Raw genomic sequence first — 51,360 nt, 5'->3', positions numbered from 1 at the left:
CAGGAATTGAACCATCTCTGGACTCACCATCAGGCTGGGCGGGTCAGCGAAGCCTCTCTGAGCCTCAGTTTCCCTGTCTGTAAGGTGAGGGAGCAGCACAGCCCCTCGGGTGGGGCCCCCGTCAGTTTACCCCCAGACTGGGGCTGGGAGGGCAGAGCAGTGAGGCAGGTCAGTCTTGTCCCCCGCGGAGCTGTGGCCCCCCTCGCTGGGTGAAGGCATGCCCAGAACCCCGGGAGGCAGGCTAACCAGACACCCTGCAATGACTGTCCGAGGCCGCACGGGTGGCAGGGAGCTAGGCGGGGGCCAGGGTCTGGGCTCAGCAGTGAAGGACAGATCACAGGGCTGCGTCTAGAATCCAGGCCTCTCTGAGCCTGGGTTTTCTCACCTGTAAAACAGTTTGCCTGGAGGGCAGCTGCTATTAGACCTAAGTCAAGCGTGCAGCTCAGCACCTTGAGTACAGGAAGTGCTCAGCCAGTGGTAACCACCCTCCAGCCCTACGTGAGGAATAGAACATTCATGGCAGGTCTCGGGGGAGTGGGACCCCTTCCAGCCCCTCCTGCGTGCTGGAGGACGGTGCCTGGGGCCCCATCCACACTACCCTCCACACACACACTCCAGCAACCGAGGCCCTGGGCCTGGGGTGTGAACTCACAAAGAGGAGGGCAGCTGTCCCGGCAGGCCCTGGGCTGGGCTCTGGGCTGGGCCTCTAGCACAGACAGGCCTCATCTGTCCAGGTGGCCAGAAGGACCTATCACCTGGCTCTGGACACCAGAACCCCCCAACCTTCCAGCTCAGGGGTCTTCAAGTATGAGCTGGCTGCCAAGTGGCTGCATGTCAGCTAAAAGCATTAGTGTCCTGTGTCCTACAGGCATCAGCAGCACAGCAGCCCCTGGACACTGCTGCAAACTGCTTCTGATTTCCCAGGAAGGGAAACTGCAAGCCACAGCGGAGACTGGTGTGCGTCACTGGGCTCGGGGCAGTGGAGTGCAGCCGCAGGAAAGAGGAACTGCTGGCTTCCCACAGCGGCTGCGGAAGGAGCAGCAGGGGCTCCGGCGCCCCCACCTCCACCGGGCGGCTGCAGAAGAAACATCTGTAGAGACGGCGCTGGACACTCGGTTCCTGGGAGGAGACGGCTGCTGTCTTCCCCGCTGCACCTCCAGGAGCCTCCCACCTGACTGGACTCCTCTCTCCTCCTCCAACGAACCACCTCACCCCAGGACATGCCCAGGGCAGGGGAGGGGACGTCCAAAGGGCCTTCCTCCGGAACCATTAATCAATGGCTAGTGGGCACATGGGCTCTTGTGGCTTGGCTTTTACATCGCAAATTCCTCGTTCCCAGCAAAAAGTGCAGCAAGGAGCAAATGACCCTGGGTTCCCTGCCAGCCCTGACACCCAGTTGAGTGTGTTTTTATGAGGAAAAAAAAAAAATTCCAGCCTGGATGGCCACGCCAGGGAGAGCAGCCTGCTGGAATTCCATGGCAGGAAGCATGGGGATGATGGGTGCTGGGCCTGCACCAGGCATGGACCAGAGGACTTGGGCATCTGGGTGCCACTGTCCCCACCCACCCCTGGCCGACACAGGGCCTACTCTTCCTGCAGCACTGTAGCCATTATTTCCTCCAGGAACTCTTCCTGGAGCTCCCAGCTGGGTTGCAAGCTCCCAGCCCCTGCACACCCCGCTGCCGTGGACGGTGGGCGCTGTGCGCACCTTCTGCCCAGTTGTCTCTCAGTAACCACTGGTTAAGCCAACGAATGACCCAATTACTGATGTGAGGAGCCTTTAACTCCGTAGCCTCACTGCCCTGGACCTGACTTCTGGCAGCAGAACCTGGCATTTTGGATACAGGCTCTGGACCCAGACTGTCCAACTTTTTGGGTCCTGTTCTGTTACCAGCTGTGGACCCAAGGGTAAGTCATTTAGCGCCCTGTGGCCTAGAAAACAAGACCACCTCCTAGAGGTCCCGTGAGCTGACCTGCTACAGTCAACACTTGGATGCTGGCGTGGGTACTCAGTAAGGCCGGCCATGCCTTCTTCCCAATGCAGCCCTGGCCACCGGGGCAAACGTCATCTGTGCTTTATTGTACGGCACCAGCCCCTCACGGAGCCTGCGTTGTAGCGTTCCTGGGGGGTCCAGCCCCTGCCCCCACCCCAAATACCCCAGCCCTGCCCAGCTCCCAGCCCAGTGCCGGGGAGGCGTGGCGGGGGGGACCAGAATTTCTGTAAATCAAGTCCAGGCTGGGCTCAGTCCTGGGCTCCTGGGAGGTGGGCAGGGTGAGACAGGAGAGCCCCACACAATTCTCTGGAGCCCAGGGCCTGGCCGAGCCCCGGGGACCCAGCCTGCTGGGCAGGGCCTGGCCTGGTGATCTCTGTGAGGTGTCCACCGGGGAGGCCCCGGGTCAGGGCACGGTGCTGGCTCCCGCGTGTCCTCCCGCGTGGCCCAGGGCTGTGGCCCGTGGCCGTCTCTGCGCAGCAGCGTGCAGCACAGGCGTCACCTGGGCCTGGCGTAACCGCAGGGGTGCCGCAGCAGCAGGCTCTGGTGGCCTGGCAGCACGCGAGCGTGGTAGTGTTCCACCAGGCTGCCCACGCTCACAAACAGGACCTCGCCCTCCAGGTAGAACTTCGCCTCCTGGGGGGGGAGTGGGGCAGGCTCAGAGGGGCCGGCCAGCCGGCCCTCCCTGTAAGACGGGAAGGTCGGCGGTAACGCTCTGCCCAGGGGACGCAGGCCAGGTCTGTAAGTAAGCCTAGGGCCGAGGGCTGATCACCCCATCTCCTCTAGGGTCAGTGGAGGACACACAGAAGCCAGGAGAGGGGGGAGGTGGGGCCATGGAGAGAGGGGAGGGCGGAGGAGGGGTGTTTGGGGGTGCTGGCCTCAGACCACCCACTACCTATGCTCTCCCAGGGAGACTCTGCCCTGACCCCAGCCAAGCCCTGGACCAGGGCTCCCCTCCCGCCCAGGGCCCTCGGGTAGGCAGCCCGCTCACCTTCTCAAAGATGCGGTAGTTCCTCACTTTGCTGGAGGCTTCGTCCCACACGACCAGAACCTGCGGGGAGAGGAGCGAGCAGAGGATGGCTCACTCACCTCAGGAAAGACATAGACTCGGGGTGCGGGGGCAGCAGCGTTGAGGCTGGGTCCCTGGGGGAGGGTCACCTTGCCCATGGACAGCAGGGTCAGGATGGGCGGCCCCTTGCCCCAGGACTCCTGCCCTCAGAGAGTCTGCTGAGACGTGAATGACAGTAGCAGGTGCCTGGTCCACACTAGGACCATCTCCGACACTCAAGGGGAAACAGGCTCAGTGAGGTCACACGAGTCACCCTTGGAGGGACACAGGCAGAGCCAGCAGACATCCTAACGTTCCCACGGCCCCAAGCAGCCTCCCCTTCAAAGAGCAGGAAGGGGAACCCCCTACCCCGTCAGAGCCCCGGGCCCCCCAACCCTTCCTGTGCCTCACGCCCGTGCTGGGGAGTGGGCATCACTGCAGATGGTGCTGAGTTCCTGAGAATGGATGGGGAGGAGGGGGCTGTAGACCTCAAGGATGGAGCTCGGTTGAGAAGCCAAGTAAGAGGCTGCATGGGGAAATGAGCTACGAACTGTAGAGTCCTGTGCTCGCCTGTCAGCCTGGGTGTGTAGAGAGTGGCAGACCCCACAACGCAGCCATCCTGGGGGCCTCTGCACAGCAGGGTGACGGCTGAGCATCCTCCCTGGGTGCCTACCTTCCCCGACTTGGTGGAGGAGTTCCGGATGCAGTAGAGGCCATCCAGGGGCTCTCCCCGGGGGCTCGTGGCTTTGAACAGCCTAGAAGAACACAGCCGTGCGAACAGGTGAGCCCCCCTCGGACAGCTCTCTCAAGGACCCTCCAGCCCCAGCCCCACGTGGCTTTCTGTCGTCCCAGATTCTGCAGCTCAGGTTCCAAGAGCACTGGGGACCACGAGGGCCGGCCACACAGAGCCCAGGGCGAGGCCGGAGCAGGCGCTGAGCTGGGAGGAGTCGTTCTTTCACCGGGTTTCTCGTGGCACTCAGCTGTGTTCTCGTGCCAGTAACTGCCCAGCACCGAGGCTGGAGAGGGGGACCGAAAAGCAGGAAGACCGGAGGGTGAGTGTGCGTGTGTGCGTGCGTGCGTGCATGTGTGTAGGTGTGTGTAGGGGGAGTGACAGAGAACCTCAGGTCTGCCAAGACAAGGCCTTGGAGAAAGAAGAGCTTCACACTGACCTTTCCACTTCGCAAGATTCCGTGGTATTGATGAAAACTGAGCTGGGCAGTGGCACCTGGAGGGAGGCCAACGTGGTCAGCGGCAAGGCCTGGGTGGGGCTTTCCCCGCTGGCTGCCAGCCTGTGCCGGGAGCCGGGGGCTCTGCGCCGTGTTCCGTGCCCCCAGCTCTCCCGCAGCCGCCCACCCCGCCTGAGGTCTGGGCGCTCCGCTCGGCCTTGCCTTCTCGTAGTCCTCGTCCGAGTCCTCCCCACCAGTGTCCGCCTGCGGTGTGTCCGCCTGCGTGTGTTTCCGGGGTTTTTCAAAGGAGAAGCTCCTGAAACTCTGCCCGTCGGGGGGTGATCGCCTGGAAGGGGAGCGAAGAGAGGAAGGCTGTGTCACTGCCAGACGTGGGACAGGCCCCCTCTGCTCGCCTCCAAACACTGCTCCCCGTGCCCTCCAAGTGACCACACCAAGCCTCGGAACCCATGAGGTCCGGCGCCTGCAGCCCTGGTGGCTGTCAAAGGCTCGGGACCACAGAGCTCTGGAGGGGTCCACGCTGACCACCCTGGGGTGGCAGGAATCGCCTGATGCCTGGCAGCCTGAGCCGGGGTCACTGGCAAGGGGGGTCCTGGGCTCCAGACGCTGTGGGCAAAGGGCCCAGCTCTGCCACTGACCAGCTCCGTGACCTCAGCCAAGTCCCACTCCTCCCAGAGCCACGGGGGATGGATGTGAATGGGTCGAGCCGAAGGGACACGCCCCTCACTGTGGCCACATGGTCCGAGCCTCCAGGGCTTCAGGGAGGGTTAAAGGAGGCCACCCTGGGACGGGCTGCCAGGCTGTGGGTGAGGCTGTGCTGTGGACGATCAGCCCTGACACACGCAGCCCCGTGGCACTCAGGTCCAGATCCAGAGCTCAGGAACACATGAGCCAGCCTACAACTCTGCGGCCCCTCACGAAACAGAACCATGAGTGTGCCAAGGGGTCCTCCCAGGCACGTCCCCACGGGTGGCAGTGCTAACAGAGCCCTAGGGAGAAGGGTGCCGTGGTCAAGGGTGCTCAGGAAGAACCGTGCTAGTGCACCCGCCCAGGCTCCCCACTGGGGCTCCCAGAGCCTTCACTGCTGAGGGTCCTACGGGCTGTGGGTGTGATGACACGCCGGTCTCCCGGCACTGCCCAGCAATAAAGCTGAAAGTGTTTCAAGCAGGCCTCGAGGTGAGTCACACACACGTTTCACATTCCACTGGTAACTGGCAGGTTCCCAGTCGGGAAGGGCACAAAGGCAGCCTCGGGGGCGTCAGAGCCAGGGTGGCATCTGGAGCCCCAGACAGGGCCGGGAAGGGCACTTCTGGCTCAGGAGGGCTCAGTCCCACACCTCCCCACAGCGCCCGTGCCTGGGCAGGCTGGCAGCGCCCGGAGGGCCCTCACTGCACGGCAGGGACTCTGGGAGGCCGGGGTCCCCAAAGCCCCGCCTCGCTCACTGCTCCCCAAGGCAGCCATGGGCTCCAGGCTCACCACCCACAGGGCTGGACCTCAAGGGCCAGGCGGGACCCCCCGGGGAACCCCTGCGTCAGGTGTAGGGGAGGCCGTTCAGCCTAGGCAGCCCAGGGCCGTCAAGGCGCCTTCCTCCCCCCACCCAGGCCAGGGCCGCCTGGCGCCCGTCATGGGCTGCGTGCCAGAGGCAGGGAGGCTGGGTCGCCGGTGGGAAGACAGGCTGGAGAGGGGTCCCGGTGGCACCAGTGCGGCACAGACTCACTGGAGGTGGAGGAGGGGCGGCTTTTCTGTCCTGGGCAGGATCGCGGGCCGGGCTGTGGCCTCGGGCGTGGGCAGCTTCAGTGCGGGAGGCCGGGGGGCCACGGCGGGCACGAAGAGTCCGGGCTTGGCTGCCTCCCTCAGGGGGGCGCCTTCAGCCATCTTCAGGAGCTTGGGCTTGTTGGCCGGCACGGGAGGGGGCTCAGGTGTGGGTGGCCCCCGAGGGGACAGGTGGAAGGACCGGAGCTTGTCACAGTTTCTGGACGTGGCAGCGGCTGCGCTGGCAGAGCTAGAGGGAGAGCTAGCGCCGTGGCCAGGGACCCGGGGCTCTAGGCCGGGGCTGGTGTCCTCATGGAAGCAAGGTGGCTTCCGGCTGGGCACGGCAGGCAGGCCGCCCAGTGGGGGATCACTCACCCTCCGGGAGGGGGCGGGCACCCTGGGGCCGGGCTCGAGCCGCCTTGGGCCCAACAGCTCCCTCCTGGAGTCCTCGGGGGCCGGGCCGGCATCGGGGAGGCTGCGCTTAGGGGGTGCGGGTGGCAGCAGAGGGCCTGGACCCTTGGAGAGAAAGGAGTGGGCCCGGGGCACATCAGAGAAAACGGGCTTCCTGGGCGTGGGCACCGGAGGTGGAGGGTAGGCCGGTGGGTGGATCAGGGCATCTGCAGAGCAAGGAGACCCATCTGGTGAGCGAGCGTCCCCTGCTGGAGGCCGGAGCAGCACCACCTCTGCCGGCAAGGGACGGCCAGGGCCAAGCAGGCGTGCAACCCCTCAGCCCCCAGCCCCCTAGCCTGGCCGCCCGCCCTACAGCCCTGATGCCCAGCACTCCCGATGCACCCTTCCATCTGGGACCCTGGCCCACCCCAGGCCACCCGGCCCTCCCTCTCTGTCCTCCATACGGCAGCCTGTGCAAACTTCCTGAAGCCCAGGTGTCACATCAGGAGACTTCAGCTTCCGGGGGAGTGGGTCGGGGCGAGAAAGAGAAGGGGCAAGGAAGCCTCCCAGGACTGGGCCTCAGCTGGGGTGGCTGGGATTCCCACTAACAGAGGTGAGGAGGAAGGGCGGGAGCAGGCTGGGGGAAGCTGGGGGTTGGGTTTGCTCCTAACAAGTTGACAGTGCCATGAGATATCTAGGGGACGTCGAGTGGACTCCAGGGGCCCAGGCCCAGAGTTCAGAGGAAAGGCCCCGGCTGGAAATGTCAGGAGTCAACAGCCTGTCGATGACACTGGCTGTGGCCCAAGAGTGACAGGAGAGGAGCAGGCCAGGCCTGAGCCCTGGGGTTGTGCACGTGGGCACCCCGGGCAGCACAGGGCTGGGCGGGAGGGGACCCGGAGCACGAGGTGTCTGGGGCTGGCGAGGCAGGTGGGGGCAGGGAGGGGGCCCCGGGCCAAGTGCCACCCTCGGGCGCTGGGGTGGGAACCCTGACGAGAGACGTTCTGGGAGAGGAGCCGGGAGTGCGCAAGTAGGTGTGCAGGGGCACTGGGCCCCTGGAGGTCCAAGGTGGGGATGAGAGTAAGGCCTCCGTGGGCTCTCTCCAGCCAGGGCTGGGGCAGACGGAGGCAGGGCTTCACCAGGGCTGCAGTCACAGGCCCGAGAGATGAGAGAGCGAAGCGGGTGAGCGAGGGCGCAAAGACCAGAGGACGGACGAGGGTCTGACGTGGGCTCGGTGCTGGCCTGCAGGTCCTGGTGGGCTGAAGGCCTGTGGGAGCTGGGGCCCCAGAGGGAGGGAGCCAGTGGAAGGGAAGAGGGCTGGCCCTGGGTGCACGTGAGGGAGGCACAGCTAAGAGGAGGCCACGAGGAGTTGAGGGGGCAGAAGACAAGGTGGCTGGAGAGGAGGCCAAGGAACAGGGAGTCCCCGGCCATGATGAAATCAGCAAGAACCAGAGGAGCTGGGGGAGGAGCACTGGGGGTGGAAGGAATAGTGAGTGATGGGACAGACGGCAGGACAGAGGCATGGCCCTCCCCCACCCGTCCCTGCGCTTCCCTGGGATGCCTGGTGCAAGCCTGTCCCCCTTGCCGGGCCCAGTGCTCTGGGGGGTGGGGCAGCTGAGTGACCATCTGGCCACAGGTGCTCACGGAGAGCTATCCTCCTTCCCTGTTCTCAGCCCCCAGGGCCAGCCCTGGCTCGGCATCCCACGTGTGGGGCTCCCCCTGACCCATCTCTGCACTGCCCCTCCCCCTCCCAGGCTAACTGGAGGAGGTCAGAGGGCAGGTGAGCAGAGCCAGCCTCTTCTGCTCTGTTCCTCCCAATACTTGGGCTGAAGGAGAAAAACCAAGGCCCGAGGTGGAGACCGTCGGGCCTCAGGCCATCCAGAGCCGTGCCCAGGCTGACACCCCGGCCCGGGGTGGGGGTGGGGGGCCTCTGCTCCAGGCCCCAGTCCTGTTCTCTACTCCCAGCGCTGCCCAGGCCCACCGGCCGCCCCGCCTACCCTCGGGCTTCCCGGACTCCAGGCAGTCGGGCTCCATGTATGAGTCGTCCTCATCGTCGTGCTCGTAGTCTGTGGGGCAGATGGAGGGTCGGACTCAGGTCCACCAGGCCAGCGGCACCCAGGCCGGGGTGGCCGGGCGGGGCTCTCAGGACCTCGCTCCCTCAGGGGGGCCTGGGGCCAGGATGAGGTGGGCAGGATGGGAACCCAAGACCCAGGCTGCCTGGGGAAGCCGAAGGGACGGAGCAGGGAGGCCAGCCAGCTACGTCTCCCTCCTGGGCAGCAGCCAGGCGTGGAGAGACGGCGGGCAGAGGACGGGGACGCGCCTCACCTTCATTGTCAGTGGGGTACGGAGAGAGGCTGATGTCCACGGGCCGCTCGATCGCACCGTAGAAGCTGTCTGTGTCGGAGCTGGAGTCACTGAGCGCAGGGCGGGCGGGGCAGTGAGTACCGGGCAGCGGGTCTCCTGCACTCACACTCACGGACACGCACTCTCGGACATGCAGACAGACACACACACACACAGACACAGACGCAGCCACATGCACGTGGACACTCAGACACGCGGATGCAGACAAACACACAGATAAACACGAGAACACACACGGAGACGTGTGGACACAGAAAGATCTAGACAGACATATACACACAAAACAAGAGCAGACAAGGGGACTGGAGGCTGTGGTGTCTCCCTCCTCAGCCCCACCGTGGTTCTCGCCACAAGTACACCCCTGATGGCCCAGACGGTGCCAGGCCTCAAGGCTGGGCCCACGTCCCCACCTGCTCCTGCCCTGGGGGCTCAGGCAGGGGCCTGCGGGACAGCCTAGGTGTGCCCAGCCCTACCTGGGCCTCCCTATCTTCATCTCTGAAAGGACCGGATGGATGCAGTTCCTGCCTAGAGAGCCCCTGCTGCTTGTTGAGCCACCTCACCGTGCGGTCAACAACACCCGACAGGCTGGGCCACTGCCCTGGGGACTCACTCCGGCCTCACTCCCTAGTGAGGGGCACTGGGAACCCAAAGGCCTGGGCTGCTAGAAATGCCGGGCTTCCTGGGTGGGCAAGTAAAAGCACGTGTAATCCCCAAACAGGAACTACCAATGGGGTGCACGCATACACATGCCTACACACTCCAGTGCACACACACAGGTGCACACCCCGCACACACGTGGCCCAGCTGGCACCTTCAGAAAAGCCTTCAAGGAGGGGATTCTGGGCCAAGCCCCCAGGGGACGGGAGGCAGGCACACGTGTCAAGTCCAGGGCCCTAGTGACACCCGCCCACCATCACCCCCCCAGGCCCACCTGGCATCCAGAGGCAGCTCTTTCTTCTCATGGAAGTGGCCAATCTCCCTGCGCAGCAAGGCCATCCAGCTCTGCGGGTCAGTCAGGCCCTCAGCGGGCATGATGCGGCCCAGGGGAGGAACCCACCCTCATCCCTCCTCCCCTGCCCACACTGGCTGGTCTGTGTCGACCACCAAGGTTGGGGAAGACGACCCTGGCTGGCCCTTCTGGGGCCGCGGCCCCCCTTCAGCCCACCCAGGGTTCCTCCCGAGACAGCGTGCTCTGAGTGTGAGGGGGCTGGCGCCAGGCCCTGGGTGTGAGGACCGGAGACTGGGGGGCGGCACCCACCCAGCTGCCCATGCCCCAGCCACGGCCCCTCAGGGCCTGGACGGGGGCCCTGATAGTTCCCCGGCCCCCCATCACCTTGCGCTCATCCTCAGAGGAGGCAGAGAAGAACCACGTGCGGTGCTTCTTGCTGATGTGGACGATCTTGAAGGGGAAGACGTTGCTGGACGTCGTCTCCTCAGCTGCCCGCATCACCCTGAGGGTAGTGCCAGTGGTCACCATGCGGCCCATGCCCGCAGGGACGGCCCAAGCACAGCCCCGCCCCTGGACAGGACTTGGCACCCAGCACCACGCCCCGAGGGACAGGGGAAGATCTGGACGGTCGGCCCATCGATGCTGCTGGCTGAAGGCCTGGATGCGTCAGGCAGAAGGAAGCGTGTGGGCAAGGGTGGGCAGTGAGCGGAGGGCGCAGGGGTCCAGGAGGGCTTCCAGGGAGCAGCGCGTGCAGGGCTCTGAGACGAGGACATGCCACCCTCGCTGCCCACCAATGCTACTTTACTTGGATGCCTCGGGCCCCACCTGGCCCCTGGCCTACCTTCTGGGGACCCTCATGTGGCTCGTGTCACCCTCAGCCCTGCCCCTGCTGCCAGGTGGCTAGCCTGAGAACATTTCAGGGAAGTGACTCACTGTGGCCGCTCCTGCAGCCAGGACATGGGGTTTGCATAGAGATCGCAAAGTCTACCATGGGGGGCGCTGTCAGGCTGGGCGCCTGGGGCAGGTGTGTCCATCCGGCCCATCAGAGGGCCTGGACCATCCCCTGCTGCAAGGCTGCACTCCCACCAGGCCAGGGGTGGTGTGTTTGGGGAAAGGAAATGTCCCTCCCCAGGGGACCCCAGAGCTCTGATCCACCAGTGCCCGCTGGCAGCCACAGGGCCCTGGAGCCTCCCCCGGCCTCCACCTGGAGGTTGGGCACTGGGCTGGGTGCTTAGGGCAAGTTTCCCTACTGAGCTTGTGGCCAGCATGTGAGTGCAGGCCTAGAGTCACTCCCCAAGGGCGCCAGTCCTGCCACTGACACCACGGGACACTCAGGTTCTCATAGGCAGGAAGGGCTGGGCCCTCCCGGGGGGGCAGGAGGCACAGACTAATGCCATTGCGTGCAGGGCCTGGGTGGTGTGACACCAAGACCTAGAGCCAGGAATCACACTTGACCCCCCACCCACACCGTGCAGGTCCCTGAGGCCGTGGGTGGGCCCACATGTGCCAACATGCCCCATCCCCCGGGGTGGGGGTGGGGGGAGGCCCAGTGCCCACGAGTCAGAGAGCTCCTTGAGGGCAGGCTCGTGGCCAACTGATAGACTGGCAGCCCACAGTGGGGAACTGGCCCCAGCATGGGAGGCCCCGGGAGCCAGGGGGGACTGGGGCAGGGCCTGGGGTAGTGGGCTGGGCTCTTGGCCAGAAGGAGACGGAGATGGTTGAGGGGGAAAAGGTGGGGAGGAAGGAGGGATGCAGAAGTCACTGGGCTGCGACCGAATGGGGACTCTTTGGAGAGCAGGCTGTTGCAACCCTTGAGGCTGATAAAGTGGCAGGAAGCCCCAGCCTCGTCCCCAGGCCCTCGGCAACGGCCTGAGGCCAGAATGGAGCCGTGAGAAGGGCTGGGGGTGTGAACCATCTCAGGAAAGCCTGGACTTGCCTTGGGTGGGAACCAGGGGCGAACCCGCTGGCCGTGGGGCTGGGGGTCAGTGGGGCACTTACCGGTTGTAGCCACTCAGCGAGAAGGCGCCCTGAGGGGAGGCGGACGTGCTGCTCTTGAAGTAGTAGATGCAGCGCTTGTGGATGATGACGAAGCGCAGGGGCCCTGCGAGCGGGGCGAGGGCAGGGGCTGAGCCTCTGGGCAGGCCCCACTCCAGGGACCACGCCTGGAGGCCCTGGGCGACTCCAGGCCAGGCCTCCTGCCCCCTCCCCAGGAGTCTACCATGGGGCCAAATGCTAACAGATGGATGGGCATGCTGGTCCCTCCAGGGCAGGGGAGATTCAGGGGGCTGTGTGGCGCTACCACAGGCCCCAGGGACAAGGGACTAAAGTGGCTCGAGGAAGGGCAGAGCCAGGGCCAGAGGCCCAGGGAGGCCACAGAGCCGCCTTGCTGGGTGGAGCGAGGCTGGGGGCAAAGAAGCCCAGAGATCTTGCCAACAAGAGCCACTGGTGTGGAGCCAGTTATGGTGAGAACCCCTGGGGCTACTGCCCCATCCCTGAGCAGCCCTTCCCAGGCCTGGAGGCGGCTCATTTACAGCCCCTCCTTGGAGGCTCCCTGTTCAAAGAGGAGAGCAGAACAATCGGAGCCCACAGAGAAACCAAACCCGTCAGCCTGGGGCACCTCAACCAGGCAGCACATGGCCAGGGAGTCCCTGGCAAAGGGCACAGCTTGAGCAAAGGCATGGGATGCTCGTGGCTGGTCAGAGGGGTGGGCAAGGCCCTGATGCTCCTGGGCTTCAGTGTCTGAAGCCTGGGCATCTCCCAGGCCTGGGGGCTCTCTCCCTCTCCCAGCCTGCTGTCCTAGGCACCAGAGCCCCGGTCTCATGAAGCTCTGGAGGTCCAGCACCCAGATGGCTGTTGGCCTGGTACGTGGGTTCATTGCAGATGGAGTGACTGCCTGACTCACTGAACACCCACCTGATAAGGCGAGGGTACCATCCAGGAGCCAGACCTACCAGGCCAACAAGGGCTCCCGCCCCTGGCCACAGGCTGAAGCTCCCTTGGCCAGCTGGTCAGCACTGTGCACCAAATGCCCTCCTATCTCCACCCGCTGCACCACCCCAGACCCTTCCGCAGTCCTGGGGGCTGGGGAGGCCAACCTCAGGGCCCCAAGGGGGGGCCGGCAGGGAGAGAAGGGAAACTCTGGAGGGCCCACCAGGTAAGGAAGGAAGAAGAGGCTCAGAAAGGAAGGGTGCTTGGCCAAGGAGGTCCAGTGGGGCTCAGCCCTGTCCCCACGTCCTCCCATTGTGCTCCCCACCACCCAGGGGACTCACATTTGAGCAGCTGCAGCTGGGTGCCGCCCTTCTTGTGCAGGTAGCCAGCCTTGGCCACACCCCCAGGCATGGTCAGCAAGTTCTGGGCACCAATGGCCTTCATGGGGACGGGCCAGTGCATCTCCTCGGCCGCCATGAAGCTACAATACAAAGGGAAGGGGACATGTCTCAGCCAGGGGTGGGGGCCGCACCCTCGCCAAACGGGGGCCATGACAATCGTTTGGTGGGTTGGCTGGGATCCACGCTGTCTCCCAGTCAGCCTGGGGCATGGTTTGGGCAGGGACCACCCAGTGCACGGTCTCCAGGGGCAGGCTGCCTGCCTCAGGGTTAACCCAGGCCCGCAGGGCCCTGCATTCCAGGCCCGGCTGTAAGGCCCCGCCGCTTCACAGCCTCTTACTCATGTTCCAGCTGCTCTCCCAGAAACCTGGCAGGTTCTTTCAGTTTCACACTTCCCGCCTCTGCCTGGAATGACTGCTACCCCTCCTCACACGGAGAACTCCTACTCGTCCTTCAAGACCCAGATTCAGACTCCCCTCTTCTGTGACGCACCTCAGTGCCCAGTCACATTCGGGGCCTCCCGCACCCCTGGTCCCTCTGAACAGCACCCACCCACCCTGCACTGTTTTATCCAGTGCGTGCCCCCACCCCACCCGGGGCCTGGTCCGTCCGGGGGCCCCCGTGGAGTTGGAGGAGCAGTTCGGGTCAGACCCAGAGGCCCAGCCTTGCTGGAACTCCTGACACACACACACACACACACACACACACACACACACACACACAGAAAAGACCCAGAGGCCCAGCCTTGCTGGAACTCCTCACACACACACACACACAGAAAAGACCCAGAGGCCCAGCCTTGCTGGAACTCCTGACACACACACACACACACACACACACACACACAGACACAGACACACACACAACCACTCCGCTCTCAGCAAACCGGCAGGCTCCAACAGATGTTTACCGCCTCCCGCCTCCCCGGACGCCTGCTCCTCGGCCCCTGCCCAGGTCGCTCGGGCTGCCCCCTCCAGCTCCACCTGCGCACAAAGCCACCCCGCTGGCCTGCGCCCCAACCAACAGTGGAGCCTCCGACAAAGTGCACCACCCCCGCGCCCGCCCGGCGGCCCGCACCGGACAGAGCCCCGCGGGCGTAGGTAGGAGGGGGCCCCGCGCCCACCCGCCCCGGGAGGTGCTGGCAGACGGACAGGCCCCCGCCCCGTCCGGAGCCCCCAGACCCGCGGGAGCCGGCCCCCGCCCGCCTTTGTTCCCGCCGGAAGCGCCGGCTCGGGCCGGCTCGGGCCGGCTCGGTCCTCACAGCGTCCACGCGGCGGGCACGGCTGGCTTCGGGGGGTCGGCCCGCGCCCGCCTCCCCTGCGCACACCGACACGGCATCGGGCCGCGCGCCCGGGCCGCCGCCTCGCCCGCGGCGCCCTCCTCCCGCCGGCCCCGGGCCCGCGGCCGCAGCCCCTCGCCCGCCATGCCGCCCCGCCCCCTGCCCGGCCGCCGGCTCCGCCCCTCGCAGGTGAGGCGCCGCCCCGCCCGTCAGCCTGTGGGGCCTCAGTTTCCCCGCCGGCCGCTGCGAGGGTGGGGGCGCGGGAGCGCGGGGCGGACGCCTGAGGGGCCGCCCGGAGTCGGGAAGCCGCGGAGGCGAACGGGCAGCCCGCCTCACGGCCCCGCGCGGCTGGAGGGCCCCCGACCGCCCCCACACCCGGGCCCCAGCCCCTCCGGCTCCTGGCGGCGGAGACCCTGGGAAAGTGCCGCCTCCTCCTCCCTGAGCCCCGGCCCGGTGCACCTCTGTCAAGGGTGGTGCGGGCCGCCCCGCCTCCCGGGGCTGAGCTGGAGTTGAAGCGGGGCTGGCTGGCGAGTTCCCCCTCCCTCCGCCCCCCGGGGCGCGAGCACTCAGGCTCCCGGGCGAGGCTGCCGGTCCTCCCTCGTTCCTCCCCCGTGGCCCCCTCTGGGCGGGCTGCGTCGCCTGTCTGACTCGGGATTCCCTGCAGGGGTCAGGGCTCCGGTCCTTGGCAGCTCCACCTGCCTGGAAGGATGCGGGCACCTCTCCCAGGAGCCCCCTAGGCTGGCTACAGGCTGGCCTCCCAAGCATGCTGCCTTCTCTACCTCCGCTTGCATACAGGCTGCCACCGAGATGGGCCACCTGCAGCAGAGGGTGGGTCTAACAGCTTCCGCCCTGCTCCCACCCAGCGGGCGGTCCCTAGCTTCCAGGCCTCTGCCTCAGGCCAGCGCTCTGGCCCCTTCCCGCTGCAGCCAGCCCCTGCCTCTCACGCCTCTACAGCAGCCTCCCTACACTCAGGCTCCACCAGCCTCTGTGCCTGTTCCCAGTGCCCTTGCCAACCCCACCCCCCAGCATTCCCAGCCCTCTAGGCGCCCTGCCTGTGCCCCTCGCCACCACCTCCGGGCAGCCCCACCCCACCTCCTCTCCTCAGTTCCCTCCCTGGCCTCCAGTCTCTTTCCTCCATCACCCTCCCCTCACCACAGGCTCCAACACACACGCCATGCCCATCACTGCTCTGTTCTAAAGCTCCAGGACCTGCTCATGTCCAGCTGGCCCTTCCGGATCCAGCCCCTGTGGACCTTTCTCACGGGCTGCCCTCCAGCCCTCCACCTCCCGTGTGTGTGCCTGCACCAGCCAGGCCCGTGGCTCCTGTTACTCAAATCCACCGCGCTCCCCCCTTCAGGCCTCTGTCCACACTGTTCCCACTGCCTGCTGTTACAACTGAACTAACTCACCCTCAAGAGTTGGTTCAAATGAACACCAGTCCTTCACAAACTCTTCCAAAAACCGAAGAGCGAGGCACTCATTCTAAGAGGTCGACGTTACCTTGATACCAAAACCAAAGACCTCGCAAGAAAAGAAAACTACAGACCAATATCCCTGTGAATGTCGGCGTAAAGTCCCTCATCAAAATACTAGCAAACTGAATCCAGCATCATATAAAAAGGATTCTACACCACGTGGGATTTATCCTAGGAATGCAAGCTTCCTTTAACATTCAAAATTCAAAAAATGTAGGGAATTGCCGGTGGTCCAGTGGTTAGGACTCAGCGCTTTCACTGCCAGGGCCTGGGTTCAATCCCTGGTGGGGGAACTAAGATCTCAAAAGCCTCACGGCACAGCCAAAACAACAACAACAACAACAAAAAACCCAAAAAACAAAATTCAAAGCAGGTAATACATTATATCAATCTAATAAAGAACAAAAACCACATGCTCATGCCAATAGATGCAGAAAAAGCATTTGACAATCCTTCATAATAAGAACACTCAACCAACTAGGAGGGGAGGAACCTCCCCAACCTGGTAAAGGACATCTATGAAGAACCGAGAGCTAACATCATAAACAATGGTGAGTGACTGAAAGCGTTCCCCTACAAGCAGGGACAAGGCAAGGACATCAGCTCTTGCCACTTCTATTCAACATTGTACCAGAGGTTCTAGCCAGGACAATTACGCAAGAAGAAGCAATAAAAGCTATGCAGGTTGGGAAGGAAAAAGTAAAACTATTCAGAGATTAGATGATTAGAAAATCCAAGGGATCCACTAAAGAAAGAATGATTAGAACTGATAAACAAGCTCAGCAAGGTGGCAGGATACCAGATCGATACACAAAAATCAGTCCTATTTCTCTATACTAGCAACGAACAATCCAAAAATGAAAGAGAGTTAACTCGGGCTTCCCTGGTGGCGCAGTGGTTAAGAATCCGCCTGCCAATGCAGGGGACACGGGTTCGAGCCCTGGTCCAGGAGGATCCCACATGCCGCAGAGCAACTAAGCCTGTGCGCCACAACTACTGAGCCCACGTGCCACAACTACTGAGCCCACGTGCCACAACTACTGAGCCTGCGCTCTAGAGCCCACAAGCCACAACTATGGAAGCCACGCACCTAGAGCCCGTGCTCCGCAACAAGAGAAGCCACCGCAACGAGAAGCCCATGCACCGCAACGAAGAGTAGCCCCCACTTGCCACAACTAGAGAAAGCCCGCGCGCAGCAACGAAGACACAACGCAGCCAAAAATAAATAAATAAAATAAATAAATAACTACCAGGAATCGCTTGCAATGAATAAAAATATTAAAAAAAAAAAAAAAGAGTTAACTCAAGTGTCCCCTCTTTCAGGTGGTCCCACCAGCTCAGGCCCAGCACACAGGGGGCACCCAGGCAGTCCCAAAGGAGGTGTGGAATGCTGACCCCGCTGGGTGCTGGGGACTGCAGGTTGCCTGGAAGGCGCAGGAAGCTGAAACAGAGCCCCACCCTGCTCCATCGCCTCCTCCCCCATCTGTAAGGAGACCTGGCATCTGTGTGGGGCAGGGGGTGTCAGAGGCAGAGCTGAGGACTGATGGGGCCCACCCCTCGTCCTGGCTCCACACCTGAGCGAGCACGGGGAAGGAGCCCGGGCGGCCCGTGGTCCCACCCTGGTCAGCTCGTGGCCAGGCAGGTGCAGGCCTGTGAGGGGCTCAGTCTCACCTGGCCACCGTCCCTCTGTGGCAGGAGGAGGGCTCTTGGGTGTCCACGGGCTGACCTTGGGTGGGGAGGGTGGGTTGTAGCAGGCCTGGTCGTGCTCCACCTTCACCTCCCCTGGGAATGTCCCTGCTTCAGGGACAGACACCGACATCCCCCGCCCCTCTCCAGAAGATGGACCATCAAAGGGGAAGCTCATCCTGATGGCCGGATATCCTCTGGCCGCCCGGCCCTGCCCTGCACCACTGGGGGAGCTGGGTTGGGACCCGCCCAGGAACACGGTGCCAGGCACACTCCCCAGTCTCTACTCTGTGCCCACCCCCACCTTCTCTCTCAGCTGAGATTGGTCTGTGTGACCCAAGGCCCGAGGCTGCAGGGGTGAGGGCAGAACAGGCCAGGGAAAGCTGCTCTTTCCCACAGAGACAGCCCCGTTGGGCTCCAGGAAGCGCAGGCTCTGTGGCTTCCACCAGCCTTGGGGCTGTGAGCCTCCGGGGTGTGTGGTCATTCCCTGCACAGGCCCGCACGTTAGCTGTGGCTCCGCACACTTGGTCATTGTCACAGACGGTGCACCCAGACAGGATGTGTGCATGAGCCGCACGGCCCGGAGGCAGAAGGTTCTGTGTGTGCACGTCAGTGTGTGTGTACACGCGTGTGTACAGGTGTGAGCCTGTGCACCAGAGCGGAGCTGGAGGGCAGGGTCCCCTTGGCTCTCCTCTCCCACACTTGCAGGTGCGGCCTTGGCTGTGGTGGGAGCTGGCACCTCGTGGGACCACAGGGTCGGGGTTCCGTCAGTGGTGACCAGGCCGCCCATGTGTGGGAGCTGCAGGGCGAGGGGGGCCTGGGGGGTCCCAGGCCCGAGGGAGAAGAGACCAGGTCCCCCAGTGCACTCACTCACACCTATGCACACACTCACTCATCATAGGCACACATGCATGCTTACACACTCACGCCCAAAGACACACTCTCACACACCCACCTGCATATAATCATACATGCACACGTACACACATGCACTCACACAGGCTCACACTCATACGTATGCACACACTCATCCGCACATGTACACGCTCACATTCATTCTTATACATGCACTCATTCTCACACATGCCTGCTTGCACTCAAATGTACTCATACACACACACTGACTCACGTGTATATTCACACACACACACACACACACAGCCTCCAGGGGCTAGCAGGACCTTTCATGGGTGGCCCCAGTGCCCTGGGCAGGCAGCTTGGGCACAGGTCAGAGTCATCATCACTACCCCGCAGCCCTGCTCTAGTCCAGCACCAAGTCTGACCCGACAGCTCATTAAACCCCACAGGCGTTGCTTTACCCCCATCTCACAGACTAGGACACTAATAAACAAGCTCAGCAAGTCGTCAACTCGCATGGAGCACACCGGGCACTCACCGTGGGGACCAGCCTCTGTGCTTCTCGGGGACCACCCCACGTCACCATCCTAACACCCCCTGACATGTGAACCTGTGTCATCCCCACGTCACTGATGAAGACGCCGAGGCTCAGAGAAGCTGAGTAACTCAGAAGTCATACAGCCGGTGAACAGTGGAGTGCTCAGCCTGTCCCGCCCGGCACAGAGCGGGCGCTAGGTGGCGCTGGAGGGGCGGGGCCGCGGGGCCCCAGCGCCTCTTGGTTCTGTCTCTCCTTTCAGTTTCTCCTCCCTCTTCCTCTTCCCAGAATCTTTCTCCATAAAAGAATGAAAACCAAAAATCTCCAATGAAGGCCAGTGACCAGCCATGCCAGAGGGAGGGAGGGAGGCACGACCTGGGCTGGGGTCCCTGAGACCCTGAGGCTCTTCGGCTCCCTGCCAGGCCCCCCATCACGGCGCTCCCAGGGCAGGCAGGCAGTGGGAGCTCACACAGCTCTCCGTGTCCCCGCAGTGCAGGCACGGTCACACTGACACACCATCACACTCACACACGCACACACACAATTTGTGTGCACCCAGGACCCAAACTCCAAGGCCACCCAGGCAGGGCAGCACATGACCAGGGGGCGGGGTTGTCCTCTCTGGGCTCCCACTTGCCCCGTCCAGCTGAGGGCTCTCCTCTCGAAGGCCCAGGGCCAGCGTCCTGTGCGCCCCACCGCGGGCCCCGTTGAGGGGGTCTCTGACTCCACACGGGGCCTCCCTGAGCGGCTCTACAGGTGCTGGGCCGGCACCACCTCCCGAGCCCCCAGCCCCAGGGCCGCCCCGCTGACCTGGTGGCACTGACCCGGCACATGACTGTCTTCCTGCCTGGCGACGGCTTGGGGGCAGGTGTCCTGGGGCCCAGGAAGGCCATGTGGCTCAGGGGCCACAGGGCGGGGCTTCAGCCGGCCTCCCCCAGGCAGGCGAGGCGTGGTGCCCCGCGCAGCCCAGGCGCGGTGCCCCGCGCAGCCCAGAGTGCCGGGCCAGCTACGCCCGCGGAGCCTCCTGCTGACAGCCGCCTGCTGCATCTGGGCCCCGTGGCCTCCAGGGCTTCCTCCCCGCCCAGGGCTTCCTGTTGCTGGGCCCCTGGGCAGCCCCGGGTAGCCAGCACTTCCTGCCTTCCACCCTTTGAGGTCCTGAGGCCCAGCGCTGTGCCCAGTCAGGGCCGTGTGGCCTGCTGGCTTTTGGCCACGCCCACTGTGGCCAGAGACCACAGCTCGCCAGGTCCTGGGATAAGGCCAGCTGTGCCCCCTGAGAGGCAGCACCCCACCGGTCCCCCCCAGGGCCACCGCTGTATGTTTGACTTCTTCCCAGCAATTCACTGAAGCCCCGAAGCCCAGGGCACCAGGCCCGGCCTCCCTGACCCCAGAGACAGCCACACAAGAAGTCAGTGCTTACACCCCGCATGGGGAGCTCACTACTACCCGGGCGTGCTCCCACCACCACCACGGGCGCCACTGCCCAGCTCTGCCTTCCCAGGCTACACAGAGCAGCTGTGCCTCTGGCACCAGAGCCTTCTGCGTTTCAAGGTGGCCACCTCTCTGCCCTTTGACACCAAGGGACCAAGGGATGGGTTCCGAGCCTGGGCCCAGGCGTCGGCCCGTCACCTTCCCTCCGTCCCCCAAGCCTTCTGCCCCACCCCATCCCCCCATGCCAGGGACAGCCCCTGTGACAGAGCTGCTGTGACAGAGCAGTGATCGCCACTCTCTGCTGCCTCTGTGAACACCTGGCTGGCTAGAAAGCACTTACAACCCGAGTGGCAAAGCACAGTCCTGTCACTCCTGGTCCCTGACTGGGTCCCTCCCGAGCCTGCTCTGCCCCACCAAGCCGGGCTTCCTCCCCTGCCCGGGTCAAGCCCAGGCTGCTTGGTGCTAAGCCCCCAGGCCCCCTGCCTCTCCTCCGCTGAGCTTGGGTCTCAAGGCCACACCTCGACCAGGGAGGACAAGACCAGCTGGAGGAAGGAGTGCTTTGGGGCCACGCCATGGCAGGATTTGAGGGTGACAGAGGACGCAGACTACAGGGTCCTCGGGCGTTGCAAAGGCCTCGTCCTGCCCGCCAGGTTTCCCAGGGCATAGCCCCACAGCCGGCTGTGCCAGCGCCTAATCAGCCCGCATCCCTGCGTGTCGGGGCCTGAGGGAGGCGGGCCCTGGGTCTCCATCTCCCACTGTGTACACAGCCCCAGACCCCTGCCAAGGCCCCCGCACCACCCGGGGGCCAGTCTGGGGTGTGAGACTACCTGCTATCTCCTGGAGGATGGGGAGCTGGGGCTTTTGTGTACGAGCTGTCCTCAGGGCGGGACCCTGGCCTCCGCAGCCTGTGTCAGCCTCAGTGCCCTCGGTGGCCGTGGGCAGGCCATGCCTTCAGCAGAAAGCTGACCACAACAAATGGACGGGTGGTGGCAATGGGGAGGTTCAGTGGGGGCCCCTGCCCTTCCCCTTTGCAGCCTGCCCCGAGTGGGGAGAGGGCCCCCAGTCAGACTCAGCTGGGCACCCCGCCCACCTCTATCCTCTGCCAGCTGTGGGCCTCAAGTTACTGACTTAGCCTCTCTGAGCCTTAGTTTCTTCATCGGTGCTGAGGGTTGAGATAAAATAGCAGGTTAGGAGCCCCTGGGGCTTGGGCAGCCAGGACAAGCCAGTGGAGCAGTTCTGGGACAGGGCAGGGGCTTCAAGGGGCTGTGAGTGAGGTCCAGAGGAGGTGCCCAGCAGGCACTGGATCAGGGGAGGCCTCCAGACGAGGGGCCAGCTTTGACTGAGAAGGAGTTTGCTGGGGCAGGGGTGGCCTGAGGAAGTCAAAGTCCGGGCAGCAAGTGGCCAGAGCCGGGGGAGGCTGGGGGGCGGCGGGGGGGAGGGGGAGGGCGTGCAGGCCTGCAGATGAGAACTGCCCGGAACCGGGAGCCGGCCGGCTCTCCCTGGGACATCCCATCCCTCACTGGAGAGACAGAAGGATGGATCAGGAGGCCTGGGGTCCAGGAGCCACAGCCTCCCCTTGCCCCTGCCCCAGAAGGGCCACCACGCACTATCCACAGCAGAGGAGGAGTAGGCAGAGGGCCACGCCCGCTGGAGCCCCGGCCCAGCACTGCGATGCCGCGGGGCAGTCACGGCCCCGACCAGAGGGACAGGGGTCTCCGTGGAAGTCAGACCTGCGTCGGCCCCTTCCCCAACCCTGTTCCCTCTGGGAGTCTGAGGTCAGGATTCCCGGGCTGCTTTGTGACCTCAGAAGGCCCCGCCACTCCAGGCCTCTGTTCCTCCCTGTGCCCTCCCATCTCCCGAGGCAGCATTTCATCCCTGCAGCAAATAACACAGCGATTCACATTCCTCAAACAGAGGACATTCAGGGCCCCTCCTTCAATAGTGGGAGCTCCACGACCTTTCACACTGTGCTGAGAATAACCAGCCCCCAAGCAGCGAGATGTGTGGGGTTGGGGTCCCTGCCCTCGGCAGCTCTGGTCTTCCACCCCACCCTCCCCAAGTTGTAGCTCCTCCCCCAGCTCCCAGGGCGGCTGCCTCTAAGTGCCAGGCTTGGGGACCACCCACCATGCCAGACGCAGCACACTTAGCAGGGTGGGTGGGACTAGACAGCGGCCGGGCAGGGGCCAAGAGTCAGCCTGAAAAAGAGGAAGGGAGAGCCTTCTGGGTTCCTGGGGTCCTCAGCCCGCTCTGGAGCCAGGCAAAAGCCCAGGCAAATGCCCACCACCTCTGCAGCAGGCCATGGAGCCTGCCCCACCCTGATGCTCACAGCCCACTCACCTGCAGTGACCATGGGGACACTAGGGTTCAAAGAGCAGGGCACTGGCCGGGCCAATGGCCAGGGAACAGAGGTGTGGCGACTGGAACCACGTCCCTGGGAACCCCGGCCCGGTGTCTCCCGCAGTCTACCAGAGCCCTGTGCCCAGTCTGGTGCCCACCTGTCACCTTCATGCCAAGGAGGGTCTGCCAGGCTCAGGGAGGGCCCTGGGCCCAGGGGAGGGCGACTGACACCTCCACTCGTGAAAACCTCAAGCTCTCAAAATAAGATGCTTTGCATCAGTCAGTCCCTCACAAAGGGCCCAGGGCCACCCACAGCCAGCCTGGGACCCACCTACTTAGTCCCCACCCTCCCAGGCCAGGGCCACGAGCCCTTCCCCTCTCTGAGCCTCACTCCTCTCCGCACAGGTGCTGTAACCTGCCTTCCTGCGCAGGGCTGCAAGGATTCCAGGAATTTGGTCCTGGGTACCATCCAGCTGGGCAGAGGGAGCGGGTGGCATAGAGGGCAGGGCCCTGGTCACGGGCACCCAGTGTAGTGGGCTGAATGGGGGCCCCCAGAGACATATGTCCAAGTCCTAGTGCCTGGGAACTATGATCACGACCTTATTTGGAAAAAGGATCTTTGCATATGTAATGAAGGATCTCACCACGGTTTGGCCAGATGGGCCCTAAATCCAACAACAAGTCATCCTTATAACAGACGAAAGAGAAGGGGGAAAAAAAACTCAGAAAAAGAGATCAGACTTGTGGTTATCAGAGGCGGAGGGTGGAAGGAGGAGGAATTGCAGGAAGGTGGTCAAAAGGTACAAACTTCCAGTTATGAAATAAGTCCTGGGGGTGGAATTGCAACACGGTGACTGTAGCCAACAGTGCTGTATGATATGCAGGAAAGTTGTAAAGAAAGTAAATCCTAAGAATTCTCATCACAAGGAAACATTTTTTTCCCTTTTTTCTTTTCTTTTTATTGTTTCTGTATAAGAAGATGGATGTTAGCTGAACCTATTGTGGTAATCATCTCACAATATATGCAAAATCAACCATCATGCTGTGTGCCTTAAACTTAAAAATAAAAAGAGAGGGCTTCCCTGGTGGCGCAGTGGTTGAGAGTCTGCCTGCCAATGCAGGGGACACGGGTTCGAGCCCTGGTCTGGGAGGATCCCACATGCCGCGGAGCAACTGGGCCCGTGAGCCACAACTACTGAGCCTGCGCGTCTGGAGCCTGTGCTCCGTAACAAGGGAGGCCGCAATAGTGAGAGGCCCGCACACCACGATGAAGAGTGGCCCCCGCTTGCCGCAACTAGAGAAAGCCCTCGCACAGAAACGAAGACCCAACACAGCCATAAATAAATAAATAAATAAATAAATAAATCTAAAAAAATAAAAAATAAAAAGAGAGAGAGAGAGAGAAAAGACACAGAGGAGAAGGTGATGTGAAGACAGAAGCAGAGATTGCAGTGATGTGGCCATAAACCAAGGAAGCCGAGGGCTGCAGGCAGTCACTAGAAGCTGGAAGACAAAGAAGGAAGGATTCTCCCCTGGAGCCTCCCGTGGGAGCGTGGCCCTGCTGACACCTTGATTTTGGAGTCTGGCCCCAGGACTGTGAGAATAAATTTCTGTTTTTTTCAGCCCCCTGCTTGTGGTACTTTGTTAGGGCAGCCGTGGGAAACTATTTTACACAGGGACTCGCCGAAGTTCTTCCCCTGGATGAACTCACAGTCAATTTGAAGTCCTGGGCGTGCCAGCAGGGTGAGGCTTGCTCTGTGTGAGGTCCCCCGTGGGCATCCAGCTGGATAGGGTAAATCTGACTGGGCCTCCCTGGGCTTCCACAGCCTCACCACGGCCTCACCACCTCCCACCCTTCCCGTGCACGGGGTCGGAGGCCACCCCCAGCCTACACCCACCAGACTTGCTGGGCCCACCTCCTGACCCTGGTTCCCACCCCTGACCAGCCCTTCCTTGGCTCCGTCCGGCCATTTCCACCACGAAGCAGAGGCCAGGCTGGTTCCCTGGCTGAGTGTATGGGGTCTGGCCCCTGCTTGCTGCCCTGAGCCCTCGACTCTGGGCCTGTCACACAGGACCACCGTGCCCCACTCTGAGCACGTGCAATCTTCTCCACCTGGAAACTATATCCTCTCCAACAAATGCTCCCTCATCCTCTGAAAACAGAACCATCTAGAACCTCACCCCTCCTCTGCAATCTCCAAGTCAATGGCGCAGCCTTGCCCACCAGGGTGTCACATGTGTATGTATCCCTAGCACTCCCCATGGGCCTGGGTCCCGCTGAGTCCCCAGAGCCCAGTGCCTGGCCCACAGAAGGGGCCAAGAGCCCGATGGATGGGTAGACAGATGGGTTTAGCGTCACATCTACACACACGGCCGTACCCCTGATGTGGCTATACCAGCACATGCCTGGACCTCAGAGCCAGAGTGAAGCACTAATCTGACCCCCACCAAGAACTGATGCCCAGTGGCTGTAGCAAAGTCCCATGGCCCCAGGACCCCTGCCTGGTGAGGTAAGCCGCCGGCCAGCACTGGGTTAGCACTGGAGTCTGCTCATTGCAAAACAGAGAACAGGCCAGCATCCCCCGAAGACAGCAGTGTGCTGGGGTCTAGGAGGCCCCCAGGGGCTTCTCAGGGCTGCCCAGGGTGGAGGCGAGAGGCAGTCCAGCCACTCCTGTGTCGGCGGCAAAGGGAATTAGGGGAAGTGCAGAAAGAGGCCCACATGCACAGCTGCCCACATGGAGCCTGGGCTTCTGAGGGTGGTGGCCAAATGGGGTTTCTACTCTGGGACCCTCGGCCCTCGAGCTCTGTCCCCATAGAGGACTCGTAAAGCCCACGTATCCCTGGATGCCCCCCACCTCGCCCCATAGCAAGTTGGGGTCCTCCTCTCCAGGCCTGGTGTCTCTGCCTCTAGCAAACGTTCCCAAACTGGGCAGCATCTCTCAAGGGCCGGGGTCGAGGGCTGCATTAGCCTGGGGAGCAGAGCTGGGGCCCCTCAAAGAGTCGGGGCCGCTGCACCCCCCACACCTGGTGCGGGACACCCTCAGCAGAGCCCTGGGGGGGAGGGAGCTCTGGCCTGGCCAGGAAGGAGCAGCGTGTGGGTGGGAGGGAGGATGGCTGGGCAGGGGCTCCAGGTGCAGGGATATCCAGTACCTTGGATACGGCCATGGTGGGTGGGGGTCGGTCTGGGGGAAGCATAGGTTAGCATCGTCACTCTCTTGTCTCAAACCACAAGCCAGCAGAGGCGTTTCAGGATTCACACTTCAGTTCATCATGACACTGACAAGTTTCCACTTTTTAATTGCTTGAGGAAAAAGCTCTCCAGAGTGCTGACGTGTGGGCCGGGTCCACCCCCGCGTTCCTGGCCCCTCGCCTGCCCGTGGATGCTCACTGCTGCGCATCAGAGCCAGCCCGGGCACCGCAGGTTCCCAGGCCCGCCCGCCAGGACAGGGCTGCTCCACCACGGGACCCTGGTAGGCAGGACGGCGTGGTGGTGGCGGCACAGGCTTCCTTGGGGACAGGATGGGCTCAGTCCTAACCTTGCGGCCCACAGCTCCTGTGCGGGGCTGTCCCGAGGACCACCGGGCATGGCTGGGGGGCGGGGTGACTCCAGGGATTCCGTCGGCCACGCCGTCGTCACCGTCACGTCAGGAAGGGAGAGCGCTCTCAACCGCCCCTGCTCAAAGCCAGGCGACACCTTCCCATCCTGCCCCCGTGGGTCTGGAGCCCCGAGTATCCCCGCCTCCTTGCTCACCACTGGCCCCATCTGAGCCACGCTCCCAGGGTTGAAAATTCCACCCGAAGGTGACGGACACCTTTGCCCAGTGCTGTGCTCGGCCTGGAGCGACATCTCCCTTCCCCTTGGTCCCACCCCTGCCTCCTCTGCCCCACGTCCAGACCCACTACCTGCACACACAGCCCCTGCCCTTCTCCTGCGTAGGCTCCGCCCCCGTGCAGGGCCACACTGACTGCGGCATTTTCAGCCTGTCTGTTGACTCTCTGACCCTCCTTCGACACAGCTCGATGGGGGGTGACATGACAGCCACTCCTTGTGTCTGTCCCCTGCAGTGTCCCCAGCGTGGAGCTGGCCTGGGCACCTCCTGCAGCATGAACAGATCCCACCTCGTTAGCTGGACACTCCCGACTCCGCATGGGGTCCCATCACGGAGCTCGTTCACTGAATGAAACCGTTCATCTCTCCCTAAGACCCCCACTGCTCCATCCCTGGGGGGCCTCTGGCTGCAATGACAATGCCTAGTGCGGGGGCTCTGCCACCCACTGAGCAAGGCCTGGACACCCCGGGAGTGACCTCGGCCGGGCACTTGACCTCTCCCAGTCTCACTGTTCTCACCGTCCTTGCCCACAAAGCGACCAGCAACCGGCACCGGCAGAGCAGGTGTAGGGCCTGGACAACACACCCTCAGGCCCCGAGCGCCCGGTGGGCCGAGCCCCAGGCAGACCAGGCTGCCCGACACTGCTGCCCACCCTCCGGGGGCCAAGGGGGTGTGGCTGGGCTGGAATCTGCCGAGCCCCGTTGTCAGGTGGCCCAGAAGGGGACAGACCATCTCCTCTGAGGTCACTCCCGGCAGACGAGGAACACGCAGATGGCAGGACTTCCCCAAACCCAGCCCGCTCCACCCTCTTCCCAGTGGCCACCGTGCATGCTCCTTGGGTCACGTCACCGTGGCTTCCTCAGCACGCCAGAGCCTGGCCCTCAGTGGAGGGTCTGGTCCCCGACATCAGCCCCAGGCCTCAGGAGCACAGGCTACCACCGGCCAGACCCTCCTGGGGACACATGTACATGTCATATCCTGTGGGGACACGTCCCCACTTGCTGAAGCCAAGGCAGGGGGGTCACGAAGCCTGGGGGCGCTTTCTTGTCTATGGTCAACCTCTTGTGACAGGAGGGCCAAGTCAGTGGGCCAGGGCAGGGGGCACCCTCTGGGAATGTCCGCCCAGTGCCAAGCCATCAGCCCCCATGGCCCACTCAGTCCCCAACTGCCCATCTCCTGCTCTCCCGATGAGGAAGCTGAGGCTGACTGGGCTGCAGCAGCGGCCACATAGCCAGCACCACCCATGTGGCCCAGAGCCGGGGCCACCTCACCCACACCATGCAGCCTGGCACTTCCTGCCAAGCCTGGCTCCACGGGGCATGAGGAGGAGAAGGAGCCCCAGGGCCTACTCTCAGGAAGGATGCCAGCTCCCACCCGGCACAGAACCCAGCAGCCCAGAGGAGGGCTCCAGGCTCTGGCCAGGAGGCTGGGGCACACGGGGGTGGGACACACGGCTGGGGATGCGGGCACATGCCAGCCTGTCCTCGTGAATTCAGAGTCTGCTTCTGTTTTACACGTATCCCCAGAGCCCAGGGGGAGCTGGTCAGGAGACTGTCCCAGCCACAAGCCCCCACCTGAGCCCTGTTCACCACTGCCACCGGTACTGGGACAGAGGGAGGCCATCAGGGCATCACCACCTGTCAGCAAACGCCGCACCCTTCACCCCCGGATCTGCTGGGAAGGCAGCCACCTCTGACTCACATCCTTGTGACAATGCTTCCACCCAGATGGGGTGACACATCAGCCAGCATCCGCACGCCATAGCCAAGCAAGAAGATCACATGGCAAGTGTCTTGAGTAGCAAAGAGCTTGTGCAAAGGGCCTGGGGTTGGGGTGAGAGGAGGCATCCAGAGAGACCTGGCCCCACTGCTACTTGCAGGAGCCGAGGTTGGCCCTGACAGGCACTCTGCAGGGACACTTGCTGTCCGCCGGTGCCAGGCCAGGGCAGCTGTACAAGCCCTCCACACTGGCAACCACCTGCTGGGGCATCCCAGGGTAGGCCACCAGGGGCACTGACCTTGACACTAGTAACATCTGTTCCTTTACTCATCTCTTTAGGATCTTTCGTGCCATGGTGGCCTCCCTCAGACCACAGGAACCAGAAAGTTCCTGAGTACCTTACAGCATTTCACCAAGTCCGGGCTCCTGGGTCAGGGCAAAGGGCATCAGGGCCCAGGGGCATGAGGTGTGGCCCCGCATCTCAGCTCCTCCATATACCTCTGGGGGTCCCTGGACCACTCGCTCACCTAGGAACCTGGTTCACCAATTGTCCAGCGGTGTTTTGGTCTCCTGCCCACCCTGCCACAGGCTGGAACCCGTCAAGGCCAAGTCCATACCACAAGGTCCCTTCCCTCCTTCTCACTTCAGCATTTTAGGGTTTGGTGTCTCTTCAGTTTTAATCCATTTATTTTTATCCTTTTATCACTAATGTTAATTTTTTTTTTGGCCGCACGGCCTGCAGGATCTTAGCTCCTGGACCAGGGAGCGAACCCCGTGCCCCCGGCGGTGGAAGCGCAGAGTCTTAACCACTGAACCACCAGGGAAGTCCCCCTAATGTTAATATTTTTAGGCTGTTTTCAAACATTTTTTTCTTTGACGCTGTTGATTAACCTTCACTCTCTGAGTTTTATATTTTATTGCATTGTTTCTGCTTTTTTATTTATTTATTTATTATTTTTGGCTGTGTTGGGTCTTCGTTTCTGTGCGAGGGCTTTCTCCAATTGCGGCAAGTGGGGGCCACTCTTCATCGCGGTGTGCGGGCCTCTCACTATCGCGGCCTCTTTTGTTGCAGAGCACAGGCTCCAGACGCGCAGGCTCAGCAGTTGTGGCTCACGGGCTTAGTCGCTCCGCGGCATGTGGGACCTTCCCAGACCAGGGCTCGAACCCGTGTCCCCTGCATTGGCAGGCAGATTCCTAACCACTGCGCCACCAGGGAAGCCCTTGTTTCTGCTTTTGCTCACCTTTTATTACTTGGTCAATTTTAAGTTGGCCTCAGGAGGGTCTTGCCCTCTCACTGGCTACTTCCTGGGGTTCCCCACAGGCTTGGGGGGGCGCCCTGTGACGGGGCAGCCCCTCCGCCGGGCTGCCGTGGATGGGGGCTGGGGGAGCAGGCTGCAGCCACTCCCAGGCCTGGGTCTCTGGCTGGACAGAGGCACACCCAGAAGGGAGGGAGCCAGAGGCTGCAGGAAGAGGCACGGACAGAGGGGCAAAAGAGGGAAGGAGGAGCAGGCCGGCCCCCTGGTGTGGTGTGGGGAACCGAAAAGCTGTTCCTCCTCAGCCTGGGAGCCCTGGGCCAGGCGCTGGATGGATGACTCACGGCCCTGGCTCCCCTCCGAGCCCCTCAGCTGGGCCCACAGGGGGCCTGGCTGGCCTGACTGTTCCCAGGCACCCTCACACTGCCCCATTGTTCAGAGGCCCAGCGAGAAGAAGGGTCTGGCGGTGGGCCCAGGATGGCGGGAAAAGGGCCCAGCCCCAGCTCTCCTGCCCCTCCTGGGCAGCCTTGACAGACAGGACAGGGGACAGGAGGGGGTGGGGGAGGGCTGTCTCCATCCAGCCATCCTGCCATCCCCCCAAGGCCGGTGGTCCTGCAGGATCCTGCGCCCCGGCCCCTCTCTCTGAGCCACTGTCCCAGCCACAGCTGGGAGGCAACTCTCAAAGGCAACTGGGCTCAGTCTGAGGTTCAAGGCCGTCACCCCGTTGGTGCTCAGCCACGACGGACGGCTCGCACGCCTTCCCTGACCGCCTCGTGCTGTCCCCACCCTGCAAACTTAGGTCACCCCGGCACACCCTGATGCCCCACAGTCAGGCTGGGGAGTGGTGCCCTCAGGGGACCTCAGAGCCCAGTGCAGGGCTGGAGGAGAGGGCCTCTGCTGAGGCTCCTCCCCCTGCTCCCTTCCTCCAGGCCCACCTCCTTCCACTGGCACAGCAGCCTTAGAAAGCTTCCCCAGATCCCACAGGCAAAGTGCCCACGGGGCCCTTGTGGACAAGGCAAACCCTCTCATCTAACCCTCAGCCTAACTAAGCCTCCCAGAGGCAAGGTGGCTTCTGATGGTCAGCAGAGCCAGGGGTCAAGCTCCCGAGTGCCAGCCCCTAAGGCCTCCTCCTGGCTGGGGACCTGCCACCGGGCTGGGGCAGCCTGCACCGGGTTGGGGAGGGGCACGGCTCGGTGGTGCTATAGGGACACCCTCCCCCTCCCCAGGGAGACAGCCATGGGGTCACACCACTGTCACCAGAAAAGCCAGCAATGAGGACTGGGGGTGCGGGGGGCGGAGGGCAGAGTCAGTACTACCAGAGCCGCGTGCTACCCCACGTCTGCCTTCCCCCCGCCCTGGCGGCCCCTCAGCGCGGGTCACTGACTCCACCCTGGTCAGCTGAACCCCTGCGCCCACCGCACACCTAGCCCTCCTGCAGGTCCGATTCACCTGCTTTTGCCCAAGCTCCTTACAGCCCCTGCTGCGGTGCGGGTATGTGCGGTGGGGGCAGGAGGCAGTCTTAAGACCCCAGAGTAAGCTTTCAAACCACAAACCAGCCCCTGCTCAAAACCCTCCCATGGGGGCTTCCTTGGTGGCGCAGTGGTTAAGAATCCTCCTGCCAATGCAGGGGACACGGGTTCGAGCCCTGGTTCGGGAAGATCCCCCATGCCGTGGAGCAACTAAGCCCATGTGCCACAACTACTGAGCCTGTGCTATAGAGCCCGTGAGCCACAACTACTGAAGCCCACACGCCACAACTACTGAGCCCGTGTGCCACAACTACTGAGCCCGTGCGCCACAACTACTGAGCCCACGTCTCACAACTACTGAAACCCGTGCACCTAGAGCCCGTGCTCCGCAGCAAGAGAAGCCACCGCAATGAGGAGCCCCCGCACCGCAACCAAGAGTAGCCCCCGCTCGCCACAACTAGAGAAAGCCCGCGCGCAGCAACGAAGACCCAACGCAGCCCAAAATAAACAAATAAATAAATAAATTTATAAATAAATAAATGTATTAAAAAAAAAACCCTCCCATGCCCGACCTCTCAGCCTGGCCCCTCCTGCCCCCTTCCTGCTCCCACCCCAAGAAGGCCCTACCCCAAATGGCACCTCCTACACCATTCTTGGGGGCCACCCCCTGCAAGGCAAGGACATGCCTGCTGCCTCCGCAAGGCTGGGGCTGGGGCTGCCTGTGGGGAGGGGCCCCTGCGGGTCCTCCAGGCGGCAGGTGCATCAACTCGGAGGCCACTGGGGTGGGGCCGTCCCCTCCTGCTTCCCAAGGCCTCACTCTGGAACAACTACATGTTGGTGCCCGGCTGGCAGGAACCTTGGGCTTGGGGCAGGGCCTCCTAGGTCCTGTGTGTGTGGGGGGGTGTCTCTTTCTCAACACTCATCCTTCTCCAGTGACTTCCTGCCCCCAGAGCAGGCACGGCCACCACTGACCACAGAACTTCACCCTCCTGGTCACATTCTCGAGAGAACGGAAGGCTGATCTCAGAGAGCTCCCGTCCCAGGTGGCAAACTTTCCAAGGCTGGTGCCCAGGAACCCCAGGATGGCTGGGCAACTGAAGCATGGGCTCCATGCCTCACTCCATTTTATAGCAAGTGGACACCAGGGCCACTGGCGCTGAGGCCCGGCTGGGCCAGAACCCGGGCCCTGCGTGCAGCCTGGGGCTCCCCCTTACCCCACCCTCAGGTCCGGGACACCTCCTCTGACAGAAGGACCAGGCATCGGCCTCCTCTGGCAGCTGCAGCCCAAGGTCTGGAACCAGATTAGGCTGGGTCCTGGTGAGGCCCAGAAGGGAAGTGATTCCAGAGTCTCCTGCCCCCATGGCCCACCCCCGAGCAGCTCCCCTGTGTGGCAAGGAGCCGGCACTGGGGGTCCCAGCCCTGGTGCAGTGAAGTGTCAGGGTGGGGTCCCCTGGAGCAGCATATCCTTCCCCCTGCGTGAGATTCCAGAGAAGTCAGGAGGTAGGGGGCTTGGGGGAGGACTTCGTGGGGTCTGGCTGGTCAGTGGGGCTGCAGCACAGCATCGACAAGCTCCCGAGATGGGGGCTGGGGGGTACGTGGTGGTGATACCTTCTGCGGGAGGCTGAGGCTCTATCCCCAAGTGCCTTCGGCCCCGCCAAGATCTGGGTGGGTCAGCAGGGAGGCTGTAGTGGCCTGGCGCTGACCCTGGGGGCTCTGAGGCCCTCTCGTGCATCCAGCTCACAGCCGGGCACTACCATGGATCCCGCCCAGCATCCAATGGCCACCCTGCGCTCCTAGAGGTTTCAGGCCAGATGGTGATGGCAATGGGAAGCCACCTCTCGTCCTGTGCTGAAGGGCAGGGGACGCGGCCACTCCGTCCTCTGCCCACCGTGGTCAAACCCACCAGCTGATCACTGACCTGCCTGCCAGGGCCCGGCCCCCAGCACTGTGTCTGCCTGGCCATCAGGGGACCCAGCGGCTCTGTGCCAGCTGCTTATGCCCTTTGAGAAAGGGTCTTCCTTTTCTGGTCTCAAATAGGAGGAGAGGAAGCAGCTGGGGTTACGGAGGACATTCCTCAGGAGACAAGGTGAGTTTCCTGGCATGCCCCCCTCCCCCTCCCACCTGTCCACGCAGGGCTCCCAGGCCCGCCTTTCTGGCTCCTTCCCCACCACTCTCCTACTGGTGGCAGATCTAATCTTGCCAGGCCCCATCTGGGGCACTGGGTCTCTGGGACCCAAAGACCAGGTCTCCGCTGTGGCCGGTGGGTCAGGGGAGCTCAGGCTGACCCCAATCTTGGCCCCAACGTGTGTCTCTAGGAAGGAACAGCCACGGAGAAAGGAACGGCTTCCACTTAGGGTGGAGCGCCCCAGACTCCCCGCCTGTCTCCCCATCTGAACCACTGCTGGGGCCCCTGAGACCAGGTGCCCGCAGTGGTGACTGTTAAGGGTTGCAGCCGCTGGAGCCCACGGCCAGGGGGCCGTGATAGAAACCTGGAGGGGTTCACACAAGGCCAGAGCACAACCACCCACTGTGATCTGATTGGAAATGTCACCAGCCGGGCGGCAGACTCCTTCCAGGATAACGGGGCACCTGTGTCTCTGATGTGGAAGCAGGAGGTAAACACGCCGGGCTTCAGGTCTGTGGGAGCTCCTGGGATGCTCTAAAGGGGGTCGTCCCTCTTCTGGGCCAGGCTCACGTGGGCACTGCTGGGCAAGGGCACTCAATTGTGTCCCTGTCCTTCATGAGTCCCCGGTTGGGCAGGGAGAAGCAGACAGGTAGACAAGGTGACCAGGGAACGGGCTGGGGCTTGTAGAAGGCACCTAGCTCCGGGAAGCAGGGGCAGGGGCCAGGGAGGGTCCCTGAGCACCAAGCAGGACAGACACTTATGCCTTTTATTAAACTGCTTCCGAGGGAGAGAGTGGCAGGGTGGGCCAGACAGGCTGAGCTGCGACATGTCCATGCCTGGCCCTGGGCCTGGTACACAGGGCACCCAGCATGAACGAGAGGAGCAGAGGTCTGGGGGCAGCAGCTTTCTGAAGGGCACCCACCACTGCCCCAGGAGCAGAGCTCGGAGTGGGGTGGCACGGGCCCAGCCGCCCAGCCAGGGCCCTAAGTGAACTGTGGGTGCTGCCCCTGGCTCCCAAGGCTTTGGGGTCAAGCCAAGGCCTACCCTGGTATTCCAGGCCCCTAGGTCGACCCCTGACCTCACATCACCTTGCAGGGGGCAGCCAGCAGTGAGGGCTGGGGCCACAGGGGCAGCCGGGGTATGAGGACCCAGAGCTCTCTAATGCCACAGAACAATGTTGCCAGATTACAACATCCCCTTGGGCAAGGCTAGAGGAAATCCCCCAAACGGAGCTGCAGAGTCAAGGGCAGGGAGGCCCCAGCCTGGGACAGGGCTCAAGATCCCACAGTGAGGGCTCCTCTGCAGCATCTCATTTAACTTTTCTGAGGACACCATGAGTTATAACTGTTTTTAACCCCATTTCACAAGGAGGGACCTGAAGTCCAGAGAGTCCCTGAGACTTGAAGGGGACAGGCTGCTCCAGCGCTGCGAATGCGGCCCCCGACTACGTCCTGGGAGAAGCTGTGCTGGCTTCAAGAAGCCCCCCGGAAGCCTTCCCTGGGCTGGCTCAGCCCCCAGCTGTGGGGCAGCCCACCCTCCTCCCAGCAGGCATGGAGCCAACTTGGAGCGCTCACCCGTCAGCCTGGCAGCTCCTGGAGACAGGGACCTCCCCTGCCTCTGCAGGTTCCAGCAGGCAGACGCCCCACACCCCAACCAGCGGCCTGGAACGTGGTTGGCAGTGGGCCGCCCCTACCCTGGGCTCAGCCAGCATGCAATAAACATCTGATTCACAAGGAAGCAGAGGGCACTTCTCGGAATCACAGCACAGCTGTAGGGGAAGGAGTAAAGGTGCCCTGCCAGCCCCTCAGGCCCCACCGACCGCCCCAGGCCACTGCCTCGGACACCGAGCCCACACCCTTCCCGGAGGCCAGCAGGCAAGGAGCACCGGAGCCCGCTGTGGCTAGCCCACGGGGGCCAAGGATCAGTCGCCTCTGGACCTGGGGACCGGGTGAAAGAAGCGCCAGTCCTGCCAGCAAGTTCCAGCGTGGTTCATGACCTGGGACGGGGACGGGCAGGGGCTAACCTGCAGGTGGCCCCAAAGCTGGAACCTCAGAAGTTCTGCCGCCCAGGGAGAAGCAGGGCAGTGGGGGGACCTCAAGCACCGTGAGGCCCCCTCCCTGATGAGGGCCCAACCTTGTTTTGCACTTCACTGGGATGGCGCCTGGAGTTCAAGGGCAACTCAGGAGCCTGGCCCCCGAGCCCAAATCCTTTAATGTGGCCCAGAGCCAGGGGCTTCTATCACTTGAGGGTGGAGAAGTGTAATTCACTAAGGAGGCTCAGGTCTCCTGGCCGTGGCTGAGAGGCAGCTCCATTTCTCTCGGCATCATCCTGGCTGCCCTCCGATGCCTAGGCCCAGGGGTGGTAAGGAGGCACCACGAGAGTGCCCTGCCAACCCCTTAGGCCCCACCGACCTCCCCAGGCCACTGCCTCAGCGACGACCGAGCCTACACCCTTCCCGGAGGCCAGCAGGCAAGGACCAGGAGGTGGGCGCTGCTGAGCCTGCCTGCCTGAGGCTACAAAGAGCCCAGAATGCTCCCCCTCCCTGCCTCTGGGACTTAAGTGGCCCACATGTGGCACTGTCTCCAGCCCTTGGATGACTGGTCAGGGCCACTGGAGAGATCCAGAGGCCTTTTGGAGACAGGCCACCTACCTGTGGGTAGGATTTCAGCGTCCTGACAGCCCCCTCTCCCTGCCTAGGCCCCTGTGCACTTTCATCCATGCCCCATCCACACTCTCACCACATCTGGTGCACACCAGGCCACTCTGGTAAAACTGGTCTGCCACCCTCCCCGCTGCCAGCCTCTGGCTCAGTCTGTTCTTACCTTCATGGTTGTCCGCATGGCTCAGACAGCCCTCCTTCTGATTGCAAACCCTGCATTCACTGGCCACCTGCCGCCCACCTCCCTCAGCCAGGCTGCCGAGTGCTGACCGTGCTACCTGGGGTTATTAGAGAACCACATATGTGCATGCCCAGGCCTTACTGAGGCCATCTATTAGCCAGCCAATGAGGGGAGAGTGGGGCCTGCCAGTCACTGACCCTTGGTGTCCCATGATAGAGCTTCAAGGACAGAAACCAGGAGGACCCAGGTGGTTCCCTGAGCCTGGCCACTCCTGAGACTCTGGCCTTTGCCATGAGACCCAAGCGGGCAGGGACCTAGGAGCCTGCCCTTTGCCCCAGATCTCTCCAGGCCCAGCGCCACCCCCACTCCCAAGCAGAGGTGGCCCAGCTATCCCTGCTCTCCAGCCCTGAGGGCCAGGGAAAGCACCCCCAGTGGCTCACAGTTACTGAACACCAATCATGTGCCACCACCAGCCCCTGGACATTCAAAACCACCTATAAGGCAGAAGTGGTTCACTACCCCCATTTTACAGATGAGGAAACAGGCTCAGCAGTGTGAAGCCCCCTGGCCAAGATCACACAGCTAGTAAATGGTGGCAGCCGGATTCAAAGCCAGGACCCAGCCCCTCTGTGTGTCTCTCTGTGCTCCCTCAGGCTTCCCCCATGTAGGCCTGCAAGCTTGCGGGCATCCATGTTGGGGGAGGGATGGTGGGGGCTGACTCAGCATCTCACTTTCCTCTGTCCATGTGAACAGGAAGGGCCAAGGGAGGTTTGGATCCGCCCACCCTCCTATCTCTCCCAGGCTGGCCTCCTTGTTGGGCTCCTCCCTGACTCTGCAGGCCTGAGGGACTCCCCAGAAAGGCCAGGCCCTCTGTCAGCACCCCTCTTTCCTGATGGCCAACAGGGACTAGCCTGGGCCATCTACCTATCTGTCCTTCTGCCTGCCCCCTCTGGCCAGGGTGTGCCCCAATATGGGGCACAGAGCCAAGTAATGGAGTGGTGGCTGGGAGGGGGGCGGTGGGGGAGGGAGGGGAATTTGACAGAATTCTCACCTTGGAGCCCCCATCCTGGCTTCCTGGTCTACCTGGAGTGGAGCCCTGCCTCCCAGAGGGCCCTCTGCGCCGGTGCCCTGGGTATCGGACACAGTGGGAGGAGAGCCAGGAGATAATGGAGCCCAGCCCCCTTCTCTGGTCTCGCAGAGCCTGGGCCAGAGAGGGCAGAGGGCCGACCCAGGGTTACACTGAAGTCAATGCTGGGCTAGACTTAAACCTGGAAATCTACACTGACTCCAGGACTTGCCATGCTCCCTTGGCTGTCAAACTGTCGTGAAAAAATTCTACACATCGTCATCACTGCAAGTAACATTTCCTGAGCCCCCTCTGTGCTAGGGCCTGGTTACCTGCCTCATCAGCAAGATCACATGCGTGTCCTCGACTCGGCAATCCCAGGGGTCCCACACGGAACCCCGCCCCAGGCCAGGGTCACTTAGAGGGGCCCTTTACTCAGCATGGCCACCTGACCAGCAGGCACGGACGTCATCAGGGTTGACAGATGGGCAAACCAAGGCACAGAGAGAGGCTGTGAGGCGCTCAGGGTCCAGCAGGGCGGCAGAGGGAGTGAGCTCCAGGCTTGCACTCTGCAGCGGGGCTCAGGCCCCCTCAACACCCACAGTGGGCGCACGGTCAGCACTTCACCAGGGGAAGCGGAGGCCCAGAGCAGCAGGAAAGAGCCGGGCTGCTGGGAGGGGCCGGCCCACATGTGGAAGGACGGCTGTCCCCGACCCCCAACTCTCTGACACTCGCTGTCCCCCAGAATAAGAGTCGCAGACACCCGCAGGGTCACTGGGCTATCAGTCACTCACACTTCAGTGTGAGTCAGCTCCAACAGGCAGCTTTTCTCCACCCCTCGTTGCGCGGGCTGAGGTAAGGAAAGTTTGGATTACCGGGAGGAGGTGGAAGCAAATTCCCCGCCCGGGCCTTCGGAGGCCGGGATGTGTGGGTCGTGTAATGGGGGCCTGCGGCGGTCTGCGAGCCCCAGGGGCCTGGGGAAGCGGAGGCCAGAGGGACGAGGGGGACGCGGGACAGACGCGACGCCCTCGCCCCGCCCCTAGGCCTCCAGGGTGCAGCCCGCGCACCCCCGAACCCGCGCGCTTTCTCGGGTAGTGGCGCTGCCAGGCCCGGCGCGCGCTGGAGCTGACCGCCCCCCGCCCGCCCGCCCTACGGAGAGGACCCCGGCCCCGGGGACTCCGGCCAGCCCGGGAGACTCGATCGCGCCCCGCCCGTCCGCGCCCGCTGCCGTGCCTTACCTGCCGAGGCTCTGCTCCCAGCCCGCGGGTCCTGCGTCCCGGCGGCGGCTCCCGGCTGGGCCGCCAGGCCCCCGCCCTCCCGGCGGGTAGCCAGGAGCCAGGTCCCGCCCGGAGCTGTGCCCGCCCCTTCTGTCTGGCCCCGCCCCGGCCCCGTGCCCCGGCCCGTCCGCCCGGCCCCGCCCCGCCCCTTCGACCTGGCCCTGCCCTAGGCTCCGGGCCACGCCTCTTCCATCCAACCCCGCCCCTTGACCCCCCTCCTAAAGAACCTGGCCCCGCCTCCTCGGGCTCCCTGGACCCATCCCACCAACTCCTTTTGCAAGGCGGAGGTCCCAGACGCAGCCCGCAGCCCTCGGAGTTCGAGGTTGGGTGCGGGGTGGGGGTCAAGACGTCGGAGTCCGGGGAACCCCCACCTTTCCCCACTCCTGGTCCCGGGGAGAAGGCGGGAGTTGGCTGCGGGTATGGACACGCCATCCCTGCACAGCACACAGTAGATGCGCCGTAAATGCAAGTGGCACCTGGTGGCCCCACTGGAGAAGGCGCTGCCCCCCAACCCACTGATCCTGATCCTGAAGCAGGAGGCGGCGTCTGACTCAGGTCAGGAGGCCAGGGGCAGGGGCAGGGGATGACCCCTCCCCTGACCCCGGCAGAAGAGGGCTCGCTGGGAACCGAACCTCTGGAACCTCGCCCTTGTTTCAGAAGGGTCTCTAGGGCACTTTTCATACACTTCCAAACCGGGACACAGCCCTTGTACGAGGTCTGGACTCCCAGGGCCCAGGGTTCTGGTTCCAAGAGTGCGAGGCCCAGAAAACAGGGTACTTTAAATTTTACCTCCTGGGAGGCGCCCATCCAAGGCCCTTCCCCACAGCCATGGGGGGAGGGGGGACACAAGTCCAGCTTTAGACCCAGATTACCCTGTTTAAGGGACAGGGGCCTAGGGAAAAGGGGGCTTGTCAGATCCTGTAGGGGAAAGGGCTTTCTGGGAGGAAATGGCTTCCTGAGGGGAGCCCCAAGGGGTGGGGTAAGTGGTGGAGATAGAGTGAAGGTATTCTTGGGAGAGGGAGCAAGGCCAGCAAGCTTGTAGGGGACTGGAGCCTTCCAGGGCAGAGGTCAATGGCTTGGGGCATGATGCGGTGGAGGGGATGGGATCCCTGGTCCCAGAGCCTAGGAAGCTGTGAGCAGGGGAAGGACAGGATCTGGCTGGGGCCTGAAGGGGCTGGGAGGGAGAGCACAAGGCCAGCCCAGCAGAGGCTGAGCCTTGTCCGGGTGGGAGGCCAAGGTCTGCCCCTCTGTGCTGCACTGGGCACGAAGGGCCAGAGTCCAGCAGGGCAGCAATGGCAGGGGCTGGACCAGCTACTCCAAACCAGGCAGGGTGGGAGGCATCCAGGGGCTGGATTTGGGTTATGCTGAGGCCGAGGTCCCTGAGAGGCTGGACGAGGCATAGCCAGGCTATCGGGGTGCTCAGAGTTGCAGCTGGACAGAACTTGGGCCATGTCACTGTCCGTTGTCCCAGAGCTGCCCAACAACGGGTCCCACGCCCCAGAAAGAGGAGACCTGGCTGCAGCAGCACACTCAGGGTCAGAGAAGTTAACTGAGAGTGGGGGGAGGTGGGAAAGGCCAGAACCAAGTGGCTGTGTCCACTGGAAAAAGACCAGCACCAAGGCAGGACCACTGGAGAAGAAAGACAAAGTCAAGGAGGGACAGCTGGAGGCAGGCGAGGCTATGGGAAAGTATTTAGCCAACAGGGCCTTGGTTTCCCCATCTGTAAAACCTGGTGGGGGGAAGGCCCATTTGCTGGAGAGGTGGCAGGAGAATTTTGATGAAGGGTGGGAGCAAGCAGAGTGCCCAGCACCCCAGACCTTCAGACCCCAGGGTTGACAAACACTCACCCAGCCTGGTCCAGGGCCACCCCTCACTCACAGCACAGCCTGGCTCTCAGGGCTGGACTTGGACCCCAGAGATCCTGAAATCCTGCCCCTCCCAGCCCACAGAGGCCATTATGGAGGTGGCCGGGCTCAGCCACCATTAACACCCCACGTGGTCACCTCGCTCTTGGAACAGGGCTCCACGTGGAAGAGGCTTGGTGTTGGCTCAGCCGGGCTGGAGCCCCTGACAGAGTGCTCACTACCTCGGGGCTGGACACGTGCTCCCTGACATCTGGTTCAGCAGACCCTGCACGGAGATGCCGGATACCCCGAGAGGATGCAGGGAAGTCCCCGCCCCTGTGGCTCATGGGAGGGAGCAGATGAACGCATGAGCAGTCTCCACCATGTCACCATGTCCCGGGGTGGGTGACTGGGGAGGGGGACATCAGTGCCTCCAGCCAGGGCACGACCACAGGGCAGGGCAAGCAGGGGCCGGCTTCAGACGCCAAGCTCCGAGGAGACAGGGCAGACCAGGACGGAGAGGCCTCACCATCAGTGTCACTGCAGACAGTTTGGACAGACCCGGTGCCCCAGAGAATTATCACCCAGGAATGCAAACTCACCTCCAAACGGGGTGCAGCCTCCACTTTGGAGGGAACCCGACAGCTCAGGTTACGTTGTTCCAGTGCAGCCCCAGCCCTGTGGGGGAAGGGGACACTGCTTAGGACCTCAGGGCAGCTCAGAGCAGGCTGTCGAGTCAGGAACTGCAGGAGGCAGAGGCCAGAGGAGCTGGGCACCCTGGGGGTTCCCACTGGAGCTGGCAGGCCTGGTGTGGGTGAGAAGGAGGGTCTCCCCTCTGCGGAGGGTGTGCAGGCAGGCCCCGCGCTGCAGGTGAGCAGAGGTGAGGCAGAGACCCCTGTCTGACCAGGGGAGAGGTGTGGAGGGCCTCTGCAGAGCATGTCCAAGTTAAAGGCACACAGGTGACAGCTGAGCCATATTCTCGGGACAGCCAAAGAGCAGGGCCTGTACCCCTACCACACCCACCGCTGGGTAGCCACGGCTGCTCATCTCTGCTTCAGTATCATGCTGTTAGACACTCCTCACTTCTCTTTTGAAGGCTGTCCATGGTCCTCGTGTTCCCTCCCTCCCCTGCCCCCTTTGAACCCCTGTATCTCTGTATGTGTTATGGCCAGGCCCCCTCTGGAGTGTCATCTCCCAAAGTTGGGACCATGCTGTGTCCCCGGGGCCTCGGTGCTTTCCTGGCACGGAGTAGATGTTCGGTAAGTGGTTGGTGAAGGAGTAGACAAAGGCCACGAGGGGCAGCCGGAAGGAAACGGCAGGTTTAGGCAGAGCTGCCCAACCGGCTCCCGTGTCCAGAGGACCCTGGAAGCTTCAACCTTCTGGCCCATCCCAGCCCCGGGAGTGGCCCCCTGGTGGTACCCAGCACCTGCTCACCAGGCTGCCTGCGGGGAGAGGGAGGGGCTCAGAACACCTTGGCAGCCCGTTCCTGGGCAGGGCCGGGGCCAGGGCTGCACCACTATACCCTCTGGCAGCTCGCCCGCTTGGCTGGGGACGGCGGGAAACGAGTTCCCACCCACCCCAGCCCCTCCAAGGGGAGGCCACTGGGAGTTGCCCTGGGCAGGGGCTCTGGATCCACAGCCCAGCTGGTGAGGGAGGGGAGTGAGGCTGAGGGGCTCTGGCTGTTGCGGTGGCTGTGAGGCCAGGGCCCGGGGCTGGGACCCGCTCCAGGGGACTCGCTGCCAGTTTGTGCCCTGGCAGGGAGGACAGGCTGGGTAGGGGCCGTCCACCTTGGGCTCCAGGCTGTTCCCACATCCCAGCCCGGCCCCGGTGCTCTCTCGCACCGCCTTGCCCCGTGCGGGAGGTGGGTGTGTTTTGCCTTTGCTGGAACCAAAGGGGAGGGCAGCCGAGTGGGCGCCAGGGCCAGAGAGCGGGCAGCGGAGGGTGGCTCACAGGATGACCGTGCGCTGGGCTAGAGACGGGGCGTGTCGTCCAGACTCCGAGCCACAGCTCCTGCCGCTGGTTTCCCCTCTGCCCCCCGGCCTCCTCCCTCTTGAATCACTCTTGGAGAGCCAGCTCAGCATCCCGGCCACAGGATGCCGCTTGGTCCGCCAGCAATCCTGCCCGGGCGCCCACCTACATCCCAGCATCGCCCACCACACGGCACAGAACTCGCGGCACTTCTTCACCACGCCCCCCACGCCCGGCTGGGCTCCTGGGCGCAGGGCCCTGTCAGCCATCTCTGGGTCTCAGCACAGGGTCCTTCCTGCTCGGAGGCTGCCCTCAGTGGGTGGTGGCCCAGCCCGTGGGCTTCTAGCCGGCTTGCCCACTGTGAGCACCGGGAGGGCAGGGCCTGCACCCACCTGCCCAGTACTGGCCCGGCCTGAGTGCGTGGGTCAGCACCTACTCCCCGTCGGCCAGCAGGCCTGAGCTGGCCCTGGTGACCTGGGAGGGCTCCCCTGGCAGGGGCACAGCCTCTGCAAAGCCCCGGGGCAGGAGGAAAAGGGAGTCATGGGGCTGTAAGGCCAGCTCAAGGGCCGGCCAGCGCCCCCCACCCTCCCTTTCCCCACGGGCGGCACCCTGACTGCGGGCCTCCATCAGCACCCCCAAGCCCGGATCAGCTGCTGTTTTTGCTCTCCGAGAGGTTTGTTTGGGTACATTTTCTACATACCGGGTGTCAGGCAGGCCCCACTAGGAAGATCTATTTTAAAACACCAACCCCGTAGGTGGAGGATGCGGGGCCCACGCAGACACTCGTGTTTCTATTTTTACATCCAAACAGGCCTGCCCTCAGCCCCCGGAGCCCAGTTTGGAACTTGAAAGCAACCCATTCTATTTCAGGTGGCTTCCGCCCTCATGGTGGGGAGGTGGGTGTTTTGTACACAGGAGCCTTCTCTGCCCTCCTCCCTCCCAAACTCTCGCGTCCTGGCAGCCTCTGGCCCCCAACCCGTGGACCACGTGACTTCCAGGAAGGCGTTGGGGTCGGGAAGGGGAAGCCCATGTGGGGCTTGGGAAGGGGAAGCTGTGGCCCACAGGATGCAAAGGCCTGACGTCACCCTCAGGGGGGCCCAATGACCTCCCCAGCCCAGGGTCAGGGGCAGCCGGCCCTTCCCTGGCCAGCGCTGGACACTGGGATGAGGTGCCTGGGATGAGAGGGGGTGAGGTGGCCTCTGCAGTTGTGAAGCCCCCCTGGACCAGAGGTGGTAAGCCTGGGCGGCTCCCAGGAGCACGGACCCCCAGGAGGGACTCAGCTCCCCAAGGCCTGCCCTCCAGGCGAGACCAGGCTGCCGGGCAGGAGCCCACCAGGCTCCCGGAACCCACCACCTGGCTGGCCCCCTCTCTGGTTCTGGGTGGGTGTCCCCAGACCTTCAGCCAGCAGCTCAGCCCAGGGCCCCAGGGGACCACTCCCTTCCCACTTTCCCTCGTCCATCCTCAAGAGCAGATTTTGGCCTCCCTTCCCACTCCTGTGGGTCCCTCAAACCACAGTAGGCCGCTTGAAGGCCCCCAGCTGCTGCCCTAGGTCATTACCCTATTAAACATGCCACCATCTGACCCATCAGCCCAACTTGTGAAATGCAGCCTGACACCACAATACCCTCCTGTGCTTCCATCCCCACCCGGGCTGAACTGGGGGTCCCCTGTGCCCCAGCTTAGTACCCGGGCCGGCACCCAGCCCAGTAGCTGAGGATGGCTCGGTCCAGCCTGCCCTGCTTCTGAGACCCTGCCCACAGCCCCCCTCCTCCTGTCCTCTGACAGTGGGATGAACAGGGTCCACCCACAGAGAACTTGTGAGCAGTGCCCAGCCCGGGACCGGCCTGGCGGGGAGAACGAGGTGCAGCCCTAGGGTGTCAGGGGAAGTGGGCAGAGTCGGCCTGACAATGAAGACTCCGGGAGCAGAGAGGTTTCCATCACAGGGAAGCTGGGATCAGCCTGTGAGGAAGGCCCAGAGGGGAGTGAGGCAGGGCTGAACTGGGCCCAGTCTGGGGGGCGTACCCATGGCCTTCCCTGGGACTCCCATGGGGGAGTGGGGCTTTAGCCCAGCAAGTCTGTCTGCAGAGCCTGTGTGCAGCTCCCCAGAACCACTCAGAAACACAAGGTTGCCTTTTTTTTTTTTCTGTTTCATGTTTCAAAAAATTCAGAGCCTGCTTATCTCAAGTCATGCCTGCTTATCTCATTTGTAAATAGTGTTGGAATGCCTGGCTGATCATTAGGTAGACAGAGACCTACGTCACATCTTACACCAACATAAATATCAGCCAGACCAAAGACTTAAAATACGAAGGGAAAAAACCCCAAAAATGTATTAAAAGAAAATGTAGATGATTCTATACTATGGAGATGAGGCAGGATTTCTAGGTACCAAAGATAAAATCACTAGCATTTGAGTGTATAAAGGAAAGAACCAGTAGATATGGCAGCATAAAAGTGACCCCAAAAAGGTGAATGTCAAAAACATAATAACGAACAAAATTGAAAGGAAAACTATAAACTGGGAAGGAATATGTGCAAAGTGCATGCATTAACCAGGGGTAAATATACAAAGCATTTTTATAAGTTATTTACAAGTTTCTACCTTGAGTTGAAAATGGGCACAAGTAGCAATTCCTAAGAAAAAGCTATATGTGACCAGTAAGACACGTTTAAACAGGTTCTACCTCACTAGTAATTAAATAAATACAAATGGGAAAAATGAGATAGCATTTTTTGCTTTTTGAAGATAAAACTCTCACGTGGCACCTCAATAGCCAACAGCAGGTAAAAGCAGCATGGATATACATTCATGTATTCACCTATTATAAGGAGAATCTGTATTCACTCTTTCCAGGGCTGCCCAAAAATGAGTCCACACTGAAGCACAAGTTCACATCCTGCTGATTTACCAACAAGGTAAAATTGAGCATGTAACTCATTAGAGTGTGTGTGTATGTTTTTTTTTTTTTTTTTGCCATGCAGCTTGCAGGATAGTTATCGAACCTGGGTCCCCAGCAGTGGAAGCACGGAGCCCTAACCACTGGACCGCCAGGGCAGTCCCTAGGGTGTGTGTTTTAAATTTAGTTTCTACTCATCATCAGAGTTATACATGCATGCAATTTAAAGAGCGAGTTTTACAAGCCTTCTTACAAAACACAGCCGTCCCCCAACCCTCATTTTCCAATGCAACTTTTAACTCACTCTTTTGGTTTCACCTCTGTATCCCCAGACCACACACTTACATTGCGACTTCCTGACCTCCAAAATCATCATACCTTCATTTTGTTCAGATCAACGGCCATGGTTGACATCTTCATGATACTACATAAACACTGTTCATGTCTGAGCCACATAATGTATCATGATAACTTTTCCTTTCTTGCTCAACTTCTCGTTTCCCTGGAGTTAATGTTATCTTTTTTATTTTGCTTAATTCTCAATACTAATTCAACTCCAAATTCTGCCAAAAGTTCAAATCTCCCCAGAGGCATCCCGGTGTATCAGGTATTCTATCACCTGGAAATAGACTCTGCTTTCTCAGCTGGGGCACAGCCTGCAGTCTGGGACCACCTCACCAGAACCCTGAAGTCCCCTTCATCCTTCGCTCTGCGGCAGGATCCCCTGCTTCCTGCTTCCCACGACTTCCTCTTTCTTGCTTTCCTCCCCCTGTTTGGTGGAACACACCAAGTAGCTTCCTGAGAAAGGGTGCAGGGATGTAAACTTTTTGAGACCTTACCGTTCTGAAAATATCTTTCTTCTACCCTCACTCTTAATGAATAGTTCGGCTGAGTATAGCATTCTAGCTTAGAAAGCATTTAACTTCAGAATTGAGAGATTTTATCCATCGCCTTTCAGCTGTGAGAAGTCTGAAGCCATTCTGATCTTAGTCATTCGTATCTCACCTGCCATTTCTCTCTGGACGCTTGTACAGTCTTTTCTCTTTGTGTCCAGTGTTCTGAAATTCCCCTTTGCTGTGCCTTTACTGTGCATCTATTTTCATGTTTGGATCTGAGCATTCAGTGGCTCCTTTCAATCTGGAAACTCAGGTTTAATTTCTGTGAAATCTTTTTTTTTTTTTTTTGGCCACATGGCTTGTGGGATCTTAGTTCCCCGACCAGGGATCGATTCCGGGCCCTCGGTGGTGAAAGCATGGAGTCTGACCACTGGACTGCCAGGGAAGTCCCAAATTTCTGTGAAATCTTTTCCACTGTTTCTTTGATTGTTTTCTTCCCTCCAGTTCTCTTTCTAGAACTCCTATTGTATAGACGTCAGATCTCCTAGACCAGTTCTCTAATACTTCCCTCTCCTGTTTTTCTCTTATTTTCAACTTTTTTCCCCCAGCTTTTTGCTCTACTTTCTGCAAGACTTCCTTAACCTCATCTTCCAACGCTTCTACTGAGTTTTCAATTTCCATGATTGTATTTTTTTTTTTGGCCGTGATGGGTCTTCGTTGCTGCGCACGGGCTTTCTCTAGTTGCGATGAGCGGGGCCTACTCTTCGTTGCGGTGCACGGGCTTCTCATTACAGTGGCTTTTCTTGTTGCGGAGCACGGGCCCTAGGCGCGTGGGCTTCAGTAGTTGTGGCGCATGGGCTCAGTAGTTGTGGCTCACAGGCTCTAGAGCACAGGCTCAGTAGTTGTGGCGCACGGGCTTAGTTGCTCTGCGGCATGTGGGACCTTCCTGGACCAGGGCTCGAATCCGTGTCCCCTGCACTGGCAGGCAGATTCTTAACCACTGTGCCACCAGGGAAGCCCTCCATGATTGTATTTTTAATTTCCAAGAGCTCTTTATATTCTGTAACGTTCCTTCTTTATAGCACCCGGTTTTTGTTTCATGAGTACAACATTTTCTCTTTTCTTCCTGGGGATATTAACGACGGTTTTTCTAAGTCGTCTTCTCCAAGCCATCTCTGTTTCCTCCCAGTTCCCGTTTTCCTTGTTTGTTTTATCCCGATCTTCCACGTTACAGGGGCTCCTCAGACGTCTGCTCAAACTGGCTGGCTGCTCAGGCTGGAGGATTGGGCCCGTTGACTGTGAGCTTTATCAAGCGGTGACCTGGTAGGATCTCCTGGATGATCAGATTCCCCCAAGAAAACCCCTCTGACATCCTGTCTCTAGGCGAGACCCGGTTTCCAGGGTTCTGGACACTGAGGGTGGGTGGCTGGGACACAGCTGGTGTCTCAGTGTTATGCAAATGTGCACTGATGTCCGCCAGTCCAGAGGCCCTCTGTTGGCCCACCCAGGGAAGAAGCCTTCAGTGCGCGGCCTGGGGGTGGGGGAGGTCCAGAGGCCTGGCTGTGGATGAGGGCTGTGGGAGGATCTGGCTCTCTGCCCTATTTCCAGCCAGCCCTGCTCATTTCGGGTCCATTTCACTCACACTTATAGAGGCTCCCAGGGCCATCAATTCTGAGCCTTTTCCAGGGGATTGTGAGGCGCTGGGGTCACGGGGACATGGGGAGCCCTGCCTCTACCCTGGGGTCACCAAGGCTAGAGTTAGTCTCTCCCTCTGAGCCCCAGCTCCCCATGTGCTCATTAGGACGGTATTTTCCTGGGCTGTTCCCGCCAGAAGGGACTTTACACCCAGGGAGGAGCTTCCCCGGGAGCCTCAGCAAGCACGGGGGAGCCCAGCCTGCTGTGACCTGACTCACCACCCTAAGAGCTTCCCTCCCTGGGTTTGCCTGCCCTCGTCAGACTCTGTCTTCAAAAATCTCTTTGTTATCGATAACTCCAATCAGCATTAAGCTTTAACATCAAACATCTTAACTCAAAGGTAACACTTTGCTGTCACTCAACACCAGAGTTGACAGGTAACAGCTTGGTTATCAGTTGACACCTCAAATATCAGCCAATACCCTTGCTGACAGCCAAGAAAGAGGCTCTGTCTGGGAATGAAATACAGACATTCCCCTGTGTGGGTGGGAGGAAAATGGCTCCAACAAGGAACAGAGGCAACAAAGACGTAAGAGCCGGGCTTCCCTGGTGGCGCAGTGGTTAAGAATCCGCCTGTCAATGCAGGGGACACGGGTTCGAGCCCTGGTCCGGGAAGATCCCACATGCCGTGGAGCAACTAAGCCCGTGTGCCACAACTACTGAGCCTGTGCTCTAGAGCCCGTGAGCCACAACTATTGAGTCCGTGTGCCACAACTACTGAAGCCCGCACGCCTAAAGCCCGTGCTCTGCAACAAGAGAAGCCACTGCAATGAGAAGCCCACGCACCGCAACCAAGAGTAGTCCCCGCGGGCTTCCCTGGTGGCGCAGTGGTTGAGAATCCGCCTGCCAATGCAGGGGACACGGGTTCGAGCCCTGGTCTGGGAAGATCCCACATGCCGCGGAGCAACTGGGCCCGTGCGCCACAACTACTGAGCCTGCGCGTCTGGAGCCTGTGCTCCGCAACGGGAGAGGCCGCGATAGTGAGAGGCCCGCGCACCGCGATGAAGAGTGGCCCCTGCTTGCCGCAACTAGAGAAAGCCCTTGCACAGAAACGAAGGCCCAATACAGCCAAAAATAAATAAATAAATAAATAATAAAAATAAAAGGAATTCCTTTAAAAAAAAAAAAAAGAGTAGTCCCCGCTCACCGCAACTAGTAAAAGCCCACGCACAGCCATGAAGACACAGTGCAGCCAAAAATAAACAAATTAAAATTAATTAAAAAAAAAAAAAGAAGCTTTGTTAAAAAAAAAAACCCTAAGAGCCACCATCACCATGTAGCCCAGGGACCATGGCGCTGGGAGCTCTGGTGGGCATCACCCTCGCAGGTGAGGTCACCTCCAGTTTATAGGCACATTACTCTCATTCGGATGGGATGGCCTCTTTTGGGAGCAGGGGCCACTAGCCACATAGTAGGCCCTCGATACAAGTGTGTTTAATAAATTATAAAAGCAGGCTGCACACAGCTTCTCTCCATTGAACAGATGCAAACAATGAGGCCAGAGAGGGGAGAGATTTGTCAAGGCTCCCCGCTCCAGGGCTGTGCTGGTTTCCTGCCCTGCCCATCGTCAGTTGCCACGTCCCATACCCACCCACCGCTGGAGGCTGCCAAAGGTGCCCAGCCTGCAAGTGCCCCCGCTGGGGTCCTCACTTCTTCTCCTGGCCCTGGGGACCCTGACTGGGAGAGCCCTGCCTTGCTGACCCCCTTAGAAGACTCCTACTGCCCAGGGCTGGAAGGGCAGACTGAGGGTCCCAAGAGTTGGCTTCTTGGCCCAAGGTGGGGCTGTGCAAGCCCCTCTGCTCCCATAGGAAGGCTTAGAACCTTCCTGAATCCTCTCTCCAGGGCCAGAGGGTCCGGGAAGATGTCCCAGCACTAAACGTGTCTGGAAAATGGAGCAAGAAGAGAAAAGTGATGATCCCAGGAGGGCTCTCAGGGCTATGGTGCATGTGCTGCGCAGGGCGGGGCCTGCAGGACCGGGCTAGGAGGCTGGCTGCGGGGGAAGGCAGCAGGAGGGGGCAGGCCACACCTTCACTGGGCTGCTCCCGCAGAGCTGGGGTTACCCTGCGACCCAGCCCAGGGATGCCTGTCATGCTGGCTGGACAGGACAAAAACGGAGGGAGCCCCAATCCTGCAGGGGCCACTAGAGCTTGCTTGAGCTCCAGAGACTGGCAAGATCCTCTCCCGTCCCCCCACCCCCAGCTACCCCTTGAGACTGGGGGTCCCAGGTCAGCCTCATCAAATCATTATTCAACCATGCATGGCATACATATTTACTGAGCGCCTAAACATTCATTCATTTTGCAACTGGGAGCTGGCAAGGTGGCTACGCACCCCCACCCCCACCCCGCCCCACTCCCCCGCCCCAGGCGAGGGCAGGCGCTACCCTCCTCCTCGCTCAGGCCCATGACCCCAGGTCCTCCTCCAATTTCCCTCTCACCCCGCCCTGGTCTGTATGTGTTTCCTCTGGCTGCTGTAATAATTACGTCAGACTCAGTGGCTTAAAACAACACAAATTTATTATCTTACAGTTCTGGAGGGCAGAAGTCTGGCACGGGTTGAAATCAAGGTGTCTGCAGGGCTGCATCCCTTCTGGAGGCTCTTGCCTTTCCCAGCTCCTAGCAACTGCCACATCCTTCGGCTCTTCCTGCATCCGGAAGGCCAGCAACAGCAGGCTGAGTCCCGGGCCTCTCCACAGCTGTTCCCCCTGCCTGGAACGCTCTTCCCCCAGAAGCTGCATTCCTCGCTCCTTCGCGTCCTGCAAGTCCTTGCTCAAAGGTCCTACTTCACGTTACCACCAGCCTCTGTTCCAGCACCACCATCCCTCTTCGCCTGCTGAGGAGGGAGCAAGTGCTCCAAACCCAGGGCGTGCCGCGAGACAGCAGCCCCGGGCCTGCCAAGGCCAGGGGAGTAACTGTTCACGCTCCTTTCTCGCCCCCTTTAGTGCAGCCACAGCTGAGCCCGGGCAGAACGAAGACGTCTCCCGTGGTGTGGCCGGGATGTTCTCAGTAGCAGAGCGTCAGGGAAGCAAAAGGTCACGGATTGTGGGAGGAGAGAGGACAGCTGAGGGGAGGGAAGTGCCAGAGGCGTGTCCTGCCAGGCTGCCCGGGGAGATCCACAGTCCACGTGTTTAAGTATTTCAGAGCTACACGTCAAGCTCTAAACCATGAACTAGGCATACTCTCTCCTTGCTCAACAGCAAATCCAGCTTGCAGCACCCTGGAAGGCCAGGTCTGGGTTCACAGTCTTGGGCTCCGTGAGTTCTTTGCATGAACCTCCAACAGAGCAGGAGAGTGGGCCCTGTTCTGCGACCTTCAGGCTCCCCGCTCTACACCCCCAAAGTGTCCACCCCAGCTCCCTGCTGAGCTCTGTCTACAGCTCACCAGGGCCACACAACCAGCGGTGTAATCCGCCGTCAGTGTGACAGAACTGGGGACGAGGCCTGCCCAGGGCCATTTGCCCAGGGAATTCCACGTCCCGGCCCCCAGAGGGTGGTCTAGTAGTGAAGCACAGGCTCTGAATGACCATATGGACCCCTCCCATAGAGGGAGGGCATGGGCAGAGGAAGGCAGAGTGGAGTCCAGGGCAGAGGACGCCTGCAATTGGGAGGACAAGTGTCATCACCATGGAGAGCAGTCAACACCAACCAGCTCACCCAGGGTCTGCGCCACGGCAGGGGCCGCCTTCCCCAAGGCCTTGGGACCCATGAGTTCCCCTCCCAATCCTCCTAGACACCATCCTGGAGGGAGGAGCAGGGGAGGGGGGCGGTGTGCCAGGGCCTGTTTCTTTCTTTTTTTTAAAATTTTAATTAATTAATTTATTCATTTATTTAATTTTTGGCTGCGTTGGGTCTTCGTTGCTGCGCGCGGGCTTTCTCTAGTTGCTGAGAGCGGGGGCTACTCTTGGTTGCGGTGCACGGGCTTCTCATTGCGGTGGCTTCTCTTG

The 51,360-nt window shown here is 61.6% G+C and overlaps 1 protein-coding gene across 5 annotated transcripts; it reads right to left on the bottom strand.

Moving 5' to 3' along the window:
- Window positions 1-2,058: 2,058 nt before the first annotated feature.
- SH3BP2 (SH3 domain binding protein 2) lies at window positions 2,059-38,252 on the bottom strand. Of its 5 annotated transcripts, none has more exons than XM_061191888.1 (13): window positions 38,140-38,252; window positions 12,945-13,084; window positions 11,674-11,776; window positions 10,060-10,177; window positions 9,658-9,728; window positions 8,688-8,776; window positions 8,360-8,428; window positions 5,941-6,592; window positions 4,428-4,551; window positions 4,209-4,264; window positions 3,713-3,794; window positions 2,983-3,042; window positions 2,059-2,627 (listed from the first exon to the last, which is right to left on the bottom strand). In XM_061191888.1, exons 2-13 carry the CDS (start codon window positions 13,078-13,080, stop codon window positions 2,490-2,492), a joined length of 1,698 nt encoding a protein of 565 aa, XP_061047871.1. In that variant the 5' UTR covers window positions 13,081-13,084; window positions 38,140-38,252; the 3' UTR covers window positions 2,059-2,489. The 5 variants fall into 5 exon arrangements, with proteins under 5 accessions (XP_061047871.1, XP_061047870.1, XP_061047869.1 ...); XM_061191887.1 differs by lacking the exon at window positions 38,140-38,252 and adding an exon at window positions 19,645-19,811; XM_061191886.1 differs by lacking the exon at window positions 38,140-38,252 and adding an exon at window positions 14,263-14,426.
- Between the last annotated feature and the right edge of the window lie 13,108 nt (window positions 38,253-51,360).

Source organism: Eubalaena glacialis, chromosome 5, assembly GCF_028564815.1.
Source record: "Eubalaena glacialis isolate mEubGla1 chromosome 5, mEubGla1.1.hap2.+ XY, whole genome shotgun sequence".
In the NCBI taxonomy this organism is placed as follows: Eukaryota; Metazoa; Chordata; class Mammalia; order Artiodactyla; family Balaenidae; genus Eubalaena; species Eubalaena glacialis.
The sequence above is the reverse complement of the archived record's forward strand: the minus strand, read 5'-3'. Positions and strand labels throughout refer to the sequence as shown.

Excerpts from the sequence above, each read along its gene's own strand:
- SH3BP2 (XM_061191886.1), bottom strand. The coding sequence starts at position 14,426 with ATGGCGGGCGAGGGGCTGCGGCCGCGGGCCCGGGGCCGGCGGGAGGAG. Across the intron at positions 11,777-12,944 it reads CCAGCTGCAGCTGCTCAAAT|GGCCCCTGCGCTTCGTCATC; the intron begins GTGAGTCCCCTG and ends CCCCGCTCGCAG. Across the intron at positions 2,628-2,982 it reads ACTACCGCATCTTTGAGAAG|GAGGCGAAGTTCTACCTGGA; the intron begins GTGAGCGGGCTG and ends CTCCCCCCCCAG.